Source organism: Zingiber officinale, unplaced genomic scaffold (assembly GCF_018446385.1).
Source record: "Zingiber officinale cultivar Zhangliang unplaced genomic scaffold, Zo_v1.1 ctg79, whole genome shotgun sequence".
Classification (NCBI taxonomy): domain Eukaryota; kingdom Viridiplantae; phylum Streptophyta; class Magnoliopsida; order Zingiberales; family Zingiberaceae; genus Zingiber; species Zingiber officinale.
This window is the reverse complement of record NW_024589974.1, coordinates 75-71,499: the sequence shown is the minus strand read 5'-3', so window position 1 is coordinate 71,499 and position 71,425 is coordinate 75. Positions and strand designations below refer to the sequence as shown.

The 71,425-nt window shown below is 42.3% G+C and overlaps 3 protein-coding genes and 1 long non-coding RNA gene across 8 annotated transcripts; all 4 read left to right on the top strand.

The window, feature by feature from the left end:
- The first annotated feature begins 48,743 nt into the window (after nucleotides 1–48,743).
- Nucleotides 48,744–53,328, top strand: LOC122037766. Of its 4 annotated transcripts, XR_006127738.1 has the most exons (10): nucleotides 48,744–49,298; nucleotides 49,798–50,324; nucleotides 50,970–51,020; nucleotides 51,102–51,209; nucleotides 52,250–52,345; nucleotides 52,443–52,544; nucleotides 52,627–52,686; nucleotides 52,770–52,856; nucleotides 52,959–53,020; nucleotides 53,188–53,328. XR_006127738.1 is itself a non-coding variant. In XM_042597211.1 (9 exons), the coding sequence occupies exons 1-8, from the start codon at nucleotides 48,806–48,808 to the stop codon at nucleotides 52,833–52,835; spliced, it is 1,503 nt and encodes a 500-aa protein (XP_042453145.1). In that variant the 5' UTR covers nucleotides 48,744–48,805; the 3' UTR covers nucleotides 52,836–52,856; nucleotides 52,959–53,077. The 4 variants fall into 4 exon arrangements, 2 of the variants coding, with proteins under 2 accessions (XP_042453145.1, XP_042453144.1); XR_006127737.1 differs by having other exon boundaries at nucleotides 52,770–53,020; XM_042597211.1 differs by lacking the exon at nucleotides 53,188–53,328 and having other exon boundaries at nucleotides 52,959–53,077.
- A 1,119-nt stretch (nucleotides 53,329–54,447) lies between these two features.
- Nucleotides 54,448–59,750, top strand: LOC122037779 (squamosa promoter-binding-like protein 12). 2 transcript variants are annotated; one of them, XM_042597230.1, is made up of 5 exons: nucleotides 54,448–54,907; nucleotides 55,047–55,689; nucleotides 55,772–55,908; nucleotides 56,859–57,122; nucleotides 59,114–59,750. In XM_042597230.1, the coding sequence occupies exons 1-5, from the start codon at nucleotides 54,877–54,879 to the stop codon at nucleotides 59,446–59,448; spliced, it is 1,410 nt and encodes a 469-aa protein (XP_042453164.1). In that variant the 5' UTR covers nucleotides 54,448–54,876; the 3' UTR covers nucleotides 59,449–59,750. The 2 variants fall into 2 exon arrangements, with proteins under 2 accessions (XP_042453164.1, XP_042453165.1); XM_042597231.1 differs by having other exon boundaries at nucleotides 54,449–54,907; nucleotides 54,978–55,689.
- Nucleotides 59,751–60,853: 1,103 nt separating this feature from the next.
- LOC122037781 (probable serine/threonine-protein kinase PBL17) lies at nucleotides 60,854–66,682 on the top strand. The gene is made up of 6 exons (XM_042597232.1): nucleotides 60,854–61,155; nucleotides 62,528–62,853; nucleotides 63,629–63,764; nucleotides 64,758–64,894; nucleotides 65,309–65,432; nucleotides 65,866–66,682. Exons 1-6 carry the CDS (start codon nucleotides 61,125–61,127, stop codon nucleotides 66,423–66,425), a joined length of 1,314 nt encoding a protein of 437 aa, XP_042453166.1. The 5' UTR covers nucleotides 60,854–61,124; the 3' UTR covers nucleotides 66,426–66,682.
- A 562-nt stretch (nucleotides 66,683–67,244) lies between these two features.
- Nucleotides 67,245–71,147, top strand: LOC122037760. The gene is made up of 3 exons (XR_006127736.1): nucleotides 67,245–67,376; nucleotides 70,699–70,945; nucleotides 71,029–71,147. It is a non-coding gene; the product is annotated as an uncharacterized LOC122037760 (long non-coding RNA).
- Nucleotides 71,148–71,425: the final 278 nt, after the last annotated feature.

Here is a 71,425-nt window from a genome sequence, read left to right as displayed (position 1 = left end):
CACATCCTTCTTGACTTTGGGTTTGTATCCCAAACCTCTATAGTTATTGGATGACTCTTGTCTAGCTCTCCCTAGAGTTTGCTCATTTTGACCCCTAAGCATATTTTCCATTCTTGCTAGGGTTCTTTCTAAGTTATCAAGTCTTGACCTCAATACTTGGTTCTCCATCATTAAATCCATAGATTTGGATTTTTCTTGACTCCTATGAGCATTTCTATTTTTAGACATATATCTAAAGTCCTTAGAGTTATTGCCTAGATGATTATCTACCTTCCTAACCTTAGGTGTGGTAGTTCTAGCATGAGGAGGAATGTATTTACCCTTAGTGTCATCATGCTTCCTACTTTCATGATAATTAGTATTAAAATAATAAGAATTATTTCTAGCATGCTTCTTATTATGTGTCAAAGGAATAAGTTCATTAAATGATACCTTAGTTTTTACCTTGGAAGCTACCCCTAGACTTGTGCTTCCTCCTTTGACTTTAGTTGGCTTCTTCTTTTTAGGACATTGGCTTCTATAATGTCCTCTTTGATTGCATGAGAAGTACACAATATACTCCTTGCTCTTGTGTTCCGTGGGACCAACCACTTTAGGCTTCTCCTTAGCCTTTAGTGTCGTTTGACTCTTCTTCTTAGCCAATTTGGGGCACTTACTTTTATAGTGCCCATGTTCCCTACACTCAAAGCAAATGATATGATTTTTATCTTTAATAATTGAAATCTTTATACCTTTGCTTGTAGGGTTGATGTTTGATCCTCCATTTGATTTTTCTTGCAATGTAGAGATGACATCATCTTCTATTTCTTCCTCTTCACTTGAGGATGTGGACTCTTCCACTTCTTCATCTCTTGAGGATGTGGAAGATCTCTCCTCTTCCACCTCTTCCTTCTCTTTCTCTTCCTCCTCTTCCTTTTCCTCCTCGAATGTTGATCTTGTGTCAACATCAAATTGGTCATTATCTTCTTAGACCAATGAGCTCTTCTCCTTGGGCTCTTCCACTCCTTGGACTTGTGTAGGGTCTTCATGATAGGCAATGATCTTTTTCCAAATATCACTTGCATTTGTGGTTTCACCTACACTCAACAAAATATTAGAAGGTAGTAAATTATGCAAAATTCTCATTACCTCCTTATCCGCCTCCGCTAGCTCCTTTTGTTCCTCGGTCCAATGTCGAGGTCGGAGGCGTTTACCCTTCTTGTCCGTAGCTTCAAATGGGTCACTCAAAACAACCCATTGGTTCCAATCCATTTGGAACCATGTCTCCATCCGATTCCTCCAAAAGGCGAAGTCTTCCTTGTTGTATGGAGGAGGAATCCGGATGTCCCATCCAAGTGGACCTCCCAAGTCCATCTTCTTCCTCTAGCTTCTTGCTCTCTTGGCGATTAGTCCGTAGAAGAGCGACATCGCTCTGATACCAATTGTTGGGACCGATATGCCCGCTAGAGGGGGGAATAGCGTCTCGTCGCTTTATCGGTTGCTTCATCTTGACAATATGCAGTGGAATACTAATACAAACACAACCAACGCTAACTCAAAGATTTACTTGGTATCCACCTCAAGAAGAGGTGACTAATCCAAGGATCCACACACCGAGCACACACCTCCACTATGAAACACTCCTTCTCGGTCACAGCCGAAGGCGGAGAAGCCTTACACAAACACCTCACAACAAGAATCACTCAAACAAGAAGAAAATACACAAGGGTATAAAATGAAACCTCTCCTTGCTTGATCTTGCTGATGTAGGTTGCCTCTTGAACCTTGTAGATGCACCCCAAGAGCCTTCAAGAATTGGCGGTGAAGATCGGAAGAAGCTCGGTGAAGATCGCACGAAAAGTCGCAGGAAGAACGTAAAGCTGTCGCGAAGAAAATGCACCACCCAGGCTTTATACAGTGCTCCCAATCGATTCAAATTAGTCTCAATCGATTGACACGTCACATCTGCACAATCCTAGCCGTCCACTGCTCATTTCCTGCTCAACGGTCACTTCCCAATCGATCGACCGATCGATTGGGACCATCTGAATCGATCGGTCGATCTATTCAAACCCATTCTGTGCTCTCGCGTCCGCGTGAGAGCTTCTCCTCCCCAATCGATCGACCGATCGATTGGTAGATCCCAATCGATCGCCCGATCGATTGGGAAAGTTTCTGTGCTTGCGAGTAATGCTCCCAATCGATCGGCCGATCGATTGGAGTCATCCCACACTCGCAGCACACTCCAATCGATCGACCGATCGATTGGACACTGGCTCAATTGATCGACCGATCAATTGGACACTGGTTCAATTGATCGACCGATCAATTGAACACCCTGAACTTTCCTCAAACTCAAGTTCAAGGTCCCAAACCCAACTCCCGGTCAACCATGACCTGTTGGGTATCCATACCTAGTATTTGGCCACTTAAGCTAGTCTAGTCAACACTGACCTACTTGACTTCTCTCTTGCCTAACCTCCAATTAGGACTTTCCCAGATGCCTAAACTCCAGTTAGGACTTTCCCATTGCCTAAACTCCAGTTAGGACTTCTCCACTGCCTAACCTCTAGTTAGGACTTCACCACTGCCTAACCTCTAGTTAGGACTTCACCATTGCCTAATCTCCAGTTAGGACTTCACCACTGCCTAACTTCCAGTTAGGACTTCTCCACTGCCTAACCTCCAGTTAGGACTTCCAGACACCTAACCTCTAGTTAAGACTTACCCAGTAGAGTCTCCTGTCATCCCTGACCTACTTGACTTGTCTTCTTCTCAACCTAGTCAACCCTTTGACCATCTCCACAACCGGACGATTACCCTAGCAATCTCCATATATTGTCAAATATCAAAACTTAAATCTCGACTCAAGCTTGACTCAACTCAAGCTTAGTCAAACTGGTTAAACTTGACCTAGGAAAATTGCCCCAATATTTACAAACAAATTATTGGTAGTTTAATGTATTTAACTGCGATAAGACCAGACATAATGTATTCTGTGAGTTTAATAAGCAGATACATGGAAAATCCAACAGAAATACATTTGTTAGCTGCCAAGAGAATCCTTCGTTACTTACAAGGAACTAAAGATTTTGGGCTATTCTTCAGGAAGGGTGAAAAGTTAGAGTTATTCGGGTTTACTGACAGTGATTATGCAGGAGATCAAGATGATAGAAGAAGCACTTCAGGCTATGTTTTTATGTTGGGCACAGGGGGCGTATCATGGTCTTCTAAGAGGCAACCAATTGTCTCCCTGTTAACTACAGAAGCTGAATTTATTGCTGCAATAACTTGTGCTTGTCAAGCTATCTGGTTGAGTAGAATTCTTGAAGAGCTTTAATTCAAACAAGTTTAAGCTATTATAATTTTTTGTGACAACAACTCAGTAATCAAACTCTTTAAAAATCCTATGCTACATGGCAGAAGCAAACATGTCGATGTGAAGTATTATTTTTTAAGAAATTTCAACAATGATGGAACAATCAAACTGGTTTATTGTCGAAGTGAAGATCAAGTTGCAGATATACAGACCAAGCCGCTCAAGTTGGCTACATTCGTAAGGTTGCGTGGTCTACTTGGAGTTTGTTCACGCACTGCTATTTTTCTTTTAAACTGACTTCTTTAGATTTCAGTTTAAGGGAGAGTGTCAAGATTTAAAATATTTTATTTATTGAAAGTTTTAGCCATTGCCCAAGTCTTTAGGTGTTAGCCATTTTTTAATTTGTCCAAGTTTTTTAATTCTTATCTATTGATCCTACTTTATAGGAGATAGAGTTTGAAAAGTTCCTATGTAAAACCTATTTATAGGCTCCATTTCTTCATCAACAAGCAGTGCATTTCCATTCCAATACATCTCTTTGGCTTTTCCGTACCAATACATCTCTTTTTCTTCTTCCTCACTATTGTATCAACCTCGAGAAGCTTGCGTATTGCCCACCAGAGCTCTATATAAAGAGGGTCTTTCACCGACGGAGGTACGTGTTATTCTTGAGTTTTACTGTTGATATTGTTGCTCCACCTTTTGTTGTAAACCAAACAATCTGTAGCCAGAGATTTACAGGAAATTAGCTGAATCTAAATACTCGAATTAAATTCAACTCATAGTTAAGATGACCTGAGCAGATAATCTCAGGCTGCCAGCAGAGGCTGATTTTCTGACTTCAGAGTCTGAGCAATCAAAGCATCCGAGCAGACTGAAGGATAGACAGGCAGAGCGGGAGACCGGTCGGGCAGATCAGAAGTGTGAGTGGCCGACCCAGTAGATGAAGAGTCCAACCGAGTGGACAAACAGAGTAGCGGACCGAGGCCTGCGATCGACGCAGTTTCCTTGAAATAAATTCGTCCCACCTCCGGCTGTGCTTCGAGGTTTGCTCGGATCGTCTATTTCCCAGGATACAATGGCAAAACCACGAACGCAACCAAGCACTGGTTGTTCGTGGCGAACTAAGAATGCACCTGAGTGCTATCACAAGTAGTTTAGCCGAGCGGATGCACGACTGAGAGAAAAGAATCGGGGAACGAAGGTGGAGGAATTCTCTTGCTTTTGCTTCGCTTTTCGCTTTGCTTTCGCTCTCTCTTCGCTTTGCTCAAGATCCAGCCTCCTTATATAGGAGCTCTCATCTTGCCTGCAATAAATGATCAAATTATGATCATTTAATGCTAAGTTTAATTTTGTCATTAATGGGTTTAATGTCTTCATTAATGTCGAGACGTTACAGAATCATTATTAATGAGATTAATGTTGCCATTAATACTGAGACGTTACGAAATCACCATTAATGAGTTTAATGCCGCCATTAATGTCGAGACGTTACTGAATCAGCATTAATTTCACATTAATGCTTCCATTACACCCTTGAACAAGATTCAAGTGGCAATATGTTGGTTTATTCTTTTGGGTAAATTTTACCTCAACTGGTCCGACATTTGACATGCGCAAGTCGTGCTCGCGCACGAGTCAACCTTGGTTCAGTACAATCTGGGCCCTGGATTTGCACCCACCCCTGCGCACTCACGCGTGAGAGAGTCTCTCCCCATGCATATGTTTACAATGCATGTGTCATAATTTAAACCAACAATAAAGCCAAGAGACTTCTAATGTGGGACTAAATCCATGCACAATAGAGTCTCTTCGTCTCCACCTCTTTATTCCATTCACATTTCCAACAACCCCCCACATGAATCGAAAACAGGGTATGTGATAGCATTCAACAGTTGAGTCAAGTATAGGATAGGTAGATTTTACCCTTTGAACCTTCCCGTGTGAAAATCTGGTTGCTTACTGGCTGATAGTAGGCACGATGTCCTTGAATTATACTGTCGTCTGTGTAAGCAGTGATAAATCTCACCCAAGACTCTCCCTGATACAACTCAGTTCTCATGAGTGTGTTCGTTCTTGGCCATGAACACGCCTGGTTCTATGAGAAGCTCTAAGAATTGTACCTCCAATTCTTTTCGAAGCGGCCCCACTTCTTTCTCACATAGGTGATCCCTCAAGAGTTACCATCTACTCGTTTTGATCATTAAAAGCCCATCGGCTTATCCTGGTCTAGTCACTGTTTCATTGGGCTCCCCCCTACAGTGTGTCTAGTTAGTGCAGATTAGTTGTCCCTTTGAACCTAGTTCTTAGGATCTCCAATCAGCATAGGTTGGGTGTCCTCTGCACTGATCGCTGACAACAGCATCAAGCTCATTCCTCTTGATGAGCTTGCAACTAACTCTCGATTTAACCCTTTGGTTAGCGGATCCGCTAGGTTATCCTTTGAATTCACATAGTCAACAGTGATAATTCCAGTTGAGAGTAATTATCTAATGATATTATGTCTACGACGTATATGTCTAGACTTACCATTATACAGATGGCTCTGTGCCTGACCGATTGCTGATTGATTATCGCAATGTATGCAAATCACCGACACATGTTTCGGCCATAGAGGAATATCTTCTAAGAATTGTTGTAGCCATTCAGCCTCTTCACCGCACTTGTCAAGAGCTACAAACTCAAATTCCATCGTGGATCTGGTTATTACGGTTTGCTTAGAAGATTTCCAGGAAATAGCTGCACCTGCTAGAGTGAAGACATATCCACTCGTAGACTTAGATTCTTTTATGTCAGATATCCAACTTGCATTGCTGTATCCTTCGATAACAGCAGGATATCTCGTGTAGTGCAGTCCATATTCACGAGTATACCTCAAGTACCTTAGTACTCTTGTTATCCCTTTCCAGTGCTCAACACCTGGATTACTCGTGTATCTACTCAATTTGCTTACCGCGTAGACCAAGTATGGTCGAGTACAACTCATCAAGTACATCAGACTTCCAATCACTCGAGAGTACTCTATCTGCGAGATACTTTCACCTCGATTTTTCGATAGATGTTGACTCGTATCTATCGGCATTCGTGCCAACGCAGTATCACCCTTGGTGAATTTCTCAAGAATCTTGTCCACGTAATGGGACTGACTAAGAACAAGTCCTTCTGTCGTTCTAAGAATTTTAATTCCTAGAATCACATCAGCTAGGCCCATGTCTTTCATGTCAAATCTTGAGTTCAACATATCTTTAGTGGATTTGATTATCTTATCATTGCTCCCAATGATAAGTATGTCATCTACATAGAGGCACAAGATGACATAGTCACTCTCTGTGGCTCTTATGTACACACATTTATCACATTCATTGATCTTGAATCCACATTCCTTCATAGCATTATCGAATTTCTCATGCCACTGCTTTGGTGCTTGTTTCAAGCCATATAATGACTTCACCAATCTACAGACCTTGTTTTTCTGTCCTGGCACAGAAAACCCCTCAGGTTGGTCCATGTAGATTTCCTCTTCTAAATCCCCGTTTAGAAAGGTTGTCTTTACATCCATTTGATGTACTTCGAGATTCCATAGAGCGACAATAGCCAGCAATATTCTAATGGAAGTTATTCTCGATACCGGAGAGTATGTATCGAAGTAATCAAGGTCTTCTCGTTGTCGGTATCCTTTAATTACCAATCTGGCCTTGTATTTATCGATTGTGCCATCTGATTTCATTTTCTTCTTGAAGATCCACTTGCAACCTAGTGGTTTACTTCCCGAAGGAAGATCCACAAGTTCCCAAGTGTGATTTTACAAGATAGATTCTATCTCAGATGCAATTGCCTCTTTCCAGTGAGGTCCATCAGAAGAGCCTACAGCTTCTGAGTAACTTCGGGGCTCATTCTCCAACATGAAAGTGATAAAATCCGATCCATAGGATTTTTCTACCCGAGCTCTTTTGCTCCGTCTAGGCTCAACCTCCACGGGTTCCTCGTCGTCATCATCTTCTTCTTCGCCTTGTGTTTCGGTTGCCCGTTTTGAGGAGCTAGCATCCTCACGGGTCTTATACGGAAACACATGCTCGAAGAAAAAGACATTTCTTGATTCGATTATTGAGTTCTTGTGTATCTCCGGTACGTGTGACTCATACACACAAAATCGATAAGCACTGCTGTTATGTGCATATCTAATAAATATGCAATCAACAGTCTTTGGTCCTATCTTAATCCTTTTCGGATTAGGTACCAACACTTTGGCAAGACACCCCCACATTCATAAATATTTGTAGGACGGTTGTCTTCCATTCCACAACTCATAAGGGCTCTTATCTATTTTCTTCCGGTGCACCTTATTTAAAAGGTAATTAGCTGTTAACACAGCTTCCCCCCACATGGACTCTGGCAATCCAGAGCTTAATAGAAGAACATTCATCATCTCCTTAAGAGTTCGATTCTTTCGCTCAGTAACTCCGTTTTGCTGAGGAGTATATGGAGCTGTTATTTTGTGTCTGATCTCATGTTCAGCATGTTGGTTGCTACTCGGAAAACCTAGATGTTCCACTGTACAAAAATTTTGTACAAAGATCTGAACCTTTTCCTAGCTACCATGTGTTCTTTTAAATTAAATTTTGGATCGCCTGCAGAACTTAACACGTTTGATCCAAAACTTAATCTATTTGTTCTTTTAGGTTTTGACTTGGATCTCCTACGGAACTTAACACGTTCGACCCAAATCACCTTAAGTTATTAATTCCATTAAATATTAATTTCCATAATTGGTTCCCAGTACTGACGTGGCGAGGCACACGACCTTCTTGGATATGGGAGCAACCACCACCGACTAGACAAAACCTTTTATAGAAATCTAATATTTAATTTCCTAAAATAACTTTAGGTTAACCGAAAAGAACAATCAAATCACAAGGAAAAATAAAACAAAAGAACACAACTTCGAAAATCATATTCGAAATACTAGAACGTAAGCCTCTTGTATTTGGTATTATTTCCATAAATAACTAGTATGATGCGGAAAGAAAAACTACTAGTTATACCTTGTAGAAAAACCTCTTGATCTTCTACCGTATTCCTCTTCTAACCTCGGACGTTGTGTGGGCAACGATCTTCCGAGACAAGAAACCACCAACCACCTTCTTCTCCTCCTAGCTAGGTTCGGCCACAAATAGCTTAACCAAGGATGAAGAACAAAACACCAACCAAGCTCCAAGAGATGCTAGCTTTCTCTCCTTCTTCTTCTTCTTCTTCTCCAAGTAGTATCCGGCCGCCACAAGAGCTCCAAGCCTTTGAGAGTTTCGGCCATCACAAAGAGGGAGAGAGGAAGAGGATGGTCGGCCACTCCAAGGAATAAAAGAGGGAGAGAAAATAATAGAGGTTCTATCTCATGAAGGCACCCTCACCCCTTCTTTTATATTCCTTGGCCTAGGCAAATTAGGAAATTTAATTACAATAAAATTTCCTTAATTTCCTTGACATGATTTAATTGAGAAAAATAAAATAAAATTTCCCAATTTAATCTATATTGGCCGGCCACATCAAGGGGAAACAATTTAGTCAAGTTTTAATCAACAAATTAAAACTTCCTAATTTGTTTCCGGAAATTTTAAAAAATAAAATTTCTCTTCAAAAATCTCTTCATGGTTGATAAAAGGAAATTTCTATAATTTTAATTTTACAATATGTGAATAATTTTTAAAGAGAAAATAAAATATCTTACCAATCTACAAATAAGGAAAGAGATCTAATCTCTTTCTTTAATCTTTTGTAGATCTTTTATAAGAGAGATATTTTAATTTTAATTCTCTTTAATAAATTATTTCTTCCACATAATAAAAATTAAAATTAAAATTCCTTTTTAATTTAATTTGGCCGGCCCCCACTAGCTTGGGTTTCAAGCAAGGGCCGGCCACCCCAATTTATACCTAGGCCGGCCCTAGCTTGGTTCCCAAGCTAGCTTGGCCGACCCCCTATTGGTGGGTATAGAAGGTGAGTATAGGTGGGTATAGTACTCTATAAATAAGAGGCTACGATAGGGACCGAGAGGAGGAATTGGTTTTGGTCTCCCGAAAAAATTAAGCATCCCGTGTTCGTCCCGAACACACAACTTAATTTTATCAATAATAATTCATTCCACTAGAGAACTATTATTGAACTACCGCACAAATCCCAAATTACATTTTTGGACTCCTTCTTATTATGAGTGTGTTAGTCTCCCTGTGTTTAAGATATCGAATGTCCACTAATTAAGTGAGTTACTGACAACTCATTTAATTAATATCTAAATCCAAGAGTAGTACCACTCAACCTTATTGTCATGTCGGACTAGGTCCACCTGCAGGGTTTAACATGACAATCCTTATGAGCTCCTCTTGAGGACATTATCAACCTAGTATCTCTAGGACACAGTTTCCTTCTATAATCAACAACACACACTATAAGTGATACCATTTCCCAACTTATCGGGCTTATTGATTCATCGAACTAAATCTCACTCATTGATAAATTAAAGAAATAAATATCAAATATATATGCTTGTTATTATATTAGGATTAAGAGCACACACTTCCATAATAACCGAGGTCTTTGTTCCTTTATAAAGTCAGTATAAAAGAAACGACCTCAAATGGTCCTACTCAATACACTCCGAGTGTACTAGTGTAATTATATAGTCAAGATAAACTAATACCTAATTACACTACGACCTTCTAATTGTTTGTTCCTTTCCATTTTGGTCATGAGCTACTGTTTATAATTTATAAGGTACTGATAACATCATCTTCTGCATGTGACACCGCATACTATGTTATCTACAATATAAATTAAATGAACAACTACAAACAAATGTAGACAATTTGACCAAATGTGATTCTTTATACATAATGAATGTTTACAAAGCTTAGGCTTTCAGTATACACTCCAACACAGCACACAACTCAGCGAATGGTGACACATATTCACCGCCTCGGTCACTTCGAACCACCTTAATTTTCCTATTAAGTTGGTTTTCAACCTCATTCTTATAGATAGCAAATTTCTCTATAGATTCATCCTTACTTTTGAGAAGATACACATAACAATATTTTATGTTATCATCTACAAAAGTGATGAAGTATTTATTACCATCACGTGTTGGTGTACCTTTTAGGTCGCACACATCAGTGTGGATTAGGTCAAGTGGTTTATTATTTCTTTCAATATGTTGAAAGGATGACCTTATCATTTTCGCTTCAACACAAATCTCACACTTGTGTTTTGGGTCAAGGTGGAATGTAGGTATTCTTTGCATGTTTATTAATCTACGCAACACATCGTAGTTAACATGTCCTAATCTACCATGCCACAAACACGAAGACTCAAGCATATAAGTGGAAGAGCTTTCATTTTTATTTATCTTGGGCCTAATGGTCATTTCATTGAGCTTAAACAACCCATCAGATACATAGTCTCTTCCTACAAACATTCTATTTTTGGACAATACAACTCTGTCCGACTCAAAAACAATGCGAAAGCCATGCTTGCTTAACAGTGATCCGGACACTAGATTCTTCTGAATCTCTGGAACATACAGCACATTGTTCAGAGTGAGGTCCTTGCCCGAGGTCATCTTCAGCACCACCTTTCCTTGGCCCATGATGTCCGAGGTCATGAACAGTTTGTCTCCAGTGACTTCCTCGAAGTTGTGGAGCAGCTCCTTGTTGCAGCACACATGTCTGGTGGCTACAGTATCGATCCACCATTGCCGCGGGTTTGAACCGATCAGGTTCAACTCAGAGACCACAGTGCAGAGGTCGTCCATTTCTGGTCCCTCGTTCAGGTTGGCCTCTTGCTTCTTGTTTGGCTTTCTGCACTCCGAAGATTTGTGACCCACTTTGTCACAGTTGAAGCACTTCCCAGAGAACTTCTTCTTGTTGATGCCTCCTCTGGGTCCCATCTTGGAAGACTTGGGGTTCTTCCGTTTCGAGCTTTGACCGAGCTCGACCACGTTGGCTTTCACAGTAGCCTGAAAGAACAGTTTCCTCTCTGAACTCTTGTTGTCTTCTTCGATGCGAAGTCGAACAATGAGTTCCTCCACATTCATCTCCTTCCGCTTGTGCTTCAGGTAGTTCTTGAAGTCCTTCCAGCTGGGAGGCAGTTTCTTAATGATAGCAGTCACCTGGAAGGTTTCACTCAGAATCATCCCTTCTGAGTGGATCTCGTGCAAGATCACCTGAAGCTCTTGGACTTGGCTGATCACCATCTTGGAGTCAACCATCTTGTAGTCCAGGAATCGGCCCACGATGAACTTCTTTGCCCCTGCATCCTCTGTCTTGTATTTCTTATCCAGGGACTCTCATAGCTCCTTAGCCATTCTCTTCATGCCATACACAGCGTACAGCGAGTTGGCAAGGCAGTTGAGGATATAGTTTCGGCAAAGGAACTCAGAATGATTCCATGCCTCCACTGTATTGATGGTTTGCGCATCAGCATCCTCAGTGCGCTTGGGAGGGTCCTCGGTCAAGAACCGAGCCAGATTGAGCGTGGTCAGGTAGAAGAGCATCTTCTGCTTCCACCTCTTGAAGTTCAGTCCATTGAACTTCTCTGACTTTTCCCCATGACTGATTGGCACAGTTCCAATCGGGGCGGAGGGGGCCTGCACGTGTTGAGTCTGTTGCACCTCAACATTTCGTTCCGTGACCATCTCAACAGAAACGAATCTGTTTCAAGATTGTTGCAAACCAAACAATCTGTAGCCGGATATTTACAGGAAATTAGCTGAATCTAAATACTCGAATTAAATTCAACTCACAGTTAAGATGACCTGAGCAGATAATCTCAGGCTGCCAGCAGGGGCTGATTTTCTGACCTCAGAGTCTGAGCAATCAAAGCGTCCGAGCAGACTGAAGGATAGATAGGCAGAGCGGGAGACCGGTCGAGTAGATCAGAAGGGCGAGTGGCCGACCCAGCAGATGAAGAGTCCAACCGAGTGGATAAATAGAGCAGCGGGCCGAGGCCTGCGATCGACGCAATTTCCTTGAAACAGATTCGTCCCACCTTCGGCTGTGCTTCGAGGTTTTCTCGGATTGTCTGTTTCCCAGGATACAACGGCAAAACCACAAACGCAACCAAGCACTGGTTATTCGTGGCGAACTGAGAATGCACCTGAGTGTTATCACACATAGTTTAGCCGAGCGGATGCACGACTGAGAGAAAAGAATCGGGGAACCAAGGTGGAGGAATTCTCTTGCTTTTACTTCGCTTTTCGCTTTGCTTTCGCTCTCTCTTCGCTTTGCTCAAGATCCAGCCTCCTTATATACGAGCTCTCATCTTTTCTGCAATAAATGATCAAATTATGATCATTTAATGCTGAGTTTAATTTCGTTATTAATGAGTTTAATGTCTTCATTAATGTCGAGATGTCGCCATTAATACTGAGACGTTACGAAATCACCATTAATGAGTTTAATACCGCCATTAATGTCGAGACGTTATAGAATCAGCATTAATTTCACATTAATGCTTCCATTACACCCTTGAGCAAGATTCAAGTGGCAATATGTTGGTTCATTCTTTTGGGTAAATTTTAACTCAACCGGTCTGGCATTTTGTTGGTTGCTACTCGGAAAACCTAGAGGTTCCACTGTACAAAAATTTTGTACAAAGGTCTGAACCTTTTCCTAGCTACCATGTGTTCTTTTAAATTAAATTTTGGATCGCCTGCGGAACTTAACACGTTTGATCCAAAACTTAATCTATTTGTTCTTTTAGGTTTTGACTTGGATCTCCTGCGGAACTTAACACATTCGACCCAAATCACCTTAAGTTATTAATTCCATTAAATATTAATTTCCATAATCGGTTCCCAGTACTGACGTGGCGAGGCACATGGCCTTCTTGGATATGGGAGCAACAACCACCGACTAGACAAAACCTTTTATAGAAATCTAATATTTAATTTCCTAAAATAACTTTAGGTTAACCGAAGAGAACAATCAAATCACAAGGAAAAGAAAAAACAAAAGAACACAACATCGAAAAACATATTCGAAATTCTAGAACGTAAGCCTCTTGTATTTGGTATTATTTCCATAAATAACTAGTATGATGCAGAAAGAAAAATTACTAGTTATACTTTGTAGAAAAACCTCTTGATCTTCTACCGTATTCCTCTTCTAACCTCGGACGTTGTGTGGGAAATGATCTTCCGAGATGAGAAACCACCAACCACCTTCTTCTCCTCCTAGCTAGGTTCGGCCACAAAAAAATAAAGCTTCACCAAGGAAGAAGAAAACCACCAACCAAGCTCCAAGAGATGCAAGCTTTCTCTCCTTCTTCTTCTTCTTCTCCAAGTAGTATCCGGCCTCCACAAGAGCTCCAAGCAATAGAGAATTTCGACCACCACAAAGAGGAAGAAAAGGAGAAGATGTTGGCCGGCCACACCAAAGAATAGGAGAGGGAGAATAATAGAGGTTGTGTCTTGTGAAGGCACCCTCACCCCTTCTTTTATATTCCTTGGCCTAGGCAAATTAGGAAATTTAATTACAATAAAATTTCCTTAATTCCCTTGACATGATTTAATTGAGAAAAATAAAATAATATTTCCCCAATTAATCTCTAATGGCCGGCCACATCAAGAGGAAATAAATTAGACAAGTTTTAATCAACAAATTAAAACTTCCTAATTTGTTTCCGGAAATTTTAAAAATAAAATTTCTCTTTAAAAATCTCTTCATGGTTGATAAAAAGAAATTTCTATAATTTTAATTTTATCAACATGTGGATAATTTTAAAGAGAAAATAAAATATCTCACCAATCTACAAATAAGGAAAGAGATTTAATCTCTTTCTTTAATCTTTTGTAGATCTTTTACAAGAGAGATATTTTAATTTTAATTCTCTTTAATAAATTATTTCTTCCACATAATAAAAATTAAAATTAAAATCTCTTTTTAATTTAATTTGGCCGGCCCCCACTAGCTTGGGTTCAAGCTAGGGCCGACCACCCAATTTTATACCTAGGCCGGCCTTAGCTTGGTTCCCAAGCTAGCTTGGCCGGCCCCTTATTGGTGGGTATAGAAGGTGGGTATAGGTAGGTATAGAACTCTATAAATAAGAGGCTACGATAGGGACCGAGAGGAGGAATTGGTTTTGGTCTCCCGATAAAATTAAGCATCCCGTGTTCGCCCCGAACACACAACTTAATTTTATCAATAATAATTCATTCCACTAGAGAACTATTATTGAACTACCGCACCAATCCCAAATTACATTTTTGGGCTCCTTCTTATTATGAGCATGTTAGTCTTCCTGTGTTTAAGATATCGAATGTCCACTAATTAAGTGAATTACTGACAACTCATTTAATTAATATCTAAGTCCAAGAGTAGTACTACTCAACCTTATCGTCATGTCGGACTAAGTCCACTTGCAGGGTTTAACATGACAATCCTTATGAGCTCCTCTTGGGGACATTATCAACCTAGTATCTCTAGGACACAGTTTCATTCTATAATCAACAACACAAACTATAAGTGATATCATTTCCCAACTTATCGGGCTTATTGATTCATCGAACTAAATCTCACCCATTGATAAATTAAAGAAATAAATATCAAATATATATGCTTGTTATTATATTAGGATTAAGAGCACACACTTCCATAATAACTAAGGCTTTTGTTCCTTTATAAAGTCAGTATAAAAGAAACGACCTCAAATGGTCCTACTCAATACACTCTAAGTGTACTAGTGTAATTATACAGTCAAGATAAACTGATACCTAATTACACTACGACCTTCTAATGATTTGTTCCTTTCCATTTTGGTCGTGAGCTACTGTTTATAATTTATAAGGTACTGATAACATTATCTTCTGCATGTGACACCACATGCTATGTTATCTACAATATAAATTAATTGAACAACTACAAACAAATGTAGATAATTTGACCAAATGTGATTCTTTATTCAAAACAAATGTTTACAAAAGCTTAGGCTTTCAGTATACACTCCAACAATCTCCCACTTATACTAATGACTAAGCTGCCATATCTTCTACCATACATCTGATTCGCATTCTCTCCACATGCCGATCGAAAGCTTTCGCCGGAAGGGCCTTAGTGAAAGGATCTGCCAGGTTATCCGCTGATGCAATCTTGGCGATGACAACTTCTCCTCGCTTCACGATATCTTGTATCAGGTGGTACTTGAGCTCTATATGTTTACTTGCCTTATGAGCTCGTGGTTCCTTCGAGTTTGCAACTACACCGCTATTATCACAATAAATTGTGATGATTTTGAGCAAACCAGAAATCACATCTAAGTCCATTAGAAAGTTCCTGAGCCATACTGCTTCTTTAGCTGCCTCAGAGGCTGCTACATACTCAGCTTCCATGGTTGAGTCCGAAACGCATTTCTGCTTAACACTCCTCCATGAAATGGCTCCACCTCCTAAAGTAAATACATAGCCTGATGTAGACTTACTGTTATCCCTATCTGATTGGAAATCTGAATCCGTGTAACCCACAGGGAGCAGATCGTTTGCTTGGTAAACTAGCATATAATCTCTAGTCCTTCTCAGATACTTTAATATATGCTTTACCGCAGTCCAATGTCCTTGTCCAGGGTTACTCTGATATCTGCTGACCATGCCCACGGCAAAACAGATATCAGGTCTCGTACATAGCATTGCATACATTAGGCTTCCTACAGCCGAAGCATAAGGAACTGCTTTCATGTCCTCTATCTCTATCTCCATGTCTAAAAGGTAAGAAACCTTTCTTGGAATCCTGCATGCTAAAACGAGCAAGGATTGTATCTATATATGAAGCTTGAGACAGACACAACATTCTTTTCTTACGATCCCTTATAACTTTGATCCCAAGAATGTGTGCACAATCTCCTAAGTCTTTCATATCAAATTGTTTGGACAACCATACCCTTACGTCTGATAATACCTTGACATTGTTGCCAATTAACAAAATATCATCTACGTATAGTACAAGAAATACCACCACGTTTCCGTTACACTTCTTATATACACAAGACTCATCCGGACTTTGAATAAATCCATATGACTGGATTACTTCATTAAACCGGATGTTCCAAGATCTTGAAGCTTGCTTTAGTCCATAAATAGACCGATTAAGCTTGCACACTAGATGCTCTTTGCCTTTTTCAATGAACCCTTCTGGTTGCTTCATATGGATGTTCTCTTCAAGACTTCCATTAAGGAAAGCTGTCTTGACATCCATTTGCCAAATCTCATAATCCATATGAGCGAATGGATAAGAGTATCCGGATAGACTTAAGCATGACCATCGTGAAAAGGTCTCCTCATAATCGATTCCCTCTTTACGAGTGTACCCTTTCACAACAAACCTAGCTTTGAAGGTTTCTACCTTCCGTCATCCCTCTTTTCCTTTTGTAGATCCACTTGCATCCAACGGCTTTTATACCATCAGTGGTTCTACAAGCTCTCGACCTTATTAGAGTACATAGACTCTATTTGAATTCATTGCCTTTTGCCAAGATCTGCATCTATATCTTGGAGTGCTTCATCATATGTTCAGGATCGGGTTCATGTTTACCCGGATCAAGTCCAAGACTCTCCCAAAACATGAATCTCTCGGGTTGCCTTACAACCCTCCCACTCTGACGAGGCATTTTTCTGTGGTTGTGTGACACGTGTTGCGTCTCTTGTGGTACTTCATCTTGTACTATTGGTATTGAAGTAGACGTGTCCTCTAAGTTCTTCTAAAACAACTTTGCTCGGGCTTGTGATCCATTATATAGTCTTCTTCTAAAAACTGGGCATTGGTGCTAACAATGACCTTCTGGTCTTTAGGACTATAAAATAAACCACCTTTCGTTCCTTTGGGATATCCTACAAACATGCGAACTTCTGTACGAGATTCTAACTTATCAGCATCTGGTTTCAGCACATGTGCTGGACTACCCCAAATCCGAATATGTCTTAGACTGGGTTTTCACCCATTCCACAATTCTATGGGAGTAGAAGAAACTGATTTAGAAGGTACTAAGTTCAGAACGTATACTGCTATTTCCAGAGCATATCCCCAAGACGAATTTGGTAATTCTGAATAACTCATCATCGATCTAACCATCTCCATAAGAGTCCTATTCCTTCGTTCTGCTACATCATTCTGTTGGGGTGTTCCAGGTGCAGACAATTGGGATTGAATCCCAGCCTCTGATAAGTAATTCCTAAACTCTCCTAAGAGGTATTCGCCACCACGATCAGATCGTAGTGTCTTGATACTTTTACCTAATCGTTTCTCCACATCAGCCTTGTATTCTTTGAACTTATCAAAGCACTCGGACTTGCGGCGCATTAGGGAAGTCCTGGTGAGTGAAGCCAGGCACGGGGAAATCCAGATGGGCCAAGGTTGACCAGACATCTGGTGAAAGTCCAAGTAGGTCAAAGGAATTGACCGGATACTTGGCACGAGGAAGAAAAGTCCAAGTAGGTCAAGGGAGTGACCGGATACTTTACAATATGAGGAAAAGTCCAAGTGGGTCAAAGGGATTGACCAGACACTTGGTGAGAGAGTCCTAGCTGGTCAAGGGTGACCGAATGCTAGTTTTTATGTACCAACAAGTTATGGTTGACTGGATGTTGGTTTAGGGGGCTCTGGACTTGCTTTTGGGCAAAAACCAATATCTGGATTGATCAGCCGATTGATCCAGCAGATCTGGATTGATCAGCCGATTGATCCAGCAGATCTGGATCGATCAACCGATCGATCCAGCAAATCTGGATCGATCAGTCGATCGATTGGATCATGCCCAATCAATCAGCTGATCGATCGGGTGAATCCCCACGAACATAACCCCTTTGGATCGATCCGTAGATCGATCCAGAGGTCTCAATCGATCAGTGGATCGATTGGGAGCTGTTGTTTGTGCGCGATAAGTCCTGGATCGATCAGTCGATCGATCCAAGCTATTCCTGAGAGCACAGAGGCACTCTGGATCGATCGGTTGATCGATCCAAAGCCTCCCCGATCGATTGGGAGTAATTCAATCGATCGGGATCCGACCGTTGGCGTCGTATTTAGCTGCAGGCGAGCGTTTCCTTCAGCAGTGCTTACACGATTCATCTCCTATCTTCACCAGCGACTCCACAGCATCTCTTGAGGTTCAGATCGCCAGTTCTTGAAGGATCTTGGAGAGACATCCAAGTCAAGAGGCGAGAACACAACAAGAAGGAGAAGCTAGGGTTAGGGTTTTCGGTTGTAAAACCTGTAAGATTTCTTGTATTTGTTTTTCCCTTTGCTTTCTTCTTGTATAGAGAGATTGTAGGGCTTATCCGCCTTTGGTAGTTACCATAAATGAGTGTTATTCATAGTGGAGGGTGCGTGACTGTGTGGATCCTTGGATTAGTCACCTCTTGTGAGATGAATACCAAGTAAAATTCATTTGTTAGCATTGTTGTAGTTGTTTCTTGTATTTCCGCTACACATCTTTGAAGAAACAAGCACGCCAATCACGAAGCACGTGACAAACTATTCACCCCCTCTCCTTTCTAGTTACATAATCGATCCCAACAAAATCCAGATCTCATCAAGCATCCATGTATGGCCTTCTTATGGGTGAGGGATCTATTCGACGTGAAGGTGACGTCTGATGGTGGTGGCGGCATCGAAAGAGGAAATAAAACCAAAAGAAGCTGTTTGGGGAAAAAAAAGAAAGATGACACTAGGTCTCACCCGCCAGGCAGCGCCGAAGGATGGCGGCGGCAGCGTCGAGAGAGGAATGGTAAAAAAATAAAAACCAAAAAAGATGGTAAAAATTAAAAACAGGAGTGCCACACTAACGGTTGCGTACAAGAGCGTACGAATATAGCGTAGGAAAAAGTTATGCACCATAATTATAATTATTATTATTATATAATAAATTTAATTATTATTTTAGAAATATATGAGTTTGAATAGAATATTTATAATTATGGTTAAGTAAATTTGAATGAAGATTTATTTTTATAGTTAATTTTAATATTTTATTAATCAAATTATTTTTAATTTTTAGACTTAATTAATTTTTTATAGATTAAAGTCAAATTCGGCGTTTGATTTAGATGGAATAGATAATTTAAATTTTTTTACTTTAAAGTTAGATTGGGTGGTCAATTCATTTTTATTTTTTATTATACTTGATCCGGTGGTAAGAATAAGAACCCCCCTCTGAGGAAAGTCAACGTCACGTGGAATCAAAGGGCCGAACGGCCGACCGGAGAAGGGGAAGACCGGCCAGCCGAACGGGGTCTCATTAGAGTCAAAGACACCCGGCGAAGAGTCAGGATTTCAGCGCTCGGGTTGAAGAGAGGCATATGGCCGAGCGGATAGCCCGTTCGGCCGAAGGCATAGAGTAGCATATTGCAAAGTCTCCACAAAGCACATTACCGACAAAGGGTTCCGCTGTCCCATCGAAGACGTGCTTGGACTGTAGCAGTATGGTGTCAGGCAAGCTTTCTGACAAGCCCTTACTGAGGTATGGGCTGGGGACACGTATTCGCCTCGGTATGTGTGCATGAGCTCCTTCCCAGCTCTATATAAGGAGCCTCGCACTTCACCGGAGGTACGCATTCTTGCATATTCGGAGTCATTTCTCTGCTGTCCACTTGCCTGACTTGAGCGTCGGAGGGTCGTCGCCAGGAACCACTTCCCGACCTGACTTCCTTGCAGGTTCGTCGGAGGTTCGTACGACCGGTCGGAGATCTACGTCAGCAGTTTGGAGAGCGCCACGTGCCCAGCGTCCATTGATTCAGCGTTCGGACAGGATCAATTTGGCGCCGTCTGTGGGAACACTCCTGCATACGATCGGAAGCAATGGGCGAAGCTGGACGACAGCACTCGGTGATGCTCTCGACAGAAGAACTAGACGTTCTGATCGAAACACGAGCAGCTAAGCTTGTGGAACAAAGGCAGAAGTCGCAAACCGAGCGGATTGAGCAACAAGCAACATCAGCATCAGGAGGCCGAGCGGAAGCACCGCAGGCCACGGTTCCATTTCATCGGGCGCTATTCCGAACTCCTCCTGAAGCCGCAGCAGTTAATCGTGATCGAGGATCTTCATCAGATGAAGTACCAAGACGAGACAGCAGAAAAGGCAAGGCCCCCCGAGTGGACGCTTCTCCCGAACGGATCAACCGTCAATTCTCAGAGGTCATCCTGCGGGATCCTCTACCAAAGCACTATGTAGCTCCGGCGATCGGTGAATATAGCGGAACCACCGACCCGGACGATCATTTGGGTAAGTTCGACAACACCGCTACTCTTCATCAATACATAGATGGAGTGAAGTGTCGGGTTTTTCTTACCACCCTCTCGGGATCGGCTCAATGGTGGTTTCAGAGGCTTCCGGACGGATCCATCACGAGTTTCAAGGACTTCCGAACGGCCTTCCTCCACCATTTTGCAAGCAGTCGGCGCTACCAGAAGACTAGCGTGAGCTTATTCGCCATCAAGCAAGAGCCCAGAGAGTCGCTCAGAGCTTATATCCAGCGGTTCAACAGGGTGGCCATGGATATTCCTACGGCCACCTCGGAGACCATGATGAATGCCTTCACACAAGGCCTCGTGGATGGGGATTTCTTCCGATCACTCATTCGGAAGCCGCCCCGAGACTACGACCGCATGCTACACCGGGCCAACGAATACATCAACGTGGAAGAAGCCCAAGCGGCCCAAAGAAAGGAAACTCCAACCGAGCGGGCTCCTCCTGCCGAGCGGAAGTCGCACACTGCTCATCAGCCGCCCACAGGACCGAGGGCCGAAGCAATCCGCTCCCCCCATGCTAGGTCCCATGTACAAGAGGTAGCTGCAGAACGGCCCAGACCGAAGAAAAAGGTGTGGACCCCTATGTTTTGCTCATTCCACCGGACGGACACACACAACACAAGAGATTGCCGGAGTCTTCCCTTGATCGCTCATCCCGTGCCCCGGAGTGGCGGTCGTCGGTCGCCATCATCCGACAGGCGACAGAGAACTCATGAAGCCGATCGGACGATACCCGACCACCGACAAAGACAGACTCCCGAGCAGCATCATACTCCCAGGCGTGAGAATCTCCGGATGTCTAGGGAGCGGCCCCGACCGTCCGCTCGGGAAGAGGAAAATAGAAGTAACACTTCCCGAGGCGAATGCAATATTATAGCCGGCGGACCGACTGGAGGCGACTCTAACCGAGCAAGGAAGGCGAGCGTCCGGCAGCTCCAGATCCATGCGGTCGGCTGCAGCCAGAAACGGGCGAGCGGACCCGAAATCAGTTTCGGGCCCAAGGACTTGGAGGGAGTCGAAGTACCACATGACGACGCTCTCCTCATCAAAGCGGTAATAGCCAACTACACTATTCACCGCGTTTTTATTGACACAGGAAGCTCGGTCAATATCATATTCAAAAAGGCCTTCGATCAACTACAAATTGATCGAGCCGAGCTGCTGCCCATGACAACCCCCCTCTACGGGTTTACGGGCAATGAAGTTCAGCCGGTCGAACAGATCCGCCGCTCAGAAGGACGCGGACTGCAAACTTCGTTGTGGTGGACTCTCCGTCGGAGTACAATGTCATATTGGGACGACCGGCTCTCAGTGAATTCCGAGCGGCCGTCTCCACCTTCCACCAGAAAATCAAGTTCCCGGTTGAAGACAAAGTGGGAGAAGTACGAGGAGATCAACTAGCGGCTCGGCGATGCTACGTCGAGATGGTCCGAGCAGAAGCCAATTCCGCTCGGAAGACGCCACAGATCGAGGTGAACACTATAACTAAAAAACCTCCCTCTTTGGTTTATGAAGAAAAAGAGGAAGTGCAGATTCACCCGACCCGATCGGAGGCCACAACGTTCATTGCGGCCGATCTGGAGGCAAGCCAGAAAGAGGAAGTGATCAAATGCCTCCAGAGAAACCGTGATGTCTTCGTCTGGTCGACGCATGAGCTGCCCGGAATTTCACCGAGTATAGCGCAGCATGAGCTCCACGTCCGACCGGACGCTCGGCCGGTGAAGCAGAGAAAGAGGGACTTCAGCGCCGAACAAAATGCAATCATCCGAGCGGAGGTCGAGAAACTCCTAGAGGTCGGCCACATACGCGAGGTCCAGTTCCCAAGCTGGTTGGCAAACGTGGTACTAGTCTCCAAGTCGGGCAACAAATGGAGAGTGTGCATCGATTTCCGGGATCTTAACAAGGCGTGCCCAAAATATTTTTATCCTCTGCCCCGGATCGATCAACTGGTGGACTCTACGGCCGGCTGCGAGTTGATATGCATGCTCGACGCATATCAAGGCTACCATCAAGTGTCGCTCGCCCGAGAAGATCAAGAAAAAGTCAGCTTCGTTACAGCCGACGACACCTATTGCTATAATGTGATGCCGTTCGGATTGAAGAACGCGGGAGCCACTTATCAGCGCTTGATGAACAAAGTGTTCAAAGAGCAAATCGGGTGAAATCTGGAAGTATACGTGGACGACATTCTCATCAAGTCCACCCGAGCGGCCGATCTCTTTGAAGACATGGAGGAGACTTTCTGAACGCTACGGAAATATGGAGTTAAGCTGAACCCCCAGAAGTGTCTGTTCGGAGCAAAAGGCGGGCGTTTCTTGGGATACATAGTGACCGAGCGGGGTATCGAGGCAAATCCCAGCAAAGTGAAAGCACTACAAGATATGCCGCCCCCAAGAAACCTGAGGGAAGTGCAGCGCTTGACCGGTCGGATAACTACTTTGTCCAGATTCATCTCCAAGACTGTCGACCGGAGCCTACCTTTCTTCAAAATTTTGCGCAAAGCTACAAAGTTTCATTGGGACGAAGAATGCGATCGGGCGTTCGAAGATCTGAAAACATACTTGAACTCTCTACCTGTGCTAGCCAAGCCAGCTATGGGTGAGCCACTTTATATCTATTTATCTTCAACTGAGCAAGCAGTCGGCTCGGCACTAGTAAGGGCGAGCGGAGAAAAACCTGTATATTTTCTAAGCCATATTTTAAAAGATGTTGAATCCCGCTACACTGGGCTCGAGAAGCTGGCTTTCGCTTTGGTCCTCGCCGCTCGGCGACTCCGTCCCTATTTCTTGGCTCATACTATCATCGTCCGGACGAATAGCACATTAGGAAGAGTGCTGTTGAATCCAGAAGCGTCTGGGCGGCTCATCAAATGGACAACGGAGTTGAGCGAATTTGACATTCAATACCAGCCCCGTTCGGCGATAAAGGCGTAGTCCTTGGCGCATTTTGTCACCGAAGTACAAAGGCCAGAACCCGAAGCCATGTGGAAGATATTTGTGGACGGATCGTCCACTCGGCTCGAGAGCTGGATTGGTGTATTATTGCTCTCTCCCCAAGAAGAAAAGATACATCTATCCGTCCGGCTGGATTACAGAGCTACGAATAACGAGGCAGAGTATGAGGCCCTTATAGCCGGCTTACAGGCCGCCCGACACGTGGGGGCCGGACGGGTGACGCTGCATTCAGACTCTCAGTTGGCCGCTCAGCAGCTCTCTGGTACTTTTGAGATTAACAACGCTCGGCTCAAACTCTACGCCGAAGCCTTTGAAGAGCTCAAGGCCAACTTTAGAGAGATTATTATCCAGAAGATACCCCGAGCGGAGAACCAGGCTACAGATGAGCTAGCTAAACTCGCCAGTTTAATATCCCCGGTCGTCATCCAGAGGCCAATTGAACAAGTATCTTTAGTGGCGCACGTCGACCGGATGGAGGGCCTCACGTTTTCGAGCGATTGGAGAACACCCATCATGGAATATCTCCGCTCGGGGGCTACGCTATCCGATCGGGATGAAGCCCAGCTGTTGAGGAGGAGAGTCGGTCGGTTCACACTCATTGGAGACCAACTATACAAAAAGGCTTTCTCCCGTCCGCTCTTGAAATGCGTGACCTCGGAAGACGCAGCGTACATCCTCCAAGAAGTGCATCAAGGATCATGCGGAGGGCATCCGGGCGGACGATCACTGGCTAAAAAGATTTTGTTGGCCGGATACTTCTGGCCAACCCTGCAAGCAGACGCTGCTCGGACCGTGTCGACGTGCCTTTCTTGCCAAAAGTATCATAACTTCTCACACCGACCGGCGGAGGAAATGAAAGCAGCTACTGTGTCATGTCCGTTCGACCAATGGGGAATGGATATTGTGGATCCGTTTCCTATGGCGACCGGGCAACGAAAATTTCTACTAGTGGCGGTCGATTATTTTTCCAAGTGGGTGGAGGCCGAGCCGCTAGCCAAGATTACCGAGCAGATGGTCAAGAAGTTTATCTGGCAACATATCATCTGCCGGTTCGGCATCCCTCGTCAACTTGTTTCCGATAATGGGCGGGAGTTCGCGGGAAAGTTGCTCGAAGATTGGTGCAGAAGCTACGGCATCGAGCAACACTTCACGTCTGTGGCGTATCCCCAAAGCAATGGGCAAGCCGAAGTAGCCAACCTGGAAATTCTTCGCATTCTGCGCGCTCGGCTCGACCATTTGGGAGGAAGCTGGGTGGATGAAGTGTCTGGCGTCTTATGGGCCATCCACACGACCCCAAAGGAAGGAACGGGCGTCACGCCTTTCCATCTGGTGAACGACGGCTAAGCGGTTATTCCTGTCGAAGTCGGCGTCGAGTCCGTCCGGATCCAGAACTATGATGGCAACGCCGAGCGGAGGAACATGGAGCTGGATTTGGTCGACGAGGAGCGAGCCAAGGCGTCCGTCCGGCTGATGGCGTACCGGCAACGGATGAAGCAAAACTACAACCGGCACGTAATCCCCAGAGCATTCCAGGTTGGCGACCTTGTCTGGAAGAAAGTAAAGCCGGTCGGCGACGTTGGCAAGCTGGAAGCTCCTTGGGCGGGCCCCTTCAAAATCATCGAAAAGCTCCGCTCGGGTGCTTATTATTTGGAGGATAAAGACGGGCGGCAGCTGGATCGACCATAGAGCGCGAATCATCTCCAGCCGTACCGATCTGGGTAAGAGGTGAGCTGATGTAATTTTGCATATGCTTTGGTCGCCTATGTACTTGTAATGCAGGCAGCAAAAATGATAAAGGATGACAAATAACTTCGCCGAACGACAGTGTTAAAGTTAGCCTTAAAGGTCGTCGAGCTTCGACGTTAAAAATCGAGAGACGAGCCGGCGTCTATAAACCCTCCGAGCGGAAGACCGTCGAGCTCCGACGTTAAAAATCGAGAGACAAGCCAGCGTCTATAAACCCTCCGAGCGGAAGACCGTCGAGCTCCGACGTTAAAAATCGAGAGACGAGCCGGTGTCTATAAACCCTCCGAGCGGAAGACTGTCGAGCTCCGACGTTAAAAATCGAGAGACGAGTCGGCGTCTATAAACCCTCCGAGCGGAAGACCGTCGAGCTCCGACGTTAAAAATCGAGAGACGAGCCGGCGTCTATAAACCCTCCGAGGGGAAGACCGTCGAGCTCCGACGTTAAAAATTGAGACGCGCCGGCGTCTATAAACCCTCCGAGCGAAAGACCGTCGAGCTCCAACGTTAAAAATCGAGAGACGCGCCGGCGTCTATAAACCCTCTGAGCGGAAGACCGTCGAGCTCCGACGTTAAAAATCGAGAGACGAGCCGGCGTCTATAAACCCTCCGAGCGGAAGACCGTCGAGTTCCGACGTTAAAAATCGAGAGCCGGCGTCTATGAACCCTCCGAGCGGAATTTGCCAATAAAAAAGACTTGCGAACACGTATCCAAAGGTATTCGCCATCGATAATCGTTCGACCGCCTCTACGTCCCGCTCGGCCCAGTACCCAAAGGTACTTCAATATACGGCAAATAACCTCTTCTGTCGAAGCAGGTCATATTGAGCCGAGCGGAATACTTACTCAAAATACTCGTAAAAATCCCTTTCGAACATGAGAGATAGGATAAGAAGCGAGCGGACAACACGCATATTGATTAGGAAAAGGACAAAGCAAGCCAACAGAGATTATATTAAAGAAACTAAGGCCGATCGGCCGAATTACAAAAAGGGGAATCTTTGCCCGAGCAGCCGAATTACATATAAATTTCTTATTCAAGATAATCGTACAGATCCTTCGGGATATTGTCAAGAAGAGCCACTTGATCTGCAGTCGGGATGATGGTGGACTCGGGAAGGTGCCCCTTGGACTTCAAATAGGTCATCGTGGCGGTCATAGCAAGGTCAAATGCAGTATACATCCGCTCGCAAACTTTCTCCGAAAATTCAGGCGAGCGGATGTAATTCTGTCTCAGGGCGGCGACCCCGCTCGGCTCGGCCTCCTGATATTCTGTGAAGACCGCTTGGGAGGCAGCGAGGGATTCCTGTAGAGTTTTCAGCTCGTCTTTATGCTTGATTGCGTCGGCCGAGCGGCCTGCCTTCTCTTTATCGAGCTGCTCCATCAACTCCTTGACTTTCTGCTCCAATCCTCGAGCCTCTACATTCTTTTTCTCCAGATCGGAGATGGCCGTGTTTTTTCGAGTGGTGGCCAGGGTTATTTTTTTGTCGAGCGACTTGACTTGCCGCTCGGACTCGGCCAAGGCGTGGGCCTGATCGGCCGTCTTCTTCTGCTCGGCCACCAGCAAATCCTGAGTCTTTTTGAGCTCCTTCTGAAGCTCAGCATACGAAGGGCCTTGTGGAGGAGCGCCACCCGAGCTCCGTAGCCTTTTAAGTTGTTGGTTGCTACTCGAAAAACCTAGAGGTTCCACTGTATAAAAATTTTGTACAAAGGTCTGAACCTTTTCCTAGCTACCATGTGTTCTTTTAAATTAAATTTTGGATCGCCTGCGGAACTTAACACGTTTGATCCAAAACTTAATCTATTTGTTCTTTTAGGTTTTGACTTGGATCTCCTGCGGAACTTAACACGTTTGATCCAAATCACCTAAGTTATTAATTCCATTAAATATTAATTTCCAAAATTGGTTCCCAGTACTGACGTGGCGAGGCACATGACCTTCTTGGATATGGGAGCAACCACCACCGACTAGACAAAACCTTTTAAGGAAAGCTAATATTTAATTTCCTAAAATAACTTTAGGTCAACCGAAAAGAACAATCAAATCACAAGGAAAAGAAAAACAAAAGAACACTATATCGAAAATAAATTCGAAACACTAGAATCGTATGCCTCTTATATTTAGTATTATTTCCAAAAATAACTAGTATGATGCGGAAAGAAAAAATACTAGTTATACCTTTTAGAAAAAACCTCTTGATCTTCTACCGTATTCCTCTTCTAACCTCGGACGTTGTGTGGGCAACGATCTTCCGAGATGAGAAACCACCAAAGCACCTTCTCCTTTCTTCAAATTTCGGCCAAGCACAAAGCTTCCAAAAGATGAAGATCTTTTCCACCAACCAAGCTCCAAGGGATGTAGGCTTTCTCTCCTTCTTCCTCAAGCTAGATCCGGCCACCAATTAAAACTCCATAAGCATGAAGAGGTTCGGCCACAAAGAGAAGAAGAAGAGAAGAAGAAAGGGTCGGCCACACCACCAAGGAAAAGAGGAAGAAAAATAGAATAGAGTCGTTCACCTTGAAGCCTCCTCTACCCCCTCTTTTATAATCCTTGGTCTTGGCAAATAAGGAAAATTTAATAAAAATTTCCTTAATTCTTTTTCCATTGAAAAGAAAAATTATTTAATTAAAAATAATTTTTCTTTTTCAAATACAATGGCCGGCCACCTCAAGCCCCAAATCAAGGAAAGTTTTAATTAAAACAAGAATTAAAACTTCCTAATTTGTTTCCGGAAATTTAAAAAAATTTCTCCAATAATTTAATCCCTTCATGATTGGTTTATAAAAAGGAAATTTAATAAATTAAAATCTTTCTTTTAAACATGTAGATAAAAAGAAAGTTATCTCTAAAAATTAAAATATCTTTTAATCTACAAATAAGGAAAGATATCAAGTCTTTTCTTAATCTTTTGTAGAAACTAATAAAAGAGAATTATTAATTTTTAGACTTTCTTTTAAATCATGAACATGATTAAAAAGGAAAGTTTTCTTAAAATTTAAAATCCTCCTTTAATCAGCAAATAAGGAAAGATTTCAAATTTTAAACTCTCTTTTAAACATGTAGATGATTTACAAATAAGGAAAGTTTTTACCAAAAATTAAAACCATCCTTTTAAACTACAAATAAGGAAAGAGATTAATCTCTTCTCTTAATCTTTTGTAGAAAGCTATAAAAGGAAATTTTTAATTTTTAAACTCTCTTTTAAAATCATAATATCCACATAAGAAATAATTTTAATAAAAATCCTTTTTAATATTCTAGTGGCCGGCCACCTAAGCTTGGGACCCAAGCTTTGGCCGACCACCTACATGGCTCATCCACTTGGTCTTGGCCGGCCCTAGCTTGGGTTCCAAGTTAGCTTGGCCGGCCCCATTGGATGGGTAAGAAGGTGAGTATGCGGTGGGTATAAATCTCTATATACTAGAGGCTACGATAGAGACCGAGAGGAGGAATTGGTTTTGGTCTCCCGATAAAATTAAGCATCATGTGCTCGCCCCGAACACACAACTTAATTTTATCAATAATAATTCATTCCACTAGAGAACTATTATTGATCTACCGCACCAATCCCAAATTACATTTTGGGCTCCTTCTTATTATGAGTGTGTTAGTCTCCCTGTGTTTAAGATAACAAATGTCCACTAATTAAGTAAGTTACTGACAACTCACTTAATTAATATCTTAGTCCAAGAGTAGTACCACTCAACCTTATCGTCATGTCGGACTAAGTCCACCTGCAGGGTTTAACATGACAATCCTTATGAGCTCCTCTTGGGGACATTCTCAACCTAGATTACTAGGACACAGTTTCCTTCTATAATCAACAATACACACTATAAGTGATATCATTTCCCAACTTATCGGGCTTATTGATTTATCGAACTAAATCTCACCCATTGATAAATTAAAGAAATAAATATCAAATATATGTGCTTGTTATTATATTAGGATTAAGAGTACACACTTCCATAATAACTAAGGTCTTTGTTCCTTCATAAAGTCAGTATAAAAGGAACGACCTCAAATGGTCCTACTCAATACACTCTAAGTGTACTAGTGTAATTATATAGTTAAGATAAACTAATACCTAATTACACTACGACCTTCCAATGGTTTGTTCCTTTCCATCTTGGTCGTGAGCTACTGTTTATAATTTATAAGGTCCTGATAACATGATCTTCTGTGTGTGACACCACACACCATGTTATCTACAATATAAATTAATTGAACAACTACATTTATCACAAATGTAGACATTTGACCAATGTGATTCTTATTTCTAGATAAATATTTTATACCAAAAGCTAGGCTTTTAGTATACATTCTAACATAAGCTCCTCTTCCACCATTGCAAGCCGATTGGAAACGGCGATCTCCTCCACCCATCTCTGCCAAAAGAAAATTTATTATAAGCCGATCGGAAAGAATGTGCGAGGGAGTTGGGAGGAAATACACCTACCCCGGTGGCCTGTTGCATGTGACTATCGGCCAAGTTGCGGAGCGGAATCAGCGCCACACGAGCCCGAGCGTCAGCCCACATTTCAGCTAAGGGTCCCTTCATTGTGATCATGTGCTCGGGCGCGGAGGGTCGATCGGCCTCGGGCAGCAATTCTTCGGTAGGAAGGTGAAGTGAGACTCTGATAGTGCGGCGTCGTCCGGGTGTCGTCTGGGCGGAAGCCGGAGAAGGAGCGGAAGCCGGCGCAGAAAACTTGGACAAAATTGTAGAACGATGGACCTGGCAGGGAGCGGGCGGAAGGGCGCTGACTGGAACTGCCTCGAGAGGGTCCGCAGACGCGTCAAGTTGGGAGGGAGTCCGATCGGACGAGATCGCCTCGATCTCTGGAGCTTTACCTCGAGAAGCGGCGGTAACCCGCTCGGATGGATGTATAGCTGAAGCAGCCGAGCGGAGTGGCGTTTCCTCCCGGCGTCTTTTTTGTTGGAGGGGGCGCTCTTCCTCTTGCGCTGAGCCCTCATCCCGAGAGGAAGGCTCTCGACTGGCAGTTGCGCCAGTCGCTTGCCCTGGAAGAGAAGCCTGAGCGACCGACTCCCCAGCATGGGTCCCGCTCTCCCCCTCATTAGATCCGACCGGCTAGATGCAGAGCATCTCCATTTCTTTGGCCGCTGCGGCTTCGAGCGCCGCCGCTTTCTTCTTGAGAATGTTAGTCATCACCGATTCCATGATAATATTCGCTGCAAAGGAAAAAGAAGAAAATCAGTTAGCAATCGAGGCAAATAACTAAGTAAAATTCTTACCGAAGCTGCTCGGGAGGGGGGTTCTGATCGGACTCTGGCCGAATATGTACATGACCCCTTCCGGAAGGAACTTGTTGATGTCGAACCGCAGGCCGGTGAGCATGTTGGCGGCATGAAGGTAATCCGACCGGGTCTTGAATTTTTTGAGCTCTGGGGAAAGAGGATTCCCGACCTACCATTGGGTCCGGAAGGGAGCCCGCTCGGGGAGGCGAATGTAAAAGTAAAATTATTTCCAATGCTTATTGGAAGAAGGAAGTTTATTGAAGAAAACCAAGCCAGGCCGAGCCTGGAACATATAAGTGCCCGGCTCGGACTGTTTTGGGTAATAGAAGTAGTTGAAGACCTCCGGTCGGAGGGGAATGTTATGGATTTTAAAGAGGACGACTACACCGCATAAGAGGCGGAAAGTATTGGGGACTAGGCTTCCGAGCGGAATGCCGAAAAAGTTACAAACTTCTACAAAGAAGGGATGAATGGGGAGTCGTAGACCGGCCGTGAACTGGTCACGGAAAACACAAAACGCTCTGCGCGGCGGTTTGTTTGGCCGAGCGGAATCTGTGGGTAGGATGATTTCAAGGTTGGAGGGGATCTCAAAAGTATTAATTAGAAGGTCGGCGTCGCGCCGATCGAAGCGCGACTCCATGGTGGTGTACCATGGGCCGAGGGTTTAGTCTTCGGGTTGAGAAGATTGGGCCATTGTCTGAGCGGACGAAACCAAAAAAACAAAGGCAGAAGATAAAAGCAAGAAGATGGCAACGGAATAGTACCTGAGGATGAAAACTTGGGAAAGAGGCGTAAAGAAAATGCTAAAACCTAAGAGAAAGGAGGAGAACCTTACAACGAAGAAGAAGATCGAGGGAAGAGCACCGGAGATCGCCGGAAACAGAAGCGTGAGATCGCCGAGAGTCTGGAACGCAAAGGGAAGTGGTGAACTCGCGCAGACGCAAATGCGGTGAAGTGGAGAAGGCGAAGATTTTATAGGGCGGAGTCCGAGCGGTGTCCACCGTTGGATCCAGGTCACGAGAATCGGAGCACTCATCGCGCCATTCATTTCGAACCGCCTCGATCCCATTAGAACACCACACCGCCGCCGTACGATGACGGCAGCATCGCCACGTAGCATTTAACCACTGGAGCGCATTTAATGAGCGCGTGCTAGACCTTAATGATGGAGATTGGCGGAAAATTCGAAGAGATGCTGAGTAACGGTGGCGTTGACTGGCGTTTTGGCTGCCCCTGGTTTCCGAGCTGATGGTAGTTGCAGCACGCCGCTCGGCCCAACTGATGGTCCAGTCAGTCGGACTAACCGCCTCCTTCGACTAGACTTGAAGGGGAGGCAATTGATCCGGTGGTAAGAACAGGGACCCCCCTCTGAGGAAAGTCAACGCCACGTGGAGTCAAAGGGTCGAATGACCGACCGGAGAAGGGGAAGACCGGCCGGCCGAACGGGGTCTCATTAGAGTCAAAGGCACCCGGCGAAGAGTCAGGATTTCGGCGCTCGGGTTGAAGAGAGGCATATGGCCGAGCGGATAGCCCATTCGGTCGAAGGCATAGAGTAGCATACTGCAAAGTCTCCACAGAGCACATTACCGGGAATCTCCTAAGTGGACAAGTACATATGACCGGCCGGACGTGAGGGGAGTGCTGACCGGCCGGACACCCGTCATGGAGTAAGGAGAAAAGGACAAGGAACATCTTCTGATAGCTTGCATGCTCTATGGCCAGGCCATACTCCAAACCTTACGACAAAGGGTTCCGCTGTCCCATCGAAGACGTGCTTGGACTGTAGCAGTATGGTGTCAGGCAAGCTTTCTGACAAGTCCTTACTGAGGTATGGGCTGGGGACACGTATTTGCCTCGGTATGTGTGCATGAGCTCCTTCCCAGCTCTATATAAGGAGCCTCGCACTTCACTGGAGGTACGCATTCTTACATATTCGGAGTCATTTCTCTACTGTCCACTTGCCTGACTTGAGCGTCGGAGAGTCGTCGCCGGGAACCACTTCCCGGCCCGACTTCCTTGCAGGTTCGCCGGAGGTTCGTACGACCGGTCGGAGATCTACGTCAGCAGTTTGGAGAGCGTCACGTGCCCAACGTCCATTGATTCAGCGTTCGGACAGGATCAATACTTTATTAGGAATTTTGATTTTTTATTAATAAATATTTAATTTACTAACAAAAATTATGTTTGCTTAATAAATTAAAAATATTTATTAGTTATGATTAGTAATTGATATTTTTTATAAAAATATTTTTGAAAGTCAAATTATATTATTATTTCTCTATAACTTTTATTTTTCTTTCTTCTTCTACTTATTATCATTTTTACATCGTCAATTATATTTTATTTTTCTTTCTTCTTCTCTTCTTCTTGATTATCATTTTTAGGTCGTCTTCATCATGCTCTATCTTTTTTTTAATTAATCATAGATATTTACCCACTAAATTTTTTGACTAAATAAATTTAATTGAAAATTTATCAAGATTAAAATTGATAAAATTTTATTGTTGCATTCCTTTATCAAAGTTAAGATTGATGGATTAAAAATTTCAAGTTAACACGTAAAATGTATATTAATAATATTATTATAATTTATTACTCATGGCTAAATTAGTTGTTATTTTTTACATTTCATTGATGAAATTTAATTTTACTTATTTAATTAAAATATTTATCAGATAAATATATTATTTTTTAATAAATTATGCTAGAAAGTTTAACATTAAAGATTTTTTTTAAAAAAAATACTAATAAAAATAAGGAGCTTAACGACCTAATTGTTAATGGCTTCCAATTATGAAAATAATTGCAAATGGAAATAATTTTTTGCAATGTATAAATTATCCTTTTAAATTTTATTAATAAAATTAAATACCACTAATAATATTTTATAAAAAAAAATATTTTAAAAAAATATTAAAACCTTAAAAAAATTCTGCCTAGGGCCTCAAGAATCGTTGAGATGGTCCAGCCCACTCATGTGGATATTTTTTTTTCATCGGTGATACGTTGCATAATGATGGAGTCCGATAAGATGAGATAGTCAGAAGTTAAGGGGACGTGACAGTCAATAAATATGGAAAGAGGAAGTAGGATCGTGTGACGATGTCAGCAGCATGATATATTCCTGGTAGAGTTCTCACAGAAAGGGACTCCAGATCTGAGACATCTTGGTATAAGACCTGGTAGGTCATCGGGGTAATACCTGACTTGGATCTGATTGGTCGGGCTCACACGGCCTGGTTATGTTTGGGCTATTGGACGATCTCTCCACAGCTCCCGGTCTCCTAGGGTCTGGGCTAGGTGTTATATCTGACTAATCATCTCGAGCTACCTTATTCATATCCGGTCGGGACAGAAGGCGCTACAGGACAACAAGGTCAAGGAATCGTAACCACCTGTCAGAGAATAACTGTTGAGTATCAGGAAATATTCTAACGGTTTGCGGTCACCTATGAATGAAACCTTCTTTCTCCCTGCAGGAGGATGTCACGTGTCCTCCATCACCCGACAGGACTTGACACCCGACATTCTTTGACATCGATCAACCTCCAGAGGTACTTACTGTCATATAAAAAGGGAGATCCTCTCCCTTGCAGAGGTACACTCTTTCGCACATTCGCACTTGTCTTATACTTTTTTTCTCCTTCGTACACTGTTCTTATGAGGAAAAAGTACCTGACTTAAGCGTCGGAGGGCCTAGTCCGGGAACTTTTTCCCTAGTTTCTAGCCTCTAACGTCCGTATGTTTGTCTAAGCGTGCACAGAGCTCAGGTACCACCGGCTCAGTTATCGTCGTCCGTCAGCACCACGTGGGAGTTCATTCTTGTAGGCGCATACGTGAGTGGTGTCCCAGTCACCCCCTCCCCCGTCAACACTAGCAACAGCTCATCCGATTTTCATCTGACTCATATTTAAAACAAAATCAATCGGTTATATAGTCAAATTTAATAGACGCAAGATTACTCATTTGCACTCCGATTCCAACCTACCATTTCATTGATATATTACAATACCTAGATTCCAAGTATAATTCATTTTCCAACCAAGAGGGTACAAAAATTTATGTTGCTCTTACCACAATTCGGCAAGTTCATAAATCAAATTATGAAAATTAAATAATCAACACAAATCAGTTCCAAGCTAAAAAAAAATGTCCTCTCAATTATAATAAATGTAGCAAAGTAGTACATCAAATTGCATAGTCAATATACTAATCAAATCAAAGCCAAAATAAGATGAACGGAAAAATTAGTTTGATTGCTTCCTCAGCTCCGCGTGTTGTTAATTTCTTGCTCTAAAGTCCCTTCCCTTTCTCCGTCTCACTTTCCGAAAGACGGAGAGAGCTGTTCACTTCCCAGAAAAATCTTAGGGTTTGGGGCTCTAAATCAATTTTTTTTTTTTTTTGAGTTTTGATTTTAATATTAATAATAAATCTATATAGTTCATCTTTTTATATGAAATAAATTATTCTATTTTTTATATGTTTTTAATATCTAGAATCAATTTGAGATTTAAAAAAACTAATATACTGATCTGCATTGAATTGAATAAATAAAAAAAATCCTTACTTTATGTTCTTATTATAAAAGGAAGAAAGAACACAAAAGATGATTACCAGTAAGAAAAGAAAATAATGTCCTCTGAGAATAATGACATAGTTAGGATCATCAACTTTCCTGAGCTAACAAAAAAGATGGGCTTAAATGTTTATTCCTAAACATCTGTCAATTTATTCTTAAATATGTATCAATTTATTTTTAAACAGGTTGAGATCTAAAATTAGTGAGGGAAAAAATAAACGAGAACACTGATCAGAAAACAAAAGGGTACAAAATTATCAATAATTGTTAGATGTATGTTTTCTTTTAGAGATCCATGGGGAAAAAATAAGATATACAATAAAAAAATAAATAATAAATAAAATTATAATAATTTAAAATTAAAAATTGATATTTTTAAAATCGATCTAAATTTAAGAGTGAATATTTTTTAAAAAAAATATATAAATAATACTAAAATATAAAAAAAACTTAGGGGCCTCAATTTTATTGGGCCTTAAGACCTATGCCTTGATTTGAGCATCAATGATTATATTCTTGACTAAATCTCAGAGCATATTCAAATAATTTGTATGTCTCTTCGGATGTGTCTAGTGGCTAGCACATGAGGTGTTATCATCATGAGGTCTGAGGTTTGAATCTCGGTAAAGTCGAGGTAAATGCCTCCCTTATGTGCTAATCACTATTCCAAAGGTTAGTAGCCGCCCGTAATTTACCTCCTTCGTGTTGGCCCTGGGATGAATTGACGGGGGCGTTGGATGAATTGACGGGGACGTTAGGGACGAATGTATTCATCTTTTACCATCATATTCAAATAATTTGCAGCAGCATTGATGTATCCGGAAAAATCCATCCATATGAAGCACACCCCCACTACCCATTGTTTAGACATAGTGACTTCCCTATGCAGAGGGATCCTTGCCAAGTCGATCCTCTTCAATCTCAACCTTCGACAACTCTTGGCGGTCGTAGCTGCTGTACTCTACTGTCCAAAACCACCCAGTGAAATCGAGAGCGACACAGCCAACGGCCTGACCACGCTCGGTGTACGACTCCATCAGTGTCCCCTCGGGAGCCCGACCTGCTAGTCGGCTCCCAACTGGTGAACTAGGTGGCTGTAGGACAACTTGTGTGGCTAGCGTGATCGTTCGTCCGTTCATGTGGATATTCTTTTTCGTCGGTTATATAAGACTAGGCGACGATAAACAAAAGAGGATTTTTTCTTGTCGCGTGCAACTACTCGAGACTGAGGTCTGATAGGCCGAGGACCGACGTATAACTGCAGATCTGAGGAGAAGGGGTGAAGGGGCAGCCCTAAGGCGGAAGGACTCCATCAAATATGCTAACTATTTAAATTCACAAAGCTATTTTATCTTTGTACGCGAGTGATCCTGTCCGAACGCTGACTCAACGGACGCTGGGCACGTGGCGCTCTCCGAACTGCTGACGTGGATTTTCGACTGGTCGTACGGACCTCCGATGAACCTGCAAAGAAGTCGGGCCGGGAAGGGGTTCCCGACGACGACCCTCCGACGCTCAAGTCAGGCAAGAGGAAAATGAGAGTGGCTCCGAATATGCGAGAGTGCGTACCTCCGGCGAAGTGTGAGGCCCCTTATATAGAGCTGTGAAGAGGCTCATGCATACATACCGAGGCAAATACGTGTCCTCTAACCATACCTCAGTATGAGTATGTCAGAAGAGCTTACCTGACACCATACTGCTACAGTCCAAGCACATCTCTGATGGGACAGCGGAACCTTCTATCGTAAGATCCTGCGTATGGCCTGGTCGTTGAACATACCCGCTATCAGAAGATGTTCCCTTGTCCTTTTGTCTTTTCTTACCCCATGCCGAGCGTCCGGCCGGTCGGCAGTCCCTCACGTCTGGGCGGTCGTATGTGCTTGTCCGCTCGGGAGATTCCCGGTCGTGTGCTCTGCTGACTGTTCACAGTATTGCTACTTTATGCCTTCGGCCGAGCGGGCTTCCCGCTCAGCCATACGACCCTGTTCAACATAGAGCGTCGGAACCCCGACTCCTCGCCGGGGTGTCTTTGCTTCCTTTCGGAACGTTCGGCCGGTCGCCCCAATCTTTATCCGCTCGGCCAAACCTCTGGTTGACCTTTTACCTTTCAACCTCCACGTGGCGTTGACTCTGCTTAAAGGGAGGTCCCCCCCTCCTCACTGCCGAATCACTTGCCTCCCCTTCAAGTCTAGTCGAAGGAGGCGATTAGTCTGACTGATTGGACCTCAATTGCGCCGAGCGGCGTCCATATGCAACTACCCTCCGCTCGGACACAAGGGGGCAGCTAAAACACCAGTCAACGCCAACATTCCTCGGTATCTTTTTGAAGTTTTCGCCAATCTCCATCATTAAGGTCGAGCACGCGCTCATTAAATGCGTTCCAGTGGCTGAATGCCACGTGGTGATGCTGTCGTCATTGTACGGCGGCGGCGTGGTGTTCTGACGGGATCGAGGCGGTTTGAAATGAACGGTGCGATGCGTGCTCCGGTTCTCGTGACCTGAATCCGACGGTGGAGGCCGCTCGGGCTCCACCCTATAAAGGCTTCGCTTTCTTCCTTCGCCGCATTTATGCTCTTGCGTGCCTAGAAGCTTCGGCGTTTCAGTACTCCGGCGGCTTCGATTCTCCTTTTTCCGTCGATTCAGTGTTCTTCTCTGATCCTCATTCTTCTCCGTAAGGTTCTTCTTCTTTCTTTCTTTGTTAGCCTTGTGTTTCTTATCGTGTTTTCGTCCTTTGTGCACTGTTTCGTCCATCATCTTCTTCCTTCTACCCTCTGCCTTTCGTCTTTTTTGGTTTTGTCCGCTCGGACAATGGCTAGCTCTTCCTAACCCCTAGACCAAGCCCTCGGCCCATGATATACTACCATGGAGTCGCGCTTCGATCGGCGCGACGCTGATATTCTGATGGATAGTTTTGACATCCCATCTGACTTCGAAATCATCTTACCCACTCCCTCCGCTCGGCCACATAAACCGCCGCGCGGAGCCTTTTGTGTTTTCCGCGACCAGTTCACAGCCGGTCTGCGATTTCCCATTCATCCCTTCATAGTTGAAGTTTGCAACTTTTTCGGCATTCCGCTCGGAAGCCTAGTCCCCAACACTTTCTGCCTTTTATGCGGCGTTGTCATCTTGTTTAAAATCCACAATATCCCCCTCCGACCGGAGGTTTTCTATTATTTCTATTACCATAAACGGTCCGAGCTGGGCACATATATGTTCCAGGCTCGGCCTGGTTTAGTTTTCTTCAATAAACTGCCTTCTTTCAATAAGCATTGGAAAGAATTCTACTTCTACCTTCGTATGCCCGAGTGGGCCCCCTTCCTAACACAGTGGCAGATCGGACCACCAACCTCTCCAGAGCTCAAAAGGTTCAAAACCCGACTGGACTATCTTCATGCTGTCAACATGCTAGCCGGTCTGAGGTTTGACATCAACAAGTTCCTGCCTGAAGGGGTGATGTATATATTCGGTCTGAGTCCGATCAGGACCCCCCTTTCGAGCGGCTTCGGTAAGAATCTTACTTGTACATTTGCCTTGATTGCTAACTGATTTTCTCCTTTTTCCTTTGCAGCGAACATTGTCATGGAGTCGGTGATGGCTGGAATTTTGAAAAAGAAGGCGGCGACGCTCGAGGCCGCGGCGGCTAAAGAGATGGAGATGCTTGGCATCCAGCCGGTCGGCTCTAACGAAGAAGAGAGCGAGACAAATGCTGGGGAGTCGGCCGCTCAGGCTTCTCTCCCGGAGCCAGCGGCCGACGCAACTGCTAGTCAAGAGCCTTCCGCTCGGGAGGAAGGCTCGACTCAGGAGGAAGAACGCCCCCTCCGTCAAAAAAGGCGCCGCATGGAGACACCACTCCGCTCGGCTACATCTGCGGTTCATCCATCCGAGCGGGCCACCGCCGCTTCTCGAGGCAAAGCGCCAGAGGTGGCGGCGATTTCGTCCGATCGGACGTCCTCCCAACTAGACACGTCTGCGGACCCCCTTGAGGCCGTTCCGATCAGCGCCCTTCCACCCGATCCCCGCCAAGTCCAACGTTCAACAATTTTGTCCCAGTCTTCGGCGCCGGCCTCCGATCCTTCCCCGGCTTCCGCCCAGATGACGCCCGGTCGGTGCCGTATAATCCGGGTCTCCCTGCATCTCCCCACCGAGGACTTAATGCCTGAAGCCGATCGGCCAACAACGCCCGAGCACCTGATCACAATGAAAGGGCCCTTAGCTGAAATGTGGGTCGACGCTCGGGCACGCGTCGCCATGATTCCCCTCAGTAATCTGGCCAACAGCCACATGCAACAGGCCACGGGGGTAAGTTTGTTTTCTCTAGTCCTTTATGCATTCTCTCCGACCTGCTTCTAACAACTTTGCTCGTGACAGAGATGGGTGGAGGAAATCGCCGTTTGCAATCGTCTGGTGATGGTGGACGAAGAATTAAAGAGGCTGAAGGCTCCAGGCGGCCCTTCCGGCTCACAAGGTCCATCATATGCCGAGCTGTAAAAAGAGCTCAAAAGACCCAGGATTTGTTGGAGGTCGAACGGAAGAAGATAGCCGACCAGGCTCACAATCTGGCCGAACTTGATCGCCTAAACAAATCACTAGATCGCAAGATAAGGCTGGCCACCGAGCGAAAGAAAACGACTATCTCCGATCTGGAGAAGAAGAACATAGAGGCTCGGGGGCTGGAGCAAAAAGTTAAAGAGCTGATGGACCAACTGGCCAACAAGAAGACTGCCCGCTCGGATGAGGTGACGAAGCTCGAGGCTATTTTACAAGAATACCAGGCAGCCGCCGATGCTTCCCGAGCGGCCCATAAAGAATATCAAGAGGCCGAGCCAAGCCGGGTCGCTGCCCTGAGACAGAATTACATCCGTTCGGCCAAATTTTCGGAGAAAGTTTGTGAGCGGATGTACACAGCCTTTGAACTTGCCATGACTGCCACGACAGACTACTTGAAGTCCAAAGGGCAACTTTCCGATTCAGCCACCATCCCAACTCAAGACCAGGCGACACTCCTCAGCACCATCCCGAAGGATCTTTACGATTATCTGGAGTAGGAAGTATATGTGTAATTCGACTGCTCGGCCAAAGACTATCCTTTTTTTGTAATTCGACCGCTCGGCCTTAATTTCTATAATGCTATCCTTTTACTCGCTTTTTCTTTTGCTAGTCAATATGAGTGTTGTCCCGCTCGGCTCTTATCACACCTCTTGTGTTCGAAAAGGATTTTTCACGAAGTATTTTGCGTAGCTAGTCCTCTCGGCTGAATATGTCCTGCTTCGACGGAAGAGGTTGTTCGCTGGATGTTGACGAAGTACCTTTGGATACTTGGCCGAGCAGAGCGTATAGGCGGTCGAACGGTGTTGACGGCGAGTACTTTTGGGTACTTGCTCACAAAGTCCTCTTTATTGCCTTTGTCCAGCCGGAGGGTTTATAGTCGCCGGCGCGACTCTCGATATTTAACGTCGGAGCTCGACGATCTTCCGGCCGGAGAGTTTATAGTCGCCGGCTCGACTCTTGATTTTTAACGTCGGAGCTCGACAGTCTTCCGCTCGGAGGGTTTATAGTCGCCGGCTCGACTCTCAATTTTTAACGTTAGAGCACAACGATCTTCCGCTCGGAGGGTTTATAGTCGCCGGCTCGACTCTCAATTTTTAACGTCGGAGCTCGACGGTCTTCCGCTCGGAGGGTTTATAGTCGCCGGCTCGACTCTCGATTTTTAACGTCAGAGCTCGACGGTCTTCCGCTCGGAGGGTTTATAGTCGCCGGCTCGACTCTCGATTTTTAACGTCGGAGCTCGACGGTCTTCCGCTCGGAGGGTTTATAGTCGCCGGCTCGACTCTCGATTTTTAACGTCGGAGCTCGACGGTCTTCCGCTCGGAGGGTTTATAGTCGCCAGCTCGACTCTCGATTTTTAACGTCGGAGCTCGACGGTCTTCCGCTCGGAGGGTTTATAGTCGCCGGCTCGACTCTCGATATTTAACGTCGGAGCTCGACGGTCTTCCGGCCGGAGGGTTTATAGTCGCCGGTTCGACTCTCGATTTTTAACGTCGGAGCTCGACGGTCTTCCGCTCGGAGGGTTTATAGTCGCCGGCTCGACTCTCGATATTTAACGTCGGAGCTCGACGGTCTTCCGCTCGGAGGGTTTATAGTCGCCAGCTCGACTCTCGATATTTAACGTCGGAGCTCGACGGTCTTCCGCTCGGAGGGTTTATAGTCGCCGGCTCGACTCTCGATTTTTAATGTCGGAGCTCGACGGTCTTCCGCTCGGAGGGTTTATAGTCGCCGGCTCGACTCTCGATATTTAAAATCGGAGCTCGACGGTCTTCCGCTCGGAGGGTTTATAGTCGCCGACTCGACTCTCGATATTTAACGTCGGAGCTCGACGGTCTTCCGCTCCTCGATTTTTAACGTCGGAGCTCGACGGTCTTCCGCTCGGAGGGTTTATAGTCTTTTATCATTTTGCTTCCTGCATTACAAGGACATAGGCGACCAAAACATATATAAAATTACATCAGCGCACCTCTCACCCAGCTCAGTACTGTTGGAGATGATTCGCGCTCCATGGTCGATCCAGCCGCCGTCCGTCTTCATCCTCCAAATAATAAGCACCCGAGCGAAGCTTTTCGATGACTTTGAAGGGGCCCGCCCAAGGAGCCTCCAGCTTGCCAACGTCGCCGACCGACTTTACTTTCTTCCGACTTGGAATGCTTTAGGGATCACGAGCCGGTTGTAGTTCTGCTTCATTATTTGCCGGTACGCCATAAGCCGGACGGACACCTTGGCTCGCTCTTCATCAATCAAGTCCAACTCTATGTTCCTCCGCTCGACGTTATCATCATCATAATTCTGGATCCGGACGGACTCGACACCGACTTCGACCGGAATAACCGCTTCGCCGCCGTACACCAAATGGAATGGCGTGACGCCCGTTCCTTCCTTTGGAGTCGTGCGGATAGCCCATAAGACGCCTGGCAGCTCGTCTACCCAGCTTCCTCCCTTGTGGTCCAGTCGAGCCGAAGAATTCTAAGGATTTCTCTGTTGGTTACTTCCGCTTGACCGTTGCTTTGGGGATACGCCACGGAAGTAAAGTGTTGTTCAATGCCATAACTTTTGCACTAGTCTTCGAGCTGCTTCCCGGCGAACTGTCGTCCGTTATCAGATACGAGCAGGCGAGGGATGCCAAAACGATAGATTATATGCTGCCAGATAAACTTCTTGACCATCTGCTCGGTGATCTTGGCTAGTGGCTCGGCCTCCACCCATTTGGAAAAATAGTCGACCGCCACCAGTAGAAACTTACGCTGACTGGTCGCCATAGGGAACGAACCCACTATATCCATTCCCCACTGATCGAACAGACATGATATTGTAGATGCTTTCATTTCCTCATCCGGTCGGTGGGAGACGTTGTGATACTTCTGACAGGAAAGGCACGTAGCGACGGTCCGAGCGACGTCTACTTGCAGGGTTGGCCAGAAGTATCCAGCCAATAGGATCTTCTTTGCCAGCGATCGTCCACTCGGATGCCCTCCGCATGATCCTTGATGTACTTCTTGGAGGATGTACGTCGCGTCTTCCGAGCTCACACATTTCAAAAGTGGGCGGGAGAAAGTCTTCTTGTAGAGTTGGTCTCCAATGAGTGTGAACCGACCGACTCTCCTTCTTAATAGCTGGGCAGCATCCCGATCGGACGGTGTCGCACCCGAGCGCAGAAACTCTATGATGGTTGTTCTCCAATCGCTTGGAAACGCGAGGCCCTTCATCCGGTCGACGTGTGCCACCAAAGATACTTGTTCAATTGGCTGCTGGATGACGACCGACGTTATTGAACTTGCGAGTTTGGTTAACTCATCTGCCGCCTGGTTTTCCGCTCGGGGTATCTTCTGGATAATGACTTCTCTGAAATTGGACTTGAGCTTTTCGAAGGTTTCAGCGTAGAGTTTGAGCCGAGCGTTGTTAATCTCAAAAGTGTCTGATAGCTGTTGGGCGGCAAGCTGAGAGTCTGAATGGAGTGTTACCCGACCGGCCCCTACATGCCGGGTGACCTGCAAGCCGGCTATGAGCGCCTCATACTCCGCTTCATTATTCATGGCTCTGTAATCCAGCCGGATGGATAAGTGCATCCTTTCTTCTTGGGGAGAGAGTAATAGCACGCCAATCCCGCTCTCGAGCCGAGTGGATGATCCGTCCACAAATATTTTCCACATAGCTTCGGGCTCTGGCCTTTGCACTTCGGTGATAAAATCTGCCAAGACCTGCGCCTTTATCGCCGAGCGGGGTTGATACTGAATGTCAAATTCGCTCAACTCCGTTGTCCATTTGATGAGCCGTCCGGACGCTTCTGGGTTCAACAGCACTCTTCCCAATGGGCTATTTGTCCGGACGATGATTGTATGTGCCAGGAAATAAGGGCGAAGTCTCCGAGCGGCGAGTACCAAGGCAAAAGCCAGTTTCTCGAGTCCAGTGTAGCGAGATTCAGCGTCTTTTAATATATGACTCAAGAAGTACACGGGTTGTTCTTCTCCGCTCGTCCTCACTAATGCCGAGCGTACTGTCTGCTCGGTCGAAGATAAGTAAATACAGAGCGGCTCACCCACAGCTGGCTTGGCTAGCACAGGCAGAGAGTTCAGATATGCCTTCAGTTCTTCAAACGCCCGATCGCAATCTTCATCCCAATGAAACTTAGTAGCTTTGCGCAAGATTTTGAAAAACGGGAGACTTCGATCGGGCGTCTTCGAGATGAATCTTGATAATGCCGTTATCCGACCGGTCAAGCGCTGTACTTCCCTCAGATTTCTTGGGGGCGGCATATCTTGTAATGCTTTCACCTTGCTGGGATTTGCCTCGATGCCCCGCTCGGTCACTATATAGCCCAAAAAACGTCCGCCTTTTGCTCCGAACAAACACTTCTGAGGGTTCAGCTTAACTCCATACTTCCTCAGCGTTCGGAAGGTCTCCTCCATGTCTTTAAAAAGATCGGCCGATCGGACGGACTTGATGAGAATATTGTCCACGTACACTTCCAAATTGCGTCCGATCTGCTCCTTGAATACTTTGTTCATCAAGCGCTGGTAGGTTGCCCCCGTGTTCTTCAGTCCAAACGGCATCACATTGTAGCAGTATATGTCGTCGGCTGTAACGAAGCTAACCTTCTCTTGATCTTCTCAGGCGAGCGACACTTGATGGTAGCCTTGATAGACGTCGAGCATGCATATCAACTCACAGCCGGCTGTGGAGTCCACCAGTTGATCGATCTGGGGTAGAGGATAAAAATCCTTTGGGCATGCTTTGTTGAGATCCCGGAAATCGATGCAAACTCTCCACTTGTTGCCCGGCTTGGATACTAGTACTACGTTCGTCAGCCAGCTCGGGAACTGAATCTTGCGTATGTGGCCGGCCTCCAGGAGCTTCTCAACCTCCGCTCGGATGATGGCATTTTGCTCGGCGCTGAAGTCCCTCTTCCTTTGCTTCACCGGCCAAGCGTCCGGTCGGACATGGAGTTCGTGATGCGCTATACTTGGCGAAATTCCGGGCAGCTCATGCGTCGACCAAATGAAGACATCACAGTTTTTTGGAGACATTTGATTACTTCCTTTTTCTGGCTTGTCTCCAGATCGGCCGCAATGAACGTGGTGGCCTCCGATCGGGTCGGGTGAATCTGCACTTCCTCTTTTTCTTCATAAACCAAAGAGGGTGGTTTTTCGGTTATAGCGTTCACCTCGATCCGTGGCGTCTTCCGGGCGACATTAGCTTCAGCTCGGACCATCTCGACGTAGCATCGCCGAGCCGCCATCTGGTCTCCTCGTACTTCTCCCACTTTATCTTCCACCGGGAACTTGATTTTCTGGTGGAAGGTGGAGACGGCCGCTCGGAACTCGCTGAGCGTCGGTCGCCCCAAAATGACGTTGTATGTTGAAGGAGAGTCGACCACAACAAAGTTGGCAGTCCGCGTCCTTCTGAGCGGCTCTTCTCCCAGCGAAATAGCCAGTCGGACTTGTCCGACCGGCAGAACTTCATTGCCCGTAAACCCGTAGAGGGGGGTTGTCATGGGCAGCAGCTCGGCTCGATCAATTTGTAGTTGGTCGAAGGCCTTTTTGAATATAATATTGACTAAGCTTCTTGTATCAATGAAAACGCGGTGAATAGTGTAGTTAGCTATTACCGTTTTGATGAGGAGAGCGTCGTCATGTGGCACTTCGACTCCCTCCAAGTCCCTGGGCCCGAAGCTGATTTTGGGTCCGTTCGCCTTTTCCTGACTGCAGCCGACCGCATGGATCTGGAGCTGCCTGACGCTCGCCTTCCTTGCTCTATTGGAGTCACCCCCGGTCGGCCCGCCAGCGATAATGTTGATTTCGCCTCGAGAAGTGTTGCTTCTGTTTTCTTCCTCTCGTGCGGATGTTCTAGGCTGCTCCCTAGGCCTCTGGGGACTGTCCTCATGCCTTGGAGTATGATGCCGCTCGGGAGTCTGTCTCTGTCGCCGGTCGGATACCATCCGATCGGCTTCATGATGTCGCTGTCGCCTGTCGGATGATGGCGATCGACGGCATCCACTCCGGGGAACGGGGTGGGCGATCAGGGGAAGGTTTCGGCAATCTCTTGTGTTATGCGTGTCAGTCCAGTGGAATGAGCAGAACATGGGGGTCCATACCTTCTTCTTTGGTTTGGGCCGCTCGGCGGCTACCTCTTGGACATGGGACCTCGCCTGGTGAGAGCGGACTGCTTCGGCCCGCGGTCCTCTGGGCGGCTCCGGGTGAGTGACAGGCTTTCGCTCGGCAGGGGCTAGTGGGTCAGTTGAGACTTCTTTTCTTCGGGCCGCCTGGGCTTCCTCCACGTTGATGTATTCATTGGCCCGGTGTAACATATGATCGTAGTCTCGGGGCGGCTTCCGAATGAGTGAACGGAAGAAGTCACCGTCCACGAGGCCTTGCGTAAATGCGTTCATCATTGTCTCTGAGGTGGCCGTTGAAATATCCATGGCCACCTGGTTGAATCGCTGGATGTAAGCTCTGAGCGGTTCTCTGGGCTCTTACTTGATGGCGAACAGGCTGACACTTGTCTTCTGGTAACGCCGACTACTTGCGAAATGGTGGAGGAAGGCCGTGCGGAACTCCTTGAAACTTGTGATGGATCCGTCCGGTAGCCTCCGAAACCACCGTTGCGCTGATCCCGAGAGGGTGGTAAGGAACACCCGACAATTTACTCCATCTGTGTATTGATGAAGGGTGGTCGTGTTGTCGAACTTACCCAGGTGATCGTCCGGGTCGGTAGTTCCGTTGTATTCACCGATCACCGGGGGCACATAGTGCTTTGGCAGAGGGTCCCGCAGGATGACCTCTGAAAATTGACGGTTGATCCGTTTGGGAGAAGCGTCCGCTCGGGGGGCCTTGCCTTTTCTGTTGTCTCGTATTGGCACTTCATCTGATGAAGATCCTCGATCACGATTAACTACTGCGGCTTCAGGAGGCGTACGGAATAGGGCCCGATGAAATGGAACCGTGGCATGCGGTGCTTCCGCTCGACCCCCTGATGCTGATGTCGCTTGCTGCTCAATCCACTCGGCTTGCGACTTCTGCCTTTGTTGTTCCACAAGCTTAGCTGCTCTTGTCTCGATCAGAGCATCAAGCTCCTCTGTGGAGAGCATTACCGAGTGCGGTCGTCCAGCTTCGTCCATTGCTTCCGCTCGGATGCAGGTGCATTCCCACAGACGGCGCCAAATTGATCCTGTCCGAACGTTGACTCAACGGACGCTGGGCACGTGGCGCTCTCCGAACTGCTGACGTGGATTTCTGACCGGTCGTACGGACCTCCGGCGAACCTGCAAAGAAGTCGGGCCGGGAAGGGGTTCCTGGCGACTACCCTCCGACGCTCAAGTCAGGCAAGAGGAAAATGAGAGTGGCTCCAAATATGCGAGAGTGCGTACCTCCAGCGAAGTGTGAGGCCCCTTATATAGAGCTGTGAAGAGGCTCACGCATACATACCGAGGCAAATACGTGTCCTCTAACCATACCTCAGTATGAGTATGTCAGAAGAGCTTACCTGACACCATACTGCTACAGTCCGAGCACATCTCTGATGGGACAGCGGAACCTTCTATCGTAAGATCCTGCGTATGGCCTGGTCGTTGAACATACCCGCTATCAGAAGATGTTCCCTTGTCCTTTTGTCTTTTCTTACCCCATGCCGAGCGTCCGGCCGGTCGGCAGTCCCTCACGTCTGGGCGGTCGTATGTGCTTGTCCGCTCGGGAGATTCCCGGTCGTGTGCTCTGCTGACTGTTTACAGTATTGCTACTTTATGCCTTCGGCCGAGCGGGCTCCCCGTTCGGCCATACGACCCTGTTCAACATAGAGCGTCGGAACCCCGACTCCCCGTCGGGGTGTCTTTGCTTCCTTTCAGAACGTTCGGCCGGTCGCCCCAATCTTTATCCGCTTGGCCAAACCTCTGGTTGACCTTTTATCTTTCAACCTTCATATGACGTTGACTCTGCTTAAAGGGAGGTCCCCCTCCTCACTGCCGGATCAGCGAGCATCCAAAGAAACAAATGCAAGTATGGCGGAAAACTCTCTCTAATGTGATGATCAGTGCAAGTGCAAGTGCAATTCAAGCTTAAGCCTTAAACTACTGATAAAGAAGCAGCGGTAAAGAAGCAGAAATAGATGAAAATTTACACCGACGCCAACTAATATAATGGCTAATTACACCCGCACAAGGTCCCCGGGGTATGGTATCGCGATAGGATATTCAGATTGTCATCTAAATATCCACGGTTCTATCCCCAAGTACGGTGTATTTGTAAGAATTTTTCTCTAAATAAGGAGCACAATTAAAGGATGCTGAGCGTCTGAGTTGACTGCCGCGCGCGCTTTCTGATTTACCCTGATGATTGATGGAAAACTTTTGTAAGATCGAACTGATCTCCTCTAGAAATAATAAATAAGGTTAACTGAGATTACCATTAATTACACTTGCACAAAGCCTTATGAAGGGTTATTAACAACAACCAAACAAATATTGAAATTAATGACACAGGTATTTTCTTTCAAAACCATCTTTGAAAGACACAATCTGTGGGTCACACAATTCTGAGTTTAATGATTATTTTTTAAAAAAAAAATGAATTCGACCTATCAATATCTTTTATACGAAAGTTATTGATAATATAATTAAGTTTTTATTTTTTATCTTTATCGGTTCATTTTAAATAAGAGAGGAAAGAGTAAAGTCCGTTGACAGAAAGAAAGAGTATGATAAGAAATAGATATTAAAAATTTTGAAAGTGGAATTTATTTTTTGAGAATTTGATAATTTTTAATGCGACCTTCGTCAATTACCAAAGGGCAAAAGTAAAAATATTGTTTACTGGAATCGTGAAAATTAAGGTATTTTTTTTTATAAAATATACAACTATAATGTTTTAAGTATTATAATTATATATAAATATAACAGCGGCTATTTTATAATTATAATATAATACTAATCAAATGTTACCAACAAATATTAGTACATTTTGATTAGGTGCGCCCGGTCAATTACCGGAAAATATTAGGACATTTTGGATAATATTAGGGTTTTGATTAGGTGCCTTTGGTCAATTGCCAAAAAAATAAGGACATTTCGATATTAATAAAAAAAAAATAATCAGAAAACCCTCGTGCCTTCCCTTTGCCCGAACCCTCCTACCTCTTCCCGTTTGCTCTCGTACGATGGCGGCAATCGCCACCAAGCTCAAGGCGCCGTGGTCTCGCCTCCTCTCCCTACGCTTACTTCCTTGTTCCCGCCCTATCTACCGCCCGTATTCCCCTTCGATTCCTCATCCCTTCACTGCCAACGCTGTACCCTCCACTCTGCTTTCCGTCCGCCGCTTCTCCGTGAACGCCATTAATGCCGACCGCGTCGTGCAAGAACTTCTGGCTGAGGTAGAGCGGGAGAAGCAGCGTGAACGGGAGGAGAGACAGAAAGCCGGCCTCCCACTCGACGAAGAAGAGGAGGACTATATGGGGGTGGGCCCGCTCATCGAGAAGATGGAAAAGAACAAGCAGAAGGAGCTCGATGCCATAGATCAGTTCTGGGAGCCCACTGACTCGGAGAGCGAAGATGATGAGAGGTTCTCGCCTGAAGAGACCCAAAAGCGGTTGGATGAGTTTGAGAATAAGTGTAAACGGCATTCTGAATTGCTCAAGAACTTTGCCGAAGCAGGTATGGCAGTAGATTTTTCCAAAGATGTCATTTTGCACTTTACAAATTGATCAGAGGATGTATTTAACTCTATTGCCATTTTGCTGGTCAAGGTAAATAACATGACCTTGTTGGGGTGAGATGTGGATTGGATTGTTTACCATTGTCTCCGTAGGGTAATATCTAATTCTTACAGTTTCTGTTAATAAGTTCCCTTTAAGGATTAAAATCCTCCTTGACAGAGTGTTTGGATCTTTTTTTTCCTGGGTGGTCCGCATTTCATGCAGGGATTCTACTTCCACGTTATGGTACTTGTTTCTAAGCTATTTGTTTGACTGCATAGCTACTTGGTTCCTCTACCCTTACTCTTTTTGAACTCACAAAATTTTGGTGATAACCTATTATTTGTGTTATTTCATTCAAGCATTATCTTACAAAATTTACAAATTAAGGCTACACTGGTAAACTTTGTATTGAGAAAACATATTTTTCACGGCAACTTTTTTCTTTTATTCAACAGAAACACTTGATGATGCACACAAATGGATGACTAAAATTAACAAATTCGAGCAGCGCCATTTGAAACTACCCCTTGAGTATAGAGTCATTGGCGATTTGATGAATCGTCTAAAGGAAACAACTGGAAAAGAAAGATTCATTCTCCTCCAAAAGTTAAATCGAGCTATTAGGATGATGGAAGTTAAGGAGGCATATGATCCAAATAATCCTGCAAACTTTGGAGTTATTCAACGTGAGCAAGTTGGTTCTCCTGATGAGGTAGTAGACAATGTTGGTTTCGAGAAGGAGAAAACAATGATACAAGGGGCAGACCTTGAGGAAGATGATGAAGATTTCAGTGAATCAAAGGAGAAAGATGATATATTTACCGAGAAGCTCAATGCCATTGAAAAGAAACTCGAAGAGAAGCTTGAAGAACTTGATCATACTTTTGGGAAGAAGGGCCGAGTATTGGAAGAGGAAATCAAAGATCTGGTCGAGGAGAGAAATTATTTGACTGAGAGAAAGAGGAAACCTCTTTACAGGAAAGTAAGTCTTAAGGAATCCCTATTTACTTGGTAAACATAATGTGCTTAACATCCTAATATGTATCAATACTAATTTGCCTAGCATTATCTTCATACTAAATAATTGTATGTGTTCTTAGATTCATAACCAGTAGGCTTACTTGTACAACTTACAAATTTTTTTCATGTATTGATGTGCAACTTGACTTGGTTAGCAACAATAAAATAAGATAAAATTTATTTAAATATAGATGATGATATAATAGGAGATAGAGCTCAATGGCGTAAAAAGATTCATACAGCCGACCCCACCTAGTGTGAAAAGGCTTGGTTGTTGTATTGATGTGCAATTTATCTACTTCTGTTTTAGATGTTTTTGTCATTTGACACAGCTTTGATACTTCATGTATGTTTTAATTGAGCTTTTGAAAGTCTATGAGTTTGTTTTGTTCTATTTTATGCCTTGCTGGCATCTATTTTTCTGTAGCTGATAGTTCGTGTTGTATTAATCATGTCGTAAGCAGGTTGTGTTATTTGTCAATGTGGAATCAACGTAACATTTATATTTTAAACATTAAATATTATATCACATAAACTAGGTCAATTGAAAAGTGAATTTATTAAATTTTATTTTAAACATGAATTGAATGTTTGGAAACAAATACAGGGATTTGATGTAAAGGTAATCAATGTTAATCAGACATGCAAAGTTACTAAGGTAAGTAAATTACCTTTGTGAAGTTCATATTGACATCATTTTTTCTTTTTGGTTAATATTTTTTGTATAATTCAACTATAGGCAGGGCGACTGATGAAGTACACAGCACTGCTAGCCACTGGGAATTACCATGGAGTTATTGGATTTGCAAAAGCAAAAGGTCCAACAGCTACTATTGCTATCCAAAAGGTATGTTGTCTATAGATTTGTGTTGATCATTGATGCAAGATCTGTTAATAGCAATGATTTTTCTTCATTGCCGTTCATGTATAAGTGTTTGCCTGTAGGGCCATACTATCTAAGTAAATTTTCTGAGCAACACAAGTCACAAGACGTCAATGTAGAATCTGTTTTTTCTTAGATTCTTCAAAGTTCAAATATTGGTTAACCTCACTTAGTTTCATATCACCATGAATCATGCTTAAAACCAAAGGTTTCATGCTTTTTGTTATGTTTACTAAGGTCCTGTCGCTACGAAAGGGAAGCTTGAGTTCAATTTTTATGTGCTGTAACTCAGATCTCTGTTTTTCTAACTTGATCATAGTGTCTCATTCTTTCTGGTAATTGACATGTTATACACGTACATGCACTGACACCATCTTTGGGCAAAGAAAAGGTTAATGGCTTAAACATTTGTCAATCTGCTGCTACCTTGATTTGTGGAATAGCATCATAAATCTGGGATTGCCATTTCATGGGTCTTATTCGTATGAATCTTAAAATATAGAGTTGACATGGACCGGTTTTTGTTATTAGCCTCTCTCATACATAAGTTTGAAAGCCATCCTCGACATGTTTCATGGAACTTATTTATGAAATTTTTGTGCATAAGAAAAAAAAATTAAAAGCAACTTTTGTTTCTGGTTAATAAATGAAACTAAAATTTGTGACAATGTGTGAGCTTACTCAAGGCACATTGTACACTCACACTTCTATTTTTGATATGCATTGATAATATGTGAATTGCTTTAAATACTAATATAATTCCCTTGTTATGCAAGGGTTTTTATGATTTTTTTTATATATTAATTGCACTAATCTAACACTTTCATTGTATATGATAATTAGAAAAGCTATTACTATCAAAATAATTATTGAAACAATAAATATACATGTTAATTTTATCAAATGCTACCTTAGACTTCCTGTAATATAATTATTCTAATAGATTAGTTACTGTGTGGTGATTTTCAATCTCGAGTATTGGCACATATACTTTCTTCCTGTAGGCATATGAGAAATGCTTCCAAAATCTTCATTATGTCGAGCGCTACGAAGATCACACCATTGCTCATGCTATCCAAGCAAAATACAAAAAAACAAAGGTGAATAAATTTCTCAATAACCTCCATTCTCATTCTCAATCTTATTTTGTTTTTAGTTCGATAACATTGGTCTGGTCGTATGCATGTCTTTTGTTAGTTATACCTCTGGCCTGCTCCAATGAAAAGTGGAATGTCAGCCGCAGTCAAAAGTGTCGAAACTGTCCTCTGTTTGGCTGGGTTTTGCAATGTCAAGACAAAGGTGCATTGTTGATTCTTGAAACCTCTGTGCCAGTTTATGTTTTCTAGACGTTTATCCTCTTCGTGCATCGTCTCCTTTGCAGATTATTGGCTCGAGGAACCCCCTCAACGTAATCAAGGTTCTTTTCATAGCACTGAACGCTGTAAGTTGAAAACTGCCATCCATAATTTTAATCTGTTTTTTTTTTTTCAAGGCAACTCTCTTAATACTATTTTGTCTACTCAGATTGAAACTCCCAAGGATATCCAGGAGAAGTTCGGAAGAACTGTCGTAGAGACGTATCTGCTGTAGAACTACCACGGCTAAGTTTCGGTGAACAAACTATGCTGCCCTCAAATTTTTGTGGCGCGCAAATTTTTTTTATTTTAATCATTCTCTGTTTGAACTGAATAAACATTGAAAATTGTCACGCAGAATATAAAAGGTTAACTAGCCAAAGTGAACCACAAGTTATTTTTGTGTAAGTCATGATCAAGGTGAGCTGGTCAACTGCTATGTTGCTTTCAATCAATCGTTTTCCATGGTTGCCATCACGTTTCCTTAGAGTAACTTATCCTTTGGTCTCTGTTAATGTTATCTATTCCTTTTTTATTTTTTGTTATTCTTGGATTTGTTTTTTTTCCTTTTATTTGGCCTTACATAGAGAGCCAGCAACATCTGAAGCCAAATCCTCGCCGACGGCCGGAGGAGGCCGAGACTCGAGAGGTGGGTGACCAAGAATAAAATAATCTTTCATGTATACTTGAAGGATAACTAATGGTTGGTAAAGGACTTGAAAAGTTGAGGGGCAAAAATGAAGGGCACTTCAAATTAAGTAAATAGAAGACTTTTTTTTTTAAATCTAAAAAATAATCTTATTTTTCTGTTTTACTGTAAGAATTAGGATTAACTGATATAATGTGGATAAGTTACTACAGAAGTTACGTGTAACCTTTATTATAATATTGCTATAATTTTATAGTAGTTATTTAATGGTTTTAATATAATATTGTTATAATTTTATAATAGTTATTTAATAGTTTTTATAGGCTATAATAGCCTTTTACCTGTTATAGAAGCTACATTGTTTTAAAGTTATTTTAATCAATTCAATTTTGTTTCGATGAATTTTAAATGATTTTAACTAGGTTGGTAGAAATTATTTTTGTTATAATAATGTTGAGAATTTATTATTTAGTGTTTAAAGTTTTAATGAAATAGTTAATTTTTAATATTGGAGTGGTTATTACGTAGCTTCTATATGTTAGAATAGATATCAACTAACATCTATCAATTATAGATGTTAAGTTAGGAATATTATTATATTAAAATATTATTTCTGAATTTAATTAAAATTATTTAAATTTTATTAAAATTATTTCAGATTAATTAAAATAATTTCAAAACACTTTTAGTAGCTACTTATTTTAAAACAGTTTGAGTTGCTAGATAGTAATTTTTTTTACCCGTTGTAGTTAGATTTACTATCTTAAATGGCCTCTAGTACTGGATCCGTTTTATTATTTTAAATTTAATATATTTGATGGTCTTTTTGTTTTTTTTTTAAAGGCATATTTTTTACGATTCCTATATTTTTAGGACAAAAAGTCTTTGTTTTTCCAAAGTTAATACCACGAAAAGTCCGACCGACGCTACGAAAGTAGGGAGTAGTCCGTTCGAATATGATGTGATATGCCTTCTGTTTTTCCCCGGCTATTTTGCCGCTTCCTTTTGGCAGATTCGGGCCCGCCGCAATTACTACCGGTACGTGGACATCACTAGCAGAATTTGTTAACTCATAAAAACATATTAATTACGTTCAATTTTAATTACATAAATTGTAAGAGAAAAAAATACAATTAAATTGATCTATTTAAATATGTAAGCCCCTTTTAGGAGAGCTATCTCTCGATCTCGAATTTGCTCCGCGGACCTGCACCTGTAGAAGCGTTGGCTGCCATCGCATTTGTCCGATCTCCCTTTCGCCATGGTTTTGATGACATCCAGATCGAGACAACCCTAATTCCTCCTCGCAAGGTTCGCCAAGCCCTCGTTGTCATGGTCACTAGTCACAGCACGGCGTCGCCTGTAGCAGTGACCCAACGAAGGAGGGTTATTTAGTTGGGAATCTTGGGATAACAGTGGCTCGTTTGACATTTAATGGATAGCGACCGCCGACTTGTCTGATTGCTGGCTTCCGCTGTGGCGATGAGGAGGAGGTGAGAAAGATGGACGGGGATGTTCTTGAGCCTCCCCATCCCTATCCGTCACCTTTCTGCTGCCGTAGTTTACTCCCAGCCATGGATCGAGACCCTCGAACCCTTGCTTTCCTCCCCGTGTCTTGTTGACTTTGATGCCGGGTTCTGATTGGAGCAATAACGTTGGTAAGCCACCTACTTTCCCTTCTTCGCTTCTTCTTTTAGATCTTGAGTTTTGTTTCCTCTCCGGTTACAGGTGTGTTTTGAATCGCTTGTATTTTTGAGCGATTTGGGGACGAAGTTCTTGAAAATTTGACTTTTTTAGGGTTTGCTTCTGTATCTCGCTTTCTGTTGGTCAATAGCGCATTTAATCTCTCTGCGAGCACGATGGACTGGAATGATAACGCTTCGTTGCTCTGGGATTGGGACAATCACGCGCTGGCCGGCGGGCACTGTAAACCGTCCTCCTCTGCAGCCACCGCTTCGTCTGGCTCTGAATCTGGGAATGGTTCGTCCTCCAAGAGCACCGTCTCCGCTTCTTTCGATTCATCGTCCAGAACTGGAAAGGAGCAGGAGTTTGATCCAAGCCCTAAGGCGGAAGACAAGAACAACTTTCTACAGGAGTCTAGCTATTTTCCAGTCACGCCGTCAGAGACTGGATTGGAGGAGTCTCAGATAGGGTTAAAGCTCGGCAAGAGGACCTACTTTGAAGATGTTTCAGCTGATAGCAACGCCAATAACCGTTTACCGCCACTAGATTCTGCTCCGGCAACAACTGCTCTCAAGATGTCGCGTGTGTCGTATCTGAGTTCAGAGAGGGCCTGCTGCTGCCAAGTTGAAGGCTGTGATTTTGATCTTAGTGGGGCTAAGGATTATCACCGGAAACACAGGGTATGTGAAACCCACTCCAAATGTCCCAAGGTTGTCATTGCTGGTCAGGAGCGCAGGTTTTGTCAGCAATGTAGCAGGTTGCTTGAAGATTTAGCCTACTTAAACTATTTTGTTGTGCACATTCCCTATCTTACATGTTTTTTGCTTTTCATGCTTAAGGTTCCATGAACTGTCGGAGTTTGATCAGAAAAAGAGAAGCTGTCGCAGACGCTTGTCTGATCATAATGCACGACGGCGCAAGCCACGACCGAATTTAATCTCATTCAGATCAATAAATTTCTCCTCATCATTTTGTGGTATAAAAGAACACTTCCTTTGCAGTTTCAAGTGTTTCTTTTGTTTGTGGTTCTCTTGGAGCATATATGAATCATTGTTATAATCTAGGATAATTACAATTCTCAATACACTCAGACTAGAACTGTATGTTTGATGATACTCAAATACAGCTAAAAATGAATGTTTGCTTATTATAGAAAGGCAAAGTTTTGAAATGCAAATGGAAGAAGTTTTGACTACATAAAAAATAGTTAAAGGTTCCAATTTACACGAATTTTCTGGAAATCATTTGCATTGAGGCTCCAATTGCTATTAAATTTTATTCGAGCTGAAAGCTTTTCCTTCGTCGCAAAGAAGTATTCTGTGAAAGATTCATATGAAGTCATTTTACTGAACATTTCTTGTTTCTCTTGTGGCTTAACATTGTTTTGCATCTTCAAGACTTTTTGGTGTCTTAACATTGTTTCCCACCATGTTCATTTTCATTAATAAGTACTACTGGGAGGTTCAAATTGAACTAATATCAATTGTGCTTAACAACCGGGAGGTGAGAGATTACAGTTTTTCAATCATTTTTTTACTTTGTATAGAAGGTCAAACATCCCAAAAGATGTTAGCATTCTCGGAAAGCCACAATATCTTGGTTAATCTGTGGTGATGTTCCTAACTATGATGCTTAGTTAACTGTGAGGCCTATGTTCCATTCATATTTTTTGCATTTAAAGTTGATATTGTCATTATATTATGTGTTGTCTTCTTATGCAATCTGTTCATTTTTTTCATTTAGTAGTGTAAAGTGTAAACATAACTAAACTAACCTGTCACACTCTTAATGGCTTTGCTATTAATGAACTACATATACCATTCACAATGAATATAATTTTCTTGATAATTATGTATAGCATTTGTGTGGTGGTTTGACATTTATTTATTTATATATTTGCTGCCTAATGATATGTGGCTTTTGCAGATGACAAACAACAGATGAAGTTCCTTTGGAATAAAGCTCCTTTTGGACAGATGAGATCCATGACAAGCACCATTAATGAAGACTTGCAAAGTTTCAAGCTCACACAAACAAAAGGACCATGGACAAAATCAGGAAAAGAAGGCAGCATCGATGGGCAGCAGTACTTGCCAAACACTGAACTATCAAATGGATGCTTCTCACTTTATCAGGATGTAGACAAGCTCTTGCCACTCAAGGGTACTGTGGCCGAAGTTCTCAATCAAGGTACATGTTTGCTTGATACAAGTTTCTACTTCAAAGTTAGCAATATCATGCTTTTCTTCAGTAGTTTGTGGAGACCACTATATTCGGAGTTCCTTCTCCATGCAATTGAAATTCATATAGTCAAATGTGTTGTCTTTTTGTGCTTTGTTGCAAATTTCTCAATATTGCAACATACATGATAAAATCATGGTAATCAAAATGGATAAGTGTACCCAGATAGGGTGATAAAAAAATCTAAGGTCCCAATGGATGAACTAATTTTAAAATAATTTATTTGAATCTTGAAATTTTAAACCATGTCATATAATTAGCAATCTATAAGATGATCGATCTTGAAAAAAATCAAATATACCTTTGCTGATATTGATCCAACTCAAACAATTTGTATCTATATCAGACAAGTTTAACAATCATTGAAATTGATTGGATAACCACTTATGTCATGGTTTATGTGGGACTACTAGAGTTGGATACCTGGATTACCAAAAAGAAAAACAACAAACAAAAAAATGTGGGACTACTAGGCATGGAGCATCCTAGCTTCAATGTTCCCCTCATGCCTGTCACGAGCACTGACTTTTTTTTTAAAAAAAAATTTGAGACAAGAAGTATTTGGGCTCCAAACCTCCTCTACTCTTGATGCCATGTTGAAATTTATTAGTTTACCACTTAGTTCAAAAGCTCAAACTCTTAGGAAAAAGGCCAATTTTATATTAATATATTGAACCACCTTGTGACATGGGACTATTGGGCAAGAAACATCCTTATTTCAGAAACAACCATGGATTAAATGCAAACATAATTGATAAAAATGCAGAAGTACAGAAGGAACATCTAAATTATAGTTTTTTCCCCTCAGAGTATTCATATATGAGTACCTTGGAGTATACTGCTTTTGCATCTGACTAATGCTTAAAAATAAAGTTCCCTGGGGATATTGATAAGATTTATGGTTTTCATTATTGCGATCTAGTTGGATGCAGACAAGCTAGGTCCATGATTTTGTGATTTTGCTTGCTTTGACTTGGATACCCATTTTGTCATAGTGGGTACTTGTTGGTCTGATATCTTCTAAACTGACCAATAAAACAAACATGATTTATTTAACTGCCATTTTGAATCCTTTTTCATATTATGTCAATCTGTCATTCTCTACTGGGTTCAACTTAACATTGAACAGTGAGCTCCTGCCTAGATGCAGTGAACTGTTGCAGATTCCTTCATTAACCAAGGTTACCTTTTGGTTGATCCTTTTTACTAGTATTATTTGAGGAACCACCTGGGAAAAGACATGAACTGGCATCTTGATATGCAATGTGCAAATAACAATCTTCTACTCTGTTTTTGCAAACTTAATATTTAGGCTCCTGAATCAGTAACTAATGCCAACTAAAATATTCTATTGGCTACTCCAAGCTTTTTAGCTTTAGTCATGAAATGACTTTCCGATAATTTGTGACCATTACTCACTCTCACCAGTGTTTTATATCAGCGGCGAATTCCAAATAAATGTTTTGACCTTCTTAGTGCAAGTTATGATTGATTTGTAGATAAAAGTCTGGCTGCAATGAAAATGCTTCTTTTTGGAAGTAAAATTATAATGAAAATGATTGTTCCAAACAATTGCATTCGATGGTTAATTTGCACTCTGTTGTAGGCTAGAAACCTTTAACTGATTAAAATGGTTATTCAAAAGGGTTTTATATTTTTCTTCTGCTCTACCTTTTTGCGCTTTCCCTATTTTTGAGGCAGCTTGATGCTCAGCTTTTTTTTCTAATTAAAAAAAAAATCATGTAACTTATTGTTATATAAACACGTGGGATTGATTGAGATAAAAAAAAAACATTCTTCTGGTTGCAACTTAACCATTTACTTTTTTTTTTTCTTTTTTTCTTTTTTCTTTGCATGAAACAATTATTTTCCTGACAAGTAACAAAGTTGCCTGTACTAAATGCAGCAGTGTTGCTCATATACTGATGTCTGTTATTCAGGTTCAGAAGCATCTGCAGGAGCTTCGAACTTGGATGGAGCACCGGATCTTCAGCGTGCTCTCTCTCTTCTGTCAACCAATACTTGGGGTTCTCATGATCCTGGACAAAATTCTTCCATTGTTGACATTATGGATGCTAACTACACTGCTACATTACAGCCCATAATGCCTGCAGCGAACACCTCAAATCACTGGATCTATGGGCATTCTGCTGCTCAACAAGCTCAACAGCTTCCATTTGCCATGCAAAGAAATGGCTACTACAAGCCCCATGAGTTCCCCCAACAGAGCACACTCTACAGGGATACTATCTTTGATCCCAGTCAGATTCATTGACCGTGTGAAATCAAACTGACTGATTCTCGGGTTCCCTATATGTTGCTTCCATTACCTTTCAAAGTGCTGCTTTAGATATTGGCTCAAGCCGCTGCAGCATTACCAAAGACATTGGTTGCTCTTAATTCTTCATGCACTACGGGTGCTTGTTAATGGTGTATTAAGGTACATGCTCTGTGCTAAGATTCTCAAATTGTTCCTTTTCTGCCTCCCAAAACATTGCAAGGTTTAAAAGGATGCACTGCCCTTTACTTTCTGTATTGTAGAATTAAGTAGCAAGATTCTTCGAATTATATTTTCTACTGAGTTGCTTTCTTTAGGCCAAGTAGATTCAGTTCCCAGTTACTCCTCTTAGGTCGAGATGCCCTATAGATATTCTCTCCTTGAATTGTCTTGGATGGTGGAAAAAGCCTTCTTTTTAGGTTGTTTCTCAAAGCCAAATGAGCTCTCTCCCTTAGTTGATTATAAGATAGAACATCTTTTTGTTTCCATCGTGTCCTGATTTGTAAAATGAATTGCCAAATCTGGACAATGTTTATGATTAGGATTGAACATTCCTCCTTTTGCAGGACTCTAAAACAACCAAAAATGACTACAGCTAATAATCTCATAATATAATATAATATAATATAGGAGTCAATAGATACCGATCATACCTATGTCTCATATAAATTACACGACACAGCGTAATTCATACCATTGTGTTTTTCTTAAAAACATAAATGGTAAAAAAATAAAACACTTACAAAATTTTAAAGCCTGAAAGTTAAAAAAAACAACCATATCTAGAAAATATTAAATTATAAAAACCACAACAAAATGTCCTGAATACCCTGAAGTTTTAAATTATGAATATATTTATATAATAAAAAAACTGACCGACGCGTTTTTTGGTTACATTTATTGTTCATTTATCATAAATAGAATAATTAAATTAAAAGTGCAAAGTTTCTCAACCTTATTCATGAGGCATGATAATTAATTAATTACGTGGCACAGAGATATTGCAGGTGGAGTCGATGAAGTAACCTCACGTGGAAACAAAGCACATGACGGGTGGACCTAAGTGGAGAGGACAATAATTCGATAATTTCACGTACATAAAGATTATTATTAAGGAAAAAGAAATCAATGAAAGCAACTCCTTACAATTCACTTAGGACTCTCTTTTTTGAATTTAAAAAAAGAGAGTAAATTTAACTTCATATTTTTATCGAAATAAATGTTTTTATTTGGATTTTAAATGAAGCAAAAAATATATATTAATAATGGGGAATCTCCGGTTATTGGGAATGGTGTTTCTGTAATAACGAGATTTATCAGGTGCATTCCCGTAAACGGGGAGAGTGGGAGACCGCCGTTTACCCGATCCTGCTGCTGCTATTTAAACCTTGTATTAATTCTAATCACTCACCAACTCGAGAACTTGGAAGAGAAAAAGAATCGATTTTTCTACTCCAGCTTTCTCCCCCTTCTTATTTTCGCAAGAAAAATTCTTCTTTTGATTGTGAGATTCTTGCGATTGAGACTTGGGGATCAGTAGGTGCTCGATCTCGAGCTCGCCGACGCGGATCGGGACTTGGGGCAGTTTGGCCCTTGGAGATCGGCTTCATGGTCTCGTAGGAGATTGCGTCCGCCTAGGGGCGAGGTAGAGGCCGGGGCTTAGTTCGAGATCGATGGGTTCTTGCATGTCCTTGGAGAACCAGAGTAAGCATTTTATTCAAAATTCGGTCTTTTGGTTCGTTTTTTCTTCGGTAATTGCTGGATCTTCTCCAGTCGTGGATGGAAGGATCTGCAGAGATTTGACTGAACTTGTGTGCTTACTAAGAAATTTCGCCTGTTTGGCCTTTTGACTGCTAGTTTTGACGACGTTTGGAAAGCAGGATTAATTTCCTGAGTCTTATGTGTGAGAAATTTAACATTTTTCGCTCGCTTAGTGGCGTTTTTAGCTCATCCATCGCAAGCGAACACTTCCCTCTGTATTGACCATCGTAATCCTTGTTTTTGTTCACTTTCTGGTAGGGGTGTGGTCGTAGAAGGGTATTTTGTAACCTGAATGATCCAAGCATCACAAGAAGCAAAATAGACTTAGAGGTTATTCTCTCTGCAATGCTTCTGGAAAGCTAAGCAAATATTTATGGACAGTCACGGTAGCTTCATCTCTTTGTTATGAATTCATTGTTTCTCTAGTATACGTGTCTTCTGGGTTCTGGTATTGTCGCCAACATGCTAGTGCATGTAGATATCAATCATTACCTGCAGCTAATGGCACGAGATGTACCAACAGGACCAAATGAGTGCAGAAGATACTGCAGAAGTTCCGTGATAAAAAATGCCACATACAGATCAGTATTTGCTTATTCGGTAATGAATCAAGATGAAGTATTTGTTTGCTAAAATTGACTATGTATGACTTTTTGTTTGTACCTTTTATGATTTGTCACAATCATTTCACGCTCGTAATGTAATCTCAACACAAAATGAAACAGATATTTCATTGGGTTTGTTACTACTTTTTTTAATAGTTCAAAATTCTATTAAAATATGCATATACTAATCCATGGATTTTATAATATGGCATGCTTTAGTATTGATCAATTAGATAATTGAAAGAAAGAAGTTGCAGAACTTGTAAGTATATTTTTTTTTAGAAAAGAATAGTCTAATAGACTTCTCTTCTTTATAAATTTTCTCAACTCTCAGATATCATGCCCAAAATATCGTTTAAGAGAGAGAATAGGATGGCAAGGCAATTTCTTAGTTAACTGTGTTAATGAAGGTCTACTGTGCCTATTAGCACGGATCTAAGACTGGTGTCTGAAAGCTACATCATGTACCTAACCAACTTTGGAGGAGCCAGTAAGCTAGATGGCATATTCACATAGCTTGGTTTACATGATGCCAGACAAGTGTTGCGCTCTATAGCCATGATGAATCTGTTTGCTTTCCCCCTTAACTTTGATGAATGGTCTTATCACACCGTGATCTATTTGTTTATACAGTTTATCAGTTTTTAATTTACTATATTGCATGACTTAACTATAAGTTTGAATTCTGATTTATCTTCCAATATCGCCAGTTGAAATAGGCAAAGCTGCTGCATCTCTATGTCCAGCAAAGCAAAGTATCAGTTCATCACAGAGCAACAGTTCAAGTACACTAGCTCCTCCAAAGGATGTGAATGACCTTCTGGTTTCTGGATATGGAAATGTCTACATATTTACCTATAGTGAATTGGGAGCAGCTACCAGAAATTTTCGACCAGATCAAATTCTTGGAGAAGGTGGTTTTGGAGTTGTATATAAAGGTGTCATTGATGAGAATGTGAGGGCAGATTTTGAGTCCACTCAAGTTGCTGTGAAAGAGCTCAATCCGAATGGTCTACAAGGGGACAAGGAATGGCTGGTAATGTTCCTCTGATTTGCAGTTCTATACAGTTAATTTCTTTTCCATCATTTTTCCTCCCATAGAGTGCAAAGAGTTGGCGAGCATGGAAAAAAAACAAATTGCTTAATAATCCACAAACTTTTGCCCTTGTCAATGAACATGCACATTGTTATTCTTTTGGTGACTTTTACACCTCAATGGATGAGACATGACTGGAACTTTGATAATCTTAGAACTCGCTAACAGCAATTGCTCTAGTATTCCCCAAAGGCTATCAGAAATTAGTTTTACTATCATTTTTTGCGCCACCAGTGCTGGTTCTACAAAGACAACAGTTGTACTCAGGACAATCCTGTATTGGCCCTCTGAAAAATTGGGTCATGAAATAATTAAATGATCATATTTTTCTGATCATAGCCATAAGTTAAGATCCTGTCTGACTAGGTATGCAAATGAAAGCTACTATGGCGCCTTGGGAATTATTTGTTACATATAAGTTGATTCGGCATTTAAGTTTATTCAGTAGTTAAAGGATTTTATCAGGTTCTTATCTTTAAAAATGCATATCTAAATATGTAAATTAGTATGGAATCCCTATAACTATAACTCTAAAGCATTTTGGCTGAATTTTACATTTACTATGTCTGGAGATGCGTTATGACTACTGGGAAGAACATATTCTGATGTTTCCTGTGACAAATAATAGAAGATATTGAAGCCACATGTTTTCCATAGTATCTTTTTTCTGCTTTTATGATAGTATTATAAAATGAGTTCACCTTTTGCTTTTCAGGCAGAAGTTAACTATCTGGGGCAACTAAGTCACCCGCATCTTGTCAAACTTATTGGTTATTGCTGTGAGGGTAACCATAGGCTGCTAGTATACGAGTATATGGCTTGTGGAAGCCTTGAAAAGCACCTGTTCCGAAGTAAATACTTATGTTTTTATTTATTATCATGCAATTAGTTTAATTAACAAGGATCACTAACTTCTGATTTGACATATTTTAGTTAATGGCCATTTATAGCCACCTCCCATATCTTGATATTGGACAAAAATATGTGGAATAGTGTGACATCAACAAGTTCATCAAATGGGTTCCTAATGAGCAAGATATGCATCTATCTCTTGCTTCAAGCTTTACTAATAGACACTAGTTACAACTGTGTAGCATAAACTAATTACGATAAACAGATTTGTAGGCAGTTCTACTACCTATCCCTTAATTCTCTTTGTTCTCCATATAAGGCAGATTTTAGCAGAAGTTAGATACAAAGAGTAATATATTTGTACATGTATAATACAATTTTTGTTCTGCTCTGCACATTTATCCATGTGATTTTCTTTGTGTAACAAGGAACAAATTGTATTCTCAGATTATTTGGTTCAATGCTGTTAATCCTTCTCATTGATTATTTTTTTTTGCATAAATATCATTAATAAATTTTAATGTTAAACTGTTTATACTTTGGCTAACTTTTCCTATTTGACACTAATCTATATTAACTAAATGTGTCTTTCCACCACGTCTAGAGATGCCTATAATGCCTTTTATCGTAAGTTTTTTTCCATTAGATTGATCTTCTGATAAATGGTCTGTAAAATATTCAATTATCAGCATACGTGCATCTCAGTGTCCTCGTCTATAAATAGTAGTTCAGTGGAAAATTTTGACCCCATTATCAGTGTACTTACCTCAGTTTTATTGATACCTTCCTCCACACTTGGGTAAGTTGCAGACTAGGGCACTGATATTAAAAGGGAAATTAAATACAAAGTGCAATATAGGCTGCTACTGTATGAACACCAGCTTCTTATGCATTTTATTCTTCAGAGTAGCGTCCAACAACATGGTGACAAATATTTCAAATTTTGTTTAGTTACATTGTTTATTTACCAAGTTTAGGTTTCTTCTTGACAGGGGTTTGCCTTACAATGCCATGGTGCACTCGGATGAAAATTGCTATTGGTGCAGCAAAAGGACTTGCCTTTCTTCATGGAGCTGAACGATCCATCATATATCGTGACTTCAAAACATCAAATATATTACTAGACGCGGTTTGTCCTTTTTACACCAATTGCACTGGGTATTAGGTGGGCTATAGTAATCTAAGGATAACAGGAATAGATATAGTAAATTTCTTGTTAATGTCAATTTAGGCAGATCCTTGTCAGTTATTAAGGTCGAAGGTTCAATGTTTCAAATGCCTTGATAAAATCTCATTGGGTAAGAATGCTATTATACCTCTAGTGGATAAATAATTACACAAAAAAAGAATTAATATTCTGAAAATTCATTGATTTTTAAATACGTAATTGTAGTTTATTCATATGGATTTGCATGCAAGTGGGTGAGAGCATATTCAAAGTAATGAAATTTGGAATCATGTTTAAGTAACAAATGTTTGAACACTATTAGGTTCATTAGAGATGTCTTCTTATTCTGTCTTAAACAGTTCTCAACTTTGTTAGGAATATAATGCGAAGCTCTCAGACTTTGGCCTTGCAAAGGAAGGGCCTATGGGCGACCAAACTCATGTTTCAACTCGGGTCGTGGGCACATATGGATATGCGGCCCCTGAGTATATGATGACTGGTGAGTCTTCCCAAAGCACAATCCCAGCTATGCTCGTTAAACCTTACCAGTAACTTTCTCTTGAGTCACTGGCTGCTATATCTTACCATGCATAGGTGAGTGATATGCTTTCAGTATCTAGTAAATAAAATACTGAAAGTTTGATCACATTTGCCTTTGATATATTTGTGACAAAACTACTTTTCTTTTACTCTATCTATGAGTAGCAATATCATATCAGTGCAGTGGTTTAACAGACCTTGAAATCGACATAATCAATCGTGTACTATTTTAATAAATCTGCAAGATGGATGAACATATTTTGTTTCTGTTATCTTCTTGTCTTGCATCATATTATTATGTTTTTTTAGGTGAACATAAAAGATGCCGCGTATATTTGAAACTTGCAATCATATATATATAGTTCAATTATATTGGTTGTGATTCCTTTCAGGCCATTTAACTGCAAGGAGTGATGTCTATGGTTTTGGAGTTGTGCTACTTGAGATGCTTTTAGGGAGAAGAGCAGTGGACAAAAGCCGTCCAAACCGACAACAAAATCTAGTTGAGTGGGCTCGACCACTCCTCATCCATAACAGGAAGTTGCTGAAGATCTTGGATTCAAGATTGGAAGGGCAATATTCTAACAGAGTTGCTACTGAGGTGGCTAGTTTGGCATACCGATGCCTCAGCCAAAACCCGAAAGGCCGGCCCGCTATGAATGAGGTGGTTGAGACCCTTGAGAACATTCAAAACCTGCCTGAGAGCAGGGAAGACTTTCTGTTTCAGTACAGTGATTGTGCCGTGACACTCTACGAGGTTCCGAAAGAAGCTCCAAGTGATAATAATTTGGAGAAGAACGATGCTACTGTGAATGGAGCAAATGAATCGAGTGTGCATCATTCAGAAAGGAACAAGTTTGGAAATTGCAGGAGCAATAGTGAACCACCACCTCCCTTAGAATACAATCAGTACAGCCCCTCACCTGAGTCCGATCGACATCAGCCACTATGAAATCCACAGATCATAATCGAATTCACCGACACAGCGTATGACTTTTGACATCAATTGTCTTTCATTTGCATATATTTGCTAGCTCTTGTTTACTAGATTCTATTGTTTTAACACACTAGATCTCGAGTTCTTTCATACATGTTTATTTGGGGGAGGAATATGTTCATCCCCAATTCTTGGAAATAGGAAGATATCACAAACCTGAGATGTAATATTTTACTAGTAAGATCATTCTGTGATGCATGAGCATTTGGCAATTATGTTTTCCCCAATGACAGGATTTAAGCATTTCAGCAAGGCCTTTTTATTATCATTATTATTTTTCCAATCCTCACACTGCCTAAGTTCAAAGCTGAGCAATGTATTGCCCTTAGGACAATGATACAACGGTAGGATATTTTCTCAATTTTTTTGATCGAATATTTTGAAATTCATGACATTGATTAAAGGGACGTTTCATTTTAATTTTTTTTTCATAAAAAAAAATTCATCCTACTCATAGTGATGTATAATTAAACAAGTGATTAATTTTTCTTCGCTATAATTTGAAATTTGAAATTCAAATTTGAAATTTAAATCTCGATATAATCAAAATAAATATTTTCTTCATATACCGGTCATTATTTAAAAGACTGGAAATTTAGATAAAAAATAATAATGAGGATAATACTAAATAAAATGGGAGGGGAATTAAGTAAATATATACTACGCTGAGATGAATTGGGAAAAAAAAATACCTTTTTTATTTTTTCCATTTTTCTTAAATCTTGAAATGACAAAATAAACCTCTTTCATAACTATGAAATAAGGGGCATATTTGACATTTGAGTGTTTTCAATTTTTCTAACTATATCTGATTGGTAACCCTACTGACATTCCGCCCCGCCCCCATCGCCGGCGTCACCGCCATCGGTCCTCCTCTTCTCCACGCCTCCAGTGATCGATCATAAGGTTATTTTTTATTAGCATTTTACTGTGTATATTAGTTTTCTTATCAAATTGTTCATTTTTGTAATTGCTTGGTGGTTGGCATCTTCATTGCACGCGGATCAGATCCTATCCTCGATAGATTGAATTTTCTAACTACTTCCTCCTTTACCTTCTCGGTTGCAGTGGTAGCGGCACCATTACCCTTTTTAAGTTCTCCACTTCTCTTCTCATTAGTTCTCTGATAGCTGATCTGATGTGATTGGTCTAGAACTGTAGGAAAGACTATGTCGTCTTCTACCTTCAAGACTTTACCTAGAGGTTCCTCCTTGAGAAGAACAAGAGAAAACCAATCCATAGCTCGAGTTTGCAGTGAATTCGCTTATTCGACCGACTTGTTTGCATTTTAGTCTCCAGGAATATTTAATAAACTTATGGACTATTATCACATACCTTAAAACTTAGCCATTTATTTACTGGTCCTCAATTGATTCCTTGGATAAATTTCACTTGGTGAGATGCAAGATTAGCATGATCAGATTAGCTATGTGAACGGAAAGCATCCATATTGAATATGTGAATTTCCATTTTGATCAACAACCATTGTATACCTATATATTAAAGCCCGTGAAGCTGCTTGGGGATTTCCATGTATATGACACGTGACATTCACTTATTTCAATATTTGCTGCAGTTTAAACATTTTTTGCGGCAGTGGATTGAGAATTGAGTTGAGATGACCATTTAGAATTGGGAAATGGAAGCATAATTGGATGGAAAGTTAGGATTGAGTTGAAACTGAACTTTGAGAATTGAGAAATAGGACTCAGATTCTAAATTATTGATGGGTCAGTAATAAGGATAGGATATTATAGTGATTAAGTAGATCGGTGCTGGACTAAATAGGGCAGCAATAATCAATTTCGAACCACTTTAATTTGCTGTGTAGCTGCGTTAACTGCAACTTTGATGTACCAGCTTAGAGGTAGATCCATACAGGCTTCATCATGGGTTGCTGATATTTTTCTTTATGGTTTAAAGATTAAACTCATTCTTTTTAGGCAAAAATCAAAAGGATGCCCATCATTTGACAAATCATCGGATGGGCGCCCTTTTTTCAATTAAAGTCAAATGTGCCCCCCATTTAAAGTACACTATTTGAAATACCCCTGGACCAATTTTAAGATTTAGGTTGTAGGCTGTCAGCTTCTACAACGTGTAGCAATGATTGCTAGCTGCTACAACATGTAGAAGTTGGCTAGTAGCTAATACAACAATGTGATTAACTTATGTTAATTTCGCTTATTTAAAAGTGATAACCAGGTTAAAACAACATTTCAATGAGCAAAACTAAACAAATGGACTCCATCACACCCACTACAATTGAAATGAACATTATTTGATCACATGGCTAAGAACTAGCTTCTACAACGTGTAGAAGCTGGCAGGCAACTGCTACACCGTGTAGAAGCTGGCTGCTAGCTTCTATAATAGTAATTAACTTATGTTAATTTTGCCTATTTGAGAGTGATAACTTAGTTAAAATAATATTTCAATGAGCACAACAGACTAAGGGGACTCTATCACAGTCACTATATTTGAAATGAACATTATTTGATCACAATCGGCCGTGTAGAAGCTAGCAACTAGCTACTACAATGTGTAGAAGCTAGCAACTAGCTACTACAATGTGTAGAAGCTTGCTGCTAGCTTCTACAACAATGTTATTAACTTATGTTAATTTTTATTATTTGAGAGTGATAACTTAGTTAAAACAATATTTCAATGAGCAAAACAAATTAAGCGGATACTTTCACACCCACTACATTTGAAATGAACATTATCCGATCACGATCGGCAGCTAGAAGCTAGTTGCTAGCTACTAACAGTTAATAGCTAGTCGCTAGCTACTACAACGTGTAGAAACTGATTGCTAGCTTCTATAGCAGTGTGATTAACTTATATTATTTTTTTTATTGGAGAGTGATAACTTAGTTAAAATAATATTTCAATGCGCAAAACAAACTAAGGGGACTCCATCACACCCACTACATTTGAAATGAGATCATGATCGGTTGTGTAGAAGCTAGCAGCCAACTGCTATAGCTGATTGCTAGCTTCTATACGTTGTAGCAACTACTGGGTAGTTTTTACACGATATAGAAGCTACCGGTAGATGCTACAACAACGCTGGGTCAAGATTATTTTCGCGATAAAATTACAGATGGGGCATCCATTTGATGTTTTTTGAAAAGTGGTGCCCATTTGATGTTTCTCTTAATTTGGAGCGCCCTTTGATTCTTGCCCTTATTTTTTCTTCTTTTTTTGCTCTCTAATGTGCTCTTGTTAATCTACTTGCATGGTAATTTTAAAAATTGTAATTCATCCAATTTGTTTTTGTCTTATCAATTTGTTATAGAATAGTTCGATTAGTATATTGAGATGTAGTTGATTTGTTTTAATTCTCACCAATGATGATTTGTAGAAAATCAATAATTTGCTGCTTAATTTGGAGATCTTGGTGGGTCCGACTAATGAACTTGGCCAGGTCAATGTCCGAGTTGACAGGCCGTTCAACCAATTGATCCACAGGTGTGACTACTGAGCCAGTGACCTTGGAGCTCGTCTGCTTATATTTCTGGTCCAGTTTTTATAATTATAGTCACAAAGCTTTTCTTCTTCTATAATCTCCTACTTAAATTTCCACTCACCAACTCTTGAAATTGGTGGCTTCTACACCCTTACTTGTTCTTGACCTGCAAAACATCCTCTATTAGCCTATCTCTTGGCTCCCTTGTCGCCGCTATTCCCCAACCTACCACTCTATCATTGATGCCTTCAACCTCTTAGGCTGTTTTTACTCCATTGCCACCTTAACAACAATCAGAAACTTGCTAACCTTGCACAATATTGGGCTTTGTTGCTTTCCACCATTTGCTTGCAGCTTTGCACCATCGACATGGTGCCAGAGCAAGAGCTGCAAGTGCTATATACCTAGAGAGCATGCTGATGTGTTGATATGATGGATGTTAGAGCAAATCTAGAAGAAATGGCCACAACGGCGAGCTGCAGGATTGGAAAGTAGGATTAAGAATATGGAGATCTGCATGGAACAAAGATTTCTATGCTTGGGAACTTGCGAATGTGTTTCTTTGCTTGCCATATTTATTGAGGTGATAATTAAATAAATAAATGATCTATGCTATTTGCTAATTAATATGTTAATTTGGTTTGTTGGGGATCAACCAAAATATTATTTCAAGATGGGAAGTTTTTAATAAGCAATGATCACATACTGTAGATTGCGATGGATAATTTGATGAAACTAATTCCTATGATTCTACAGTTTATACCTAGTAAGTTTACACAAATAGAATTTATCAAGACAATGGATCCATAGGAAGGATACTCCATTCTAGTTTGAGGTGCTAGTAGAAACCATTCCTGCCATTTTGAAGAGCTCATTATTGCCAAGATCCCTGATAAACAACTGGGTCAAAGCGTGGCTGTCTAAGTGTCATGGAGAAGAGCACCAAGGTCTACTACCACTACAATCATACCGATGCTTGTCGCCTCTCCAGATGGAACACAAGGTGCCTAGGGATCATTTTTGTCCACTCAATGTCTTTTTCTTTGCACTGGTAAAGAGTAGAGCTCATTTTTTTGTTGGAAATAGGGAATGTTACCAATATCTCTATGCAAGGCCATGGAAAAAGGTGGTGAATTTCTATGAAAATTTGGTGAGCAGCGGAAAGGGCTCTTCCTCGCTCTATAGCCTATTCTCCTCTGAGGTAAAATTTGTGCCTACTTGTACTTCAAGGTTTTATGGTGATACTGGGAATTGATGTAACGGGGAGGAAAGACAAAATGTTTCCTATCCATTCTTTTATATGCAAGTACTTTCCTTTGCCAAATTAATTGCTAAGCTAAAGTTTATTTGAAAATACCAGATTACATAGTCTTCATTTCTATCTTTGTTGAATGGATCTTGACCCTTTCTATCAGCATGCCTGGTTAAGTCCCATGCTGTAAGATGATCATATGTCACAAATTCAAATTTTGCATTTTGATCT

Bases quoted from the DNA above. Each gene is read 5' to 3' on its own strand.
- LOC122037766 (XM_042597211.1), top strand. From the start codon at position 48,806: ATGGCGGCAATCGCCACCAAGCTCAAGGCGCCGTGGTCTCGCCTCCTC. The intron at 52,346-52,442 runs GTGAATAAATTT...GTCTTTTGTTAG, and splicing joins CAAAATACAAAAAAACAAAG to TTATACCTCTGGCCTGCTCC. The intron at 52,545-52,626 runs GTGCATTGTTGA...TCTCCTTTGCAG, and splicing joins TTTGCAATGTCAAGACAAAG to ATTATTGGCTCGAGGAACCC.
- LOC122037779 (XM_042597230.1), top strand. From the start codon at position 54,877: ATGCCGGGTTCTGATTGGAGCAATAACGTTG. The intron at 55,909-56,858 runs GTATAAAAGAAC...TGGCTTTTGCAG, and splicing joins TTTCTCCTCATCATTTTGTG to ATGACAAACAACAGATGAAG. The intron at 57,123-59,113 runs GTACATGTTTGC...TCTGTTATTCAG, and splicing joins GGCCGAAGTTCTCAATCAAG to GTTCAGAAGCATCTGCAGGA.
- LOC122037781 (XM_042597232.1), top strand. From the start codon at position 61,125: ATGGGTTCTTGCATGTCCTTGGAGAACCAGA. The intron at 61,156-62,527 runs GTAAGCATTTTA...CAATATCGCCAG, and splicing joins CATGTCCTTGGAGAACCAGA to TTGAAATAGGCAAAGCTGCT. The intron at 65,433-65,865 runs GTGAGTCTTCCC...GATTCCTTTCAG, and splicing joins CCCTGAGTATATGATGACTG to GCCATTTAACTGCAAGGAGT.